General features: G+C 42.7%; 2 protein-coding genes across 2 annotated transcripts; both read right to left on the bottom strand.

The window, feature by feature from the left end:
• Positions 1-7,137: 7,137 nt before the first annotated feature.
• On the bottom strand, positions 7,138-32,673 carry LOC117088587 (cyclin-Y-like protein 1). Its single transcript, XM_033219843.1, has 10 exons — positions 31,706-32,673; positions 30,322-30,381; positions 27,921-27,952; positions 22,205-22,305; positions 19,194-19,229; positions 17,065-17,116; positions 16,372-16,470; positions 13,333-13,499; positions 8,806-8,968; positions 7,138-7,251 (listed from the first exon to the last, which is right to left on the bottom strand). The coding sequence occupies exons 1-10, from the start codon at positions 32,343-32,345 to the stop codon at positions 7,138-7,140; spliced, it is 1,464 nt and encodes a 487-aa protein (XP_033075734.1). The 5' UTR covers positions 32,346-32,673.
• A 3,195-nt stretch (positions 32,674-35,868) lies between these two features.
• Positions 35,869-36,920, bottom strand: LOC117088588 (putative uncharacterized protein MGC34800). Its single transcript, XM_033219844.1, is given in 5 exon segments — positions 35,869-36,086; positions 36,088-36,117; positions 36,119-36,453; positions 36,456-36,588; positions 36,804-36,920. Coding segments are annotated over 5 exon segments (666 nt in total). The 3' UTR covers positions 35,869-36,035.
• Positions 36,921-72,089: the final 35,169 nt, after the last annotated feature.

Genomic DNA, 72,089 nt, shown 5'->3' on the forward strand with positions numbered 1-72,089 from the left:
GTAATGCCTGGAAAGAGTTGTCACTCAAAGACTCAGAGGAATACGGTGGTCTGAGATCAGTTGATGGCAGTCGCTTTCTCCTGCCTTCTTGAGGGTTGCGTTTCCCAGGCCAGGGCCGAGGTTCCCGCCGGTGCTGCCTCAGCTGGCGTGATCACTTGTACCTGGACCCCTCAAGGTTGAGGCCTAGGAGACTGACTGACAGGGGAGGTCCCAGTAGTGGGATCCTCTGCTCAGTTTCCACCCCAGAGGATCGGGCAGAACTGCTTTGGCAACAGCTGATGCAGACCGGGGCTCAGGCTCTAGTCTGCCAGTCACAGGCACTGAGCATCTCCTCTGCCTTATGGGCCTAGTGGCTGGCTGGGCCCTCTGGTTCCTGCTACCTCCTTGCAGGTGCCCTGACAGTCACCTCCTTCCTGAGAGTCACTGGTGCTGGTGAGATGGAGGGGGATGGAACCCCCCCATCCCTGTCTCCCAGAGGACAACTGCACTGGTCCCCCAGGCCTCTGAGCTCCAACTGAGAAGCTGGTGATTCCACCTTCCCATCCTCACAGCCCCTTCCCTGCCAGGAGGGAACCAAGTCTCTCCCAGGGGGACCACAGCTGGCAGCAAGAGACCAAGGGCAGCTCAGCTGGGGAAAGGGAGCATGCTCAGCTCACCAGGGTGCCTCGCCTGTGCCTCTGCTGTGCTGCCAGGGCCCCGTCAGGACAGCTCTGCTGTTTATCCTAACCAGGTGAAGCGGGAGCCAGGCTCTCCCTCCATCCCTGCCCCTCCAGGCCCAGGGACCCCAGCAAAGCCTGTGCCTCTCCATAGCCCCCACCAAGGGTTCTGGGCCTCATGCAATGACCAGATGGGAAGAAGGGGCAGGCCTAGGCAGAACCCCTCTCCTACCCCTTCCCCAGATTGAAAAAGAAATAGGTCATTCCACATGTCATAATTTTGTATAAATATGTGTAAGAAATTTATTGAAAACCTAGATGAATTAGTAAGTTAATTAGACACAATCAGATATAAGATTAACATACAAAATTAAATTGTACTATTGCATAAAATCGGTTATTCTAACAATTAAATGAAGCCAAAATTTCCATTGGTAAAAGCATCACAAAGGAAGAAATACTCAGAAATAAATGTAACAAAATAAATGCAATGACTTTATGGTGAAAAATTATTCCAAAATGCTAAAAGTAATCAAAGAACTGAGTATGTTGAGTGACATCAATATTCAAGAATAACAATACTTACTATTAACACCAAAATACTAAAAGCTGGTTCTATAGATTCAATGCAAATTTGCTGGTGTTGTCAATAAAAATTGTAAAGCTCTTCCTAAAATGTATGTGGATATGCAACCAAAATAAAATAAATGCAATTTCTTAAAAAAGAATAACAAAATTTAATGACTTGCCCTGCCAATATATTTTTATTTTTGTTTTTCAGCAACAGGGTCTTTCTCTGTCACCTTGGCTGGAGTTCAGTGGCACAATCACAGCTCACTGCATCCTGGAACTCCTGGGCTCAAGCAATCTTCCCACCTCAGCCACAGGAGTAGCTGGGACAACAAGTACATGCCACTCATCCTGCTAACATTGCTTTTTCTTGTAGAGATGGCATCTTGGTGTCTTGCCCAGGCTAGTCTCAAACTCCTGGGATCAAGCAATTATCCTGCCTCGGCCTCGCAAAATGCTTCGATTACAAGTGTGAGGCACTATGCCCACACAATCAATATCAATCTTTATTGCAGTGTTATAGTCTGGTACTAACATGAGTATAGATTCATGTAGGCGAATAGAACAGAAGGGCAACTAATAAACATTAATTTATGGTAAATTGATTGTGTCTCAGATGCCAAGAAATTGCAATAGGAAAATAAATGTCATTTCAAAAAATTTTGCTGGGAAACTAAATATCCACTTTGCAAAAGGATAAGGTGGACCCCTAACTGAAACCGCAGCTGCCCAAAACTACTCAAAAAGAAGAATCTATCAAAATGTAAGAGGTAAAACACAAAATTCTTTGGAGAAATCATAGAGTTAATATTTGTATTCTTGGATTACATAGATATGTATAAGATATTACACCAAAGGCACAATTTTTTAAAAAACAGATGAATTATACTTTATTGAATTGGAACCTTTTGTTCTTAGAACATCAAAAAGAAGATGAAAAACTATGCTGCTTAATGGGAGAAAATATTTTAAATTGTATATGTGATTTGGGTATATTTGAGTTTATAAATAATATTTTATATATACATATAAAATCTCATATAAGAAATCTTAAAAACCAAACTCAGAGAAGCTAGTATGTAGAATATATAAAAAACTCTTATCAGTCAATAATGAAACAACTATTGACCAATTAAAAATGGACAAAATATTTGAATAGACGTTTTCCATAGAAGATACACAATTTGCCAATTTGCTCAATTTCATGAGTTGCTAAAATAATACAAGTCGAACCACAATTAATACTGATTGACACACCCACTAGAATGGCTATACCAAAGATACAATGACAAATGTTAGAAAAGAAGTGGAGAACATGGAACTCACATGTGCTGCAAATAGGAATGTAAAATATTGTGCCACCTTGAAAACAAAACAATAAGAAATAAAAATGTGGCTATCCCGCAAAATGTTGCACATAAAATCACTATAGGACACAGAAATTCTAACCCAAAGTTAGTATGCAAAACGAGTGAAATTCCTATAATCATACAAAGACTCTTATATGAATGCTCATAACATGTGGTAATGTCCATGCGATAGAACGCTACTTGCCATCCAAGAGGAGTGATGTAACGATGCAAGCCACAACAGAAATGAAACCCAAAAACATTAGGCTAAGTGAAAGAAACCAGACCCAAAAGACCACATAATCCATGATCCTAGCTATTAGAAGCTCTGATAATAGGCTCATCTATAGAGACATAAAATTGATTGTTGTCTAGATCTGACACAGCAAAGGTGAATGCAAATAGGATGCATTTTCCTCTTAAAAGATACAAATACTCTAAATTTAAGTGGTAATTAAGCTCGCATGGCTCTACAAGTATACTAAATAGCTTGGAGTTGTATTTAAAATATGTGATTATATTATATAAAATATACCTCAGTAAAGCATTTTTAGCAATCAACATGTCAACATACACTAAGGTTGTTTTAGACTTTCAGAAACCCAAGTCACAGATTGTAAAAATGAAGTCTATTTCTTGTCCACTTCAAAGCCTGATAAAGAAAAGGGAGGCAGCAAGCCAACACGCAAAGGTTTGGTCACCGATGAAGGGGTATTAATGGGCAAGAACCATGTGATTCATTTAACCAGGTCAGAGAAGCAAAGGAAATGATAGTCATTTATTGAAGACCACTCTGACTCGCAGGTTGTTAGCAATGTGAAAGCTGTACTCATAGGGTTGGGCATATTTCTTATCAAACACAGCTCAAAAGAGCCATCTCACAGAAAGGTTATCAACGACTCTCCTCTCCGCAGGTGCCTGGAGTTTTACAGTTGTCTACCACCAGTCCTAAAACTGCATCGTAGTCATTCATTCGAAACCCAATGTAACACTCAAATCCAACACAAAACCCCACATTTCATGACTACCACATTCAATAATTTGCCTTTTTTCTTTCTTCAATTTTTGGCCAGCCCTCTGCATCCCCTCTGTTTGTAGCCCTACCTGGCGCCGCTGGTTCTGGAGCAAAATTGTCCACCTCGGGAGCTCGGGCTGCTGGTCCGTGTTCCGCACCGGGCGCCCTCGTTGTCCAGCGCAGGAGTTGTGGGGCTGGCTTGGCCCTTGCAGGGCACAGACGGCCCCTGACAGTCCCAGGAGCCCGCGGTCGCGCCACAGGGGCTCAGATCTGCCCTGGAAACTGCGCCTGGCAGAGAAGGAGCAGGGGGAACGCCCGTCCCACCCTCCGCTCTGCACCGTGCGCCAAGAAAACCCAATTCCAATTCCGAAATAAAAGGATGCAGAGGTGCGCCACTAGCTCCCTCCCTTCCTGCTGCAGGCCCTAAAGGGGTGGCCCCGCTATCCCCGAGACTCCAGGAGCTTCCCCGCCCAGGAGTCCCGCGACTTCTCCGAACTGCCTTTGCCAAGCGCCACGTGGGGCAGGCAGGAGCCCAAGCCTCCTGGCCAAGTCGATCGTGGCGGTGGAGCAGGTGAAGCCGGTTTCATTTCCTTCCTCCAGGACCCAGGAAGGTCTGGCAGGGAAAATACCCTGCCCCTGGTAGGGGCGACCTCAGGAGCTCCAAGCCACTATCTCCCAGAAGCCCTACAGAAGGGCCCTGCAAGACCTGAGCTGCTGAGGCCCCTTCCTTCCACCCTTTATCCTTCGGGGGACCCGTTATTCCCCTGGGAGCCCCACGAGGTTATTCCTGCGCACCCCGCAGTGGCCTCCGGCCTTAGAGCACCCTCGAGTTTTCCCAGCCCAGAACGTGGGGACTCCACAATTATTCCCCTCCAAAGACTCCACCCATACCTGTCTCCTGGCATCAGCGACGGTGACACACCACGGAGACCTCCCAGGATGCCCCCTTCCCGGCCTCAGCCACCTCGGAGTCTCCACAATGACTTCCCCAGGTCGAGGGCTTACTGAGACCCTGCACAGCGACCCCGATGCACAGAATAACCCTCCAGCACTCCCTCAGACATACCGCCAACCCTACAGTGGAGACCAGGTCCCACTCTCCACTCAGGCGATGGCTTCCTGCAACCACCCCTAAAAAGATGCTTTCCTGGAGACCCGCACAGGGCGGGTTACAGAGGGGCGACCCTATGAATCCCTCCCCAGACATCCTCGGGCCCTCTCCACTGGGAGACCGCACAAGCGGAGAACTCCCCTGGAGAGGATCCTCAGACACCATCCTCACCGCCACCACCACAACCAGAAAGACCCAAGGGAGATTGGTGGCCATGAAACCCGTGTCCACACACGCACTCATCCAGACCGCCATCTCCAGGACCCCCACTCATGGCCACCTCACTCCATGGTGACCTCAAAATGCTCTCCCTGCATTGCAGGGAAAAGAAAGGGAGAGTCCAGCCAAACTTTCTGAAGGAGAATCCATTGTCCTTTTATGTATTATGCATTGGAGCTCAAGTGCAGAGTAAGAAGGGTTTTATAGAAATTTTTAAGTTCTTATGTATAGGTTTGCATGGAAATTTAAAATTTAATGATAGGGATAATAGATAATAAACCCATCCTAAATACATTATCACTAGGTTTCAGCAATTCTTATTTTGCCATTTATTTTCAACTATCAACTCCAAATATCCTAGTAGTTAGTATTTTAAATCATATCATTAATTTTGGAAGAATTAAAGTAAGTATATCTAACAGGTGAAGATAAAAAAGAAAATATCATTATCACATCTAATACAATTTTTAACAGATCAATTTGTGTATTCACCAAAGAGTAGACTCTACAATCACTGAAGGCTTTGCATGAAATGTTTTCATAGGTTTAGTCTAATATTTCATCTTCAGACACAAAATGTCAATACATGAAAATATTAAATTACGTATAAAGGGCCATAGATTATGGTTGGAAGAGGAAGTCGCAAATCGATAGTGGGATATTCCAAACCACTGCACTATGAAAATAAATGCAACAAAGAAAATAGGGATTCCTATTGTTCCTGATAAAAGGAAAGGAAAGGTAACTCCCAGAGAGCCACTCCCTCACTTTGCCATATTCAAACGTCTAGAACAAGGCACAGGTCTGGCCATACCCAAGGAAAGATGAGGATTCAGGGTGTAACAAAAGACAGCAGGGATCATGGGGCATCTTAGATTTCTGCCCCCAACATCTACCCTTGCACTAAAACTTGATCTAACATCTAACATTGGTGGGGATCTGGTCTTCTTGTAAGAAAAAAAATAGTCTTAGAAAGTGTTTCCCTTATAGTCTCTGAGGCAGTTGATCCTCAGCACTTTCTAATTTGGAAGCCAGAAAATTCTTTCTTGATTGAAAAGGGGGGCAGTCCTGTGCACCACAGGATTCCCATTGTGGACTGCATGTCAGTGGGTGCCACCAGTTATTACAACCAATGTCTGAGCAAGCTTCCTCAGGATGCAGAAGCCACTCCCATGAGAACCGCTGCTCCTCTCCATATGTGAACAGACTGACAGATGCAGGCAGCACCAGCAATCTCTTGAACCACTGTGGTGCGCTGGAAAATGTGAGTCATGGTGTTTCCCTGTGTTAGAATTATTGAGGGGCTTTTGTTTTGTTGGCAAGTGCTGAGACCATACAATGCACCAGGGCAAAATTAGCTGGGAAAATGATCTTCTGATAACATTTTGAACCCAGATGTTCCTCCTTTGTTGTTTTCCTGGAACTGGGTAAATTCAGTTTTCACTTCTGTAGCTCCCCTAACAATCCCAAGGCCTGGTCTTCTGCTGCTTCCCTAGGTGGTGTGACCATTATCAGTCTGGGGGAAGATGAGCTGATTTCATCTCTTCCTTTATAACCATGACATGGGGGCCTCATTTCACACACACAGATTCCCTCCGAAGACAAGATGAGCAGGCCTGAGCTACCCTGGTGCTTGGAGTAATGACAGCCTGGCCCCGAGGCCACTCTCTCTTCCCACCATTGTTGACTTTTGGGCCATCATGCATTCAGTGCCTCAGTGGACAGAGAACCAAACCCAGGTGCTTTCACAAATCTGGAGCCAATTCTAAAGTTTTTTGAGCTCCAGCTCAGCTCAGACCACTGATACCTGCTTGAGAGTATGGGTGACTGTGGACACCACTGGCACCTGCTTAAGACTGTGGGTGACTGTAGACTCTGAGTTGTGATGTACTGCATCCATGTGACACTCTTCCTCCCCAAGAGTTGTTCAGGAATGTGGTGCCCTAGGAATGCCATCTGGAACCAGTGGAAGAGGAAGGGCAGGAAGCACCTGGCACCCACTGTTCATACCACCATGACCCATCCACAGTGTGGTAACTGGGAGATGTTTCCTCTTGATGGAAGATATTTCCTCTTGATGAAAATCCTAAACACTAACAATAACAACAAAAAACAAAAAAGAAAAAAAGAAAATCCTAATTTTTTTTCCAGCAGGACAAGTATTTTCTTGTCTTTATAGTTGAGAAGTTCAGGATCTTATAAGGCTAATTTCTCTCTTTAAGATAAGATGGCATTAGGGCACCGAATACCAATGAAATTCATGCTGATAGCCCTTTTCACAGCAGCGGCATCTTGATGCAAGTCTTTGTATTCACACGGCCGTGACATGGCCTAGGAAAGTCATTCAAAGAGAAAACAGGTACAATTTTAAAAAGGGGTTCCAACATTTTTAAAAAGGTATTGCTGATGAGAAGCTACACATACAGATTTCTTTAGATGGTTCCTTTGCAGCTGCTTTGGCTGAGGTTTACACTGCCAGGTCCTGAGGATGCTACTCCCTGCCCATTCACTAAGGTGAACTCCTTTAAGGGCTACGAATAGATTGCCAGAGCCAAGAGGAATTTATTTTATTAAGTTATTTTAAAATTGGGCTCATTGTTTGATGATACTGTCATATAAAAATAAAATAGGACTCCCAAAGATTTCAAGAGTATTGTGACAAGCACCTAACAACAATATCATCTGTTACCTGTGCACTTGTTCCTTCGACATAATAAACATGCACTTGCACCAAAACATCAATTTACTCGGCAATTCAAATTCTACCCAATCCTGATTAGTTACCAAACACTCAAAGCAAATTTTAACGAGGCAAGTGTGTGCTGGGCTGTCTGGGAACATCCAAGAAGTCTCATGACTGGAACACCAAAATATGCTACTTTACTTGCACATTGTGGTAGAAAAGTGTATTATTCTAAAGTACCACCAAGATACCAGAGAAAGTGGCAATTTTAAATGTGTCAATTTCAGTGGTAATTTTCCTGTATACTCACCAAGAGTCATAAGCCATAAATCATACATTGCCCCATGACAGTTACCATTTTCATTAAAAACACATGTCCTTCCTACCCAGTATTTGAAACACTGGCACCTTATACAGTCTAAGTACAAGTCTCTCAGCCACTTCTGCTTTGTCTAATAAACTCATGGGACTGCACTGTGCTATATACAGTAGATGATAACATGAATTTGCAAACTGCATAAGTAAAAGACAGTCAAGAGCGGTAAGTGTACTGTGTGTGTAGATATAATTAGGAATACAATTGCATTTATTCACATATTGTTATGTGAATGGGTAAAGGTTAAAAATAAAACCCATTAAGAACAGACTAATTTTAATTAACAATATGGTCACTGCAGAAAGGATATCAATAAATTCTTAAGAATATGGATCCTTGACCAGGCATGGTGGCTCATGCCTGTATTCCCAGCACTTTGGGAGACTGATGCGGGTGGATCACCTGAGGTCAGGAGTTAGAGACCAGCCTGACCAACATGGAGAAACCCTGTCTCTACTAAAAATACAAAATTAGCTGGTGGTGGCGCATGCCTGTAATCCCAGCTACTCAGGAGGATGAGGCAGGAGAATCGCTCAAACCTGGGAGGTGGAGGTTGCAGTGAACTGAGATTGTACCATTGCACTCCAGCTTGGGCAACAAGAGTGAAACTCTGTCTCAATAAACAAACAAACAAACAAATAAATAAAAGAATATGGATCCTTGTATAAATCATAAAAGAAAAGAAATATGTTGCCAAAGAAATAAGTTTTTTGGTCTGTTAATTTTAAGGCTTTCATTTTCCTAATGGCTACTTAATATGATTTTGTCACAGATGCTGGCTTCTGTGGCTGATGGTAAACTCTGCTAAGTGACTTCACATCCTTACCTTCAGTCTCTGGGCTTTATCTTTGTGAAGAAAATGAAATAGAAAATACACGTCATGGTCATTTGCCAAGGCACGCAGGTCAAAGTAATATTTTACATGAACACTGGCAGACACATGTATATTAAACTCAAGTAGCTCCAAAAAACACTTCTCCATCTTGCTCCTGGGGTAGAAGAAACACAATTAAACCAACATAGGACAGTTCTAGTCAAGTGAGTTATCTTTAAAAATATCCTTCTGAGCTACTAGGATGCTCTAAATTCTGTTTTGAAACAAATAAAGGCTGCCTGGTTGGGTTCCCACACTAATGTCCAAGAAAAACACAGCTGCTTGGGGTCTCTTCTGCATCCCAGCACCCCAAGTTTGGGATGAGGGAAAGATGGAAGCCTCTTCTGCATTCATGCTGCTGACTCGGAGCTCATTCTTCAGAGTTCCCTTAGGGCAGTTGCACAACTCAAACTCCATGTTCACTCACGAGCCCCGCAATAGCAATCCCATGAGAGGAATGATGGGTGCCATTTATTAGCTCTGAAGGATCTCCATGCATTTTTACCAGGGCAACAACAGGAAGGGGCTTACTGAAGAGGAGATGCACCAGCAAGAGGACTGGGCACATCACCATTGCCACAAATGGACCCATGGAGAACCAGCCTATTATCTCAGAGGAGGAAAAACACTAAGGCTACAGGGAGGATTCATCCCAAATAAATACATAAGCAAGCTACATTCCATGGCAACAAGAATCCCCTTCCCTCTGCTGCAGCTCACAAGGCTATGTCAAGGGGGCATAATGCAAGATTCTGCTCACCTTAGTACTATGAAGAGGTGAAACTGCCACTATGACGGGGCAAGGATAATCTTTAATCTTCAAAGTTTGAAAGGCAGAAAAATCAAGGAGAGACATTTTGGCTAGACTAAACCCATTTTATGATGTGATTTCTAGTAGGGCCCTGGCCTTATACATGCAGTGTTGCTCCTAAGTTGGGAATGTAACCCTGAAGTGCTCGATGAGCATCTGTCACCCCTGGACAGAATGGGATGTGGGGAGTTGAATGCAGTGGGAGAGGAAAGGGCTGGGAGCCGTCCTCTGCCACAAGGTCATCCAGCAGCCCTCACCGAGGCTAAATTAATAGGGACACAGAGTAAATCTGGGTGCTTTCAGAGTAACCTGTGTCATGAGTTAATTGCTTAAAAATAATCAGTATCTGAACAACACATTTGGTTTCTTGGGCTGAAAGCTTTGATATTTACCTACTGGCTAAGTCAACAAATGCTTGATGTTTTCCTGTAAGGGGGACAGTTAGACCACGAGCCAAGATGTGGTGATCTCATTTGCTGAACTTAAAACTCAGCTGAACCTACTTCCAAAATTAATTTCCTTTTCACATGTCCGTAAGTCTATAGAAATGTAAATCAAATAATATTAGAATAGACAGCAGATCAGGACCTGACTTACTACAGGAATTAATAGCACTTCATAATCCCTTTTTATTTTCTCCACTAGTACATTGTAACTGTGTAGAAATACAGTACTTTACAGAATTAACATGTCTCTTAATAGAGGTTTACTCACTGAAGAAAAGCATTCTGTACATAGAATATGCATCTTCTGGGCTCTGTGGTTTTTTATAATGGCCAGATGATTGAAGAGCATAACCTTTACAGACACAGCAAATTTTCTGAATAGTGGCTACTCAGTTTAACTTACTCTTTAGAAAGGAAAGATATTCTAGGAAGACATACAGATGTTGGAAATTTTTAAGAAAAATCCGATAGACACCAATTTTTAACTATTAAATTTACACTCAAAATGGGACCATTGCAAACAGTCAACAGCAGGGGACTGAGACAAATGTCTATTAAATGCTTTGACATACGCTTTTCAACTTCCCAAGATCATAAACAGAAGCAGCCTGTTCAGAGCATAGCTCCTGGTGTTTCTCCATTCACACAGCAACAGCACTGTTTGGAACTGGTCTTCTTGGAGCTGGGCTCTGCCCCACTGCTCCTGGAGCTCACTTCTGTGGAAACCTGCACAGATCCCTGCATGCGCTCTGATCTTGTGACTAGAACTCAGAGCCCCAGCCAGCTGAGCTGTCGGTTTTGAGAACAATTCAGCTGTTCGTGATTACAAATTTGAAACTGCCTTTGCAGAAATTGTAACTGAGAAAATCATGACAATGAAAGAGAGCTGATCTAACTGACTTTATCTTGCTTCTAACCTCCAAGCTGTCCTTGCTCATTCCTAGGCAGAGGCCAAACTAACTTCAGGAGAAAGATAGTTTATAGTTTAGCTTGGAAACCAAGACAGTAACAGCCCTTTCCCAAAACAAACCTGCTTCCTGCCTGGGGACTGGACTGCCTTTCCAGGACTAGCAAATTAGCCACAAGATTGGAAATTATGGTTGAGGAGTCATGCGGCTGAAGCCTGCAAGAGTCTGAACCTCCCCATATTGCTCCTGGGAATAGCATCACTATTGCTAAACCTAAGACCAGAACTTGAGATATTTTGCAGATCCTGTGCTGGGATCAGGTGGCACCACCTCAATCAATAAACTTCGCTTATCTGGTTTTGTGGCTCCCACCCAGGAGCCGACTCAGTGCAGGAGGACAGCTTCAACTCCCTCTGATTCCATCTCTGATCTGACCAATCAGCAATCCCCTCTTTCTGACCCCCTACCCACCAAATTATTCTTTAAAAAACCATCCCAGAGTTTTTGGGAGACTAATTTGAGTAATAGTAGCACGCTGGACTCCCATACAGCTGCCTCTGTGTGAATTAAACTATTTATTGCAATTCCCTTATCTTAATAAATCAGCTCTGGCTAGGCAGCAGGCAAGGAGAACTCAGGCAGTCACAAATCTTGCTTTCTTCAAGGGACCAGTTTGCAAAAGGATGACTATGATCAAGGCCACTTTAGCATTTGGAACTTCCAAAGTACTTCCATTTGTTTCAAATTCATTTGCTGTCACATTCTTTGCTAAAATGGCTATCAGAAATATCACCATGATCACTTCGTTTGTACTATTAGCAAAGTGGTGGCAAAAATGGTTTTTGTTTTTCTTTTTGAGACAAGGTCTGGCTCCTTCACCCAGGGCTGGAGTGCAGTGATGTGATCACAGTTCACTACAGCCTCAACTTCTCAGGCTCAGGTAATTCTCCCACCTCAGACTCCCAAGTAGCTGGGACTACTACAGGGGCCTGCCACCATGCCCAGCTAATTTTCTAAAAAAAATTTGGTACAGGCAGGGTTCACTGTGTTACCCAGCAGGACTTCAACTCCTGAGCTCAAGCGATCCACTCACCTCAGCTTCGCAAAGTGCTGGGATTACAGGCATGAGCCGCTGAGCTCAGCCGCAAAGTGGTCATTTTTGAACGTACATATACTCTGAGGTATACCTACAATAGACACTATATCTTCAATTGTAGACATACACTGAGGTGATTGTGAATGACAGTCTTATCTGGAGTCATAAGTAAAAGTCATAACACTAACTCGTGCCAATGCCTGGCATGATCTTGATCTGCTGCTGCTGCTCAATGTAAACAAAACTGCTCCCTTGTCTTGCACAGATGCAGCCTGCACAGCTGTCCTCACTGTCTAGTGGGCACCCAGGAAGGCTCTGCTGGAAATGCCTCCCTGCTCACCCTGCCTGCCAGCTCCAGGGCCCGTCCCTTCACAGCAGTCATGAGGTCATATTGGAAGGGAGCCCTGGTGAAGCTGTGTTTCAGTGTTGTGTTTGTGAATCTGGGAGGAACCCCATGACTCTGCAAGGCTCCTCACACACTCATGGGCAACTCCAGGCCCAAAGAGTGCTGCTGTAGATGTCTGAGTACCCATGGAGATTTGTGAGTGTGGTGGGCATGGGGTGATGCCCCAGAATGCTTCTCACACTGCGGTTGGTGAATGCTGGAGCTTCTAACTCATCAGACCAATTTCCAAACACATGCAACACTCTCAATGGGGAGGGACCAGAGCACAGGAATCTGTGGCTATTTAACTTCATTTCTCAAGGTTCCTATAAAAACAGATCTTCAGATAAAAGGGGGAAGAAAGGACCAGCAAAAGCAAATACACAATGGGTGACTGAAGTTAAAGCCATAACTTTCCCATAGTCCAGAGGCCTTATGACCTTAACAGTGGCTAATTATATCAAAGGTCAGATGTTTACCCCTTAAAAAGGGACTGAAGCTGGCAGTCAGCTTCTCAAAAGCCATAAAGATATTTACTCTACCTTATCATTCTGATAGTACACTTGTAAGAGGTTTGCTAGAAAACAATCAGAAAAATACTTTTCAGTTTATCAAGCAGGTCATTACAACAATAACACATCAAGACCTACCCATTACTGCTGGAAAATACAAACTGTTACACTAAAGCTGGATAGAGAGAAGTTTGTGGTCTTATACCTATTTCCTTTATCTGCACAATGAAACCTGTAAAGATATTTCTTACAGTCTTAACTTAGAGAGCAAACGAGGCATGGAAAATGGTTACAAAGATCACCAAAATCTGACAAACTCACATGTTCTCAACTGCAACGTCCTGGGGATTCTGGCTGCCATCCACACTCCACAGACCACGATTTCGCCAAACCTTGGAGGCAAGAAGCATGGCTCCACGGACAATCTTTTTCCAATTAGTAAGAAAAAGATCAATGTTAGCACTAGTTAAAAGTCGTTCGATGTACACCTGCAAAATAGAGTGCTGGTCTTTGATTTCAGTTCAGTGTAAGTGTGGTGATAAGAACATTTAAGAATGAAAGATTTCTTCTGGTTTTGACCAGAAAGTAAGTGCCTTTTATGTTCTACAGAGACTTTGCTCAGACAAAGCAAGAGGCCAAATCGCAGTCATAGTCAGATACCTCTGCAGCCTACTCTGCCCATGGACATTTCCAGCCCAATTTTGGTCACAGGGATGACTGGACATTTCTGGGCATGAAGAGAGGCACCATCAGCACTTTCACACTCATGAAAGGCAGCACAAACTCAGGCCCAGTGCAGATTAAGGTTGTTCAGGAAACGCTCCAGTGCCGTCCGTGTGCTGTGTCACACCTGGCTGGCAGGTAGATAGGAATTTTACAGGTGTGCCATGCTTGAATATGTAACACCCAAGTGATACTGAGTGTCTTCTCCTTTTCACAATAACTAACCCACTCTTGGGACACCAGCTGAGGAACTGTGGGTCAAGAGCGCTTCCCAATGCCTCCTGTGCAGACAGCATGACAAGTGCAGGTCTCTGTGGCTGAGAAATAATCTCCATATTCAGTGCTTGATAAGGAACTCATGTGTATGAAAGGAGGGTCCTGCTCACAGCCCCTATTTTCCACGTCTCCATAATCACTTCATGAAAACTCATTTCTTGTCCTACAGTATCTGAAATTCAGTCAATTCAGTTGGCTTAAAAGCAGAGACAGTTGTTGGCCTCTGTATCCCTGGAGTTCCTCTACACCTGCCAAGCAGTTTGTGAGACAATCTCAGGAAGTATTTTCTATCTACCCAATCTCTATCCTATAAAGAACTGGGTGAGGGACCAGCTGAGTGAAGGTGGCAGAGGTGAGCTGGGAGGCATTGCTATCCCAGAGGGTGCTCTGCAGAAGAGTATGTCTCTATGCTACTTGACGTCTTTGCATCAAGACCAAAGGAAAACAGTTCATTTTAAGAGAGTTCATTTATTGTCTGAAGGTTATCAGATTGGTGGATCAGATCTGGCAATGTTCTCCAAACTCAACTGTGTTTTTAAAATCAAATGGCTCTTGAACATGATATGTTCTTATGAGAGATTCTGCTCCCTTTCCCCCAACTCTGTACTATCGAGTATCCTAGGAATGACCCTCCCTCCCAGGGTTCAACTCCACAGCACTCATTAGAGAGCACTTAAACAGCATTGGTGAGCCCTCAACTTCCTGTCACCTTTACTAGTAAGCTGGACCTGCTGACACCAATACGACTTGTCCTCCTGGGTCAGTGAGGAAGTTCCTCTTTTAACACCAACTCTTCTATCAGCACGGTGGATCCCATCCCACTATTGCAGAACACTGTTCCCCAAATGACCTCTTCTTGAAGACTTTCTCCCTCTCTGCCAGAGAGTTCCCCCAATACAAATGTGTTTCCTGTTCCCACCCTGCTCCCCGCAGCCCCCCAGAAGTATCCTCTCATTTGCTCACAGCATCAGGCCCTGTTGCCAGCTCCTCACCTCTCATCTTTCCTTAACCCACCTCACCCACCCCCATCACTCTCCTGAGACTCCTCTTGCCAAGGTCCTCAGAGTCTTGACACCTACAAACCAGAGCCCTTCACCCCAAGGCTCCACTCCCGAAGCTGGCCCTAATCTTGTCCAAGGAATTGTCATTGGCCTAGCTCCTGGGGACTAATACTTACATGTGAGTTACCCTGCTCCAATCTGTGTGCAAACACTCTGTGTCCACCTTCACTGGTAGGTTGCCTGCTTCAGATTCTGAGCCGCCATGGGTCACGGCTCACCTGTATCGCTCTAGTTGCTTCTTGGTCCTCTTCTCTGCCCCAACCTTCCTCCTAACTGTGGTCTACTCTCCTCAAGCCATCACCATAACCTCTTAAATGAAGAACACTGCACTCCACTGCTCAAGATCTACCATGAGTCCCCTCATCAAACTGGAGTAAAACCTGAACTTCTTCCCATGGCCTGCAAGCCAAAGGGCTCTGTGAGCCATGGCACTGCCTGTGCGGCCTCACCTCTTCCGTTCTTTCCTTAATTCCTGCCACCTCGCAGGCCCCTGCTGTTTGTTCCTTGAACACACATGAAACATGTTCCTATCTCAGTCTTCGCTCTCATTCCACTGCCTGTCATGCCAGCACTCCTTATCGTCCTCGCTTTATAGTCAGGTCACTGTTCAAATGTGACCTCTCTAGAGAGGCTCTTCCTCATCATTCTCAATTAGTGAGCCCCTCCCATCCCTCTCTCTTTATCCTGCTTTATTGTTTTGCTATATTGGAATCTGTTGAAGGAGAAACCAGAAATCTCTCCTGTTGCCTTTAATAGCAGTTATTCTGTGATAAGAAAAACAATGGCATCATTTTAAACCATAATGATGATTAAATTCAAATATGTGTATTTACTTTGCTTGTACAGGTTTCTCTTAAAAGATCTGATGATAATTTTAGGAATCTACTTTTGGTTAGAAACATGGCCATACCCTGAGTAGGAGACCAGTTGTTAAAGATGCTTTATAGATAAGAAATATCCTACCAAAGCTACGATTGCACGTGGAGCTGTTAGTTTTTTTTTTTTTTTTTTTTTTTTTTTTTTTGAGGCGGAGTCTCGCTCTGTCGTCCAGGCTGGAGTGCACTGGCCGGATCTCAGCTCACTGCAAGCTCCGCTTCCCGGGTTTACGCCATTCTCCTGCCTCAGCCTCCCGAGTAGCTGGGACTACAGGCGCCCGCCACCTTGCCCGGCTAGTTTTTTGTATTTTTTAGTAGAGACGGGGTTTCACTGTGTTAGCCAGGATGGTCTTGATCTCCTGACCTCGTGATCCGCCCGTCTCGGCCTCCCAAAGTGCTGGGATTACAGGCTTGAGCCACCGCACCCGGCCTAGTTTTGTGACTTGAAAAAGAGTACAGAAATATCTGAAAATACAGTTGTGTTTGGGATCATCCTCGAAGGATTTCCCTGGAGAATTTCCTTGCTGAAAGAAGAAAAAAAGGCAACATAAATATCCACTCAAGAAAACTTTTTAAGTACTCTTAAGATGGCAGTGTTCCCATTTGTGCCAACATGTCCCTTAAAATAATTTTGATGGGATAAAATGTCTTTTAGTTTTCAAAAATATAAACAATGGGATCTTAAAATATTTTTGGTTTCCTGTAAACAGAGATGCTGAGGTGGTCCTGTCGCCATCATATGTCTGAAGAAGGAAGTTTTAAAATTTTTATAGCATTTAAACTGATTTAAATTTAAATTGTTTTCTAATTCTATTCACAGAGATTGTGCATATTTGTCAGGACTATTTACAAATGTTTATATTGTTTGCTGCTATAGAAAATTATCTTTTAAAATGACACATTTTGTTATCTGGATGATATATTTGCTCCCCTTAGCGCACTAATTAAACAAAGCTGCGAGTCAGCTCTTACTCCAGCATGCCCACTAGAAACACTCCTTATATAAGATGATTAGACACAACAGAGGCGAGACTTAAAGGTGGGTGATTTTGACTTCAGCATGAACTAAACACAACTCTATGAAACAAAAATAGAATCTCAAAGAAAGCGTCACTTACTGAAAGTGGATGTATTGGCTTGTCAAAAATAGCCAGAGATCTATTTGCGTATCTATAAAATAAGAATGTGCATTTAAGAAATTAATGTGGGAATTGTCAACATCTTAGTAAAGTATCTGCTGGGAGTAGGGCATGGAGGGTGGAGAGAGATACCTCATGTTTGCTTTGGTAATATTCGTTCACCAAAACAGTTTTTGCAAATTTTTCTCCTGGATCCTGGCCTTCAGAGAGTTTCTTGACCTCTTTTTCTTCAGCACATAGTGTCCTGAACTGTGAAGTCTTTTCTACATGGATGATCTAGATTTGCCTTTAAATATTGACCCCCACTAACAGGCAATGGTAATAAACTACATCTGTTTTCACCCCCCTACCCTCATGCTGGAACACAAGAACATTTTATAAAGCAGTAGTGGTTGGCAATAAAGTTTTTAGAGCTTTTATTAAATGTGAATGAGATTCAGATTTCCCAAATCTTCCTTTATTATACTTTTATCATATATGTTTAAGTAGTTTGAGTTACAAACTTAATTGCCTGTTTAATTTAAAAGAGGCCAGTCTTTAATGAACTTTAAAAATCTAACACATTGTGTGCTCACTTAGGAAACCAGTGGTTCTCCAAATGTGGTTTGTGGACCCTGAGATTCCCTAGGAGACCCACGATGTCAAAACTTTTTTTTTTTTTGAGACAGGATTTTGCTCTTTCACCCAAGATGGAGCACAGTGGTAAAAATATGGCTCACTGCAGGCTTGACTCCCTGGGCTCAAGCGATCCTCCTGCCTCAGCCTCCCAAGTAGCTGGAATGAAATGTGCACACCACCATGCTCAGCTAATTTTTAATTCTTTTTTGATATAGATGGGGTCTTGCCACATTACCCAGGCTAGTCTCAAACTCCTGGTCCCAAGTAATTCTCCCACCTTGGCATCCCAAAGTGCTGGGGTTACAGGTGTCAACCACCACCTATGGCCCCAAATGTTCTTATAAGAAAATTAATTAAACCTGAGAAGCTGCTTGAAAATAAAATATAAAAATAATTTATTACTTTCTAAAAGTAGTAAGACATCGCTTGCTTTCTCACTGTTCAACACTTGTAATAATTACATAAAAGCAAAAGTGGGTAAAACTGCTGGTTTCTCAGTATGAATAAGGGCCGTGATACCGAATTATACTAGTATTCATTCTGCTCTTCACCACCCTTGCAGTTTTTATTAAAGTAGCCAGTTTCGCTTAAGAATGTCCTTGATGAAACAGTAAAAATTAATGGTGTTATTAAATCTTGACCTCTCTTTTTAGTACTCTAAGTAGAAAGTTCACATAAAGCACTTCTGCATGCTGAAGTATGGTTAGGTTAAGGAAAAGCACTTGTGATTTAACTGTGAGCTGAACAAGCCAGTTTTTCACAGAGCACCATTTCTATTGAAAGAATGACTGGCTGTCATTCTCAGAAAGAAGCCAAGTGAGTCTGTCATTTCAAGGAAAATAACAAGTACTTGTTATCCATAATAAATCTAATGCTTTCAAGCTAAAAATCAGGACTTGGAAGACTCATACCTACTACTGTGAGCTTGACAGCATCTCAATCTGTGAAGACATTTTTATAATCGTGGCGATACTAATGAAAGTGAGTTTTTACACTATACATAAACATGAATTAATATTTTCCAAATAGCCAATGCATAATATAAAAGTCAGTAAAGGGAAAGATCCATTCAGTGTACAAGAAAGATCAGTGAGTATTAGTGGAATGAATTCATTGATATGTACAATCCCATTATAACTATTTTAATAAATCAGTGCTTGTGGAGTTTTGGTGTGGTTAAAAATATCCACAATTACCTGAAAGCTTTAAAAATACCCCTTTTTTTTTGTACTATATATTTGCATGAGGCTAGGTCATCTTTTTAGTGCTTCTTTACAGTAAATTTCAAACAAGACATAAGCAAATACACGGTAGGACCCTCAATAATTTCAGAGTGAACAGCGTCTTACAGACCAGCCCACAGATGACTCACTTTCACACTGTGAAATATGCACTCTACAGCTTATGTCTATAGTTAACACCTAACAGCGTATGTCGTATTATACAAAGTGATGAGCTGGAGTAACAAGGCAGGTTTTCAAAGAGCTCACCTGTGCTTTATGTTGTAATATATTGCCAAAGTCACACTGTGGAGGAAAAAAAAATTTTTAACTACTGATTTTATCACTTGTTTGGCCTGAAGGTATGTTTTTAAAAGGGGGAGGAAGGAACGCTCCCAGTGGCCCTGAAATCCTCTCGTTCAAAGCAGTACTATATGAGCACTTTTCTTTTCTTTTAGCTCTCTGGATTTATAGCGAAAATAGGAGAACCAAACAGCTAGGCAATACGCTGTTAGAAGACGTTTCTGCCGATAGTTAGTACATATACATAATTACATATTTTCCCTGTCATTTGCTCTTCTACCCATAGAACCTGTAATCTTGTGCAAGTCACTTATATCCATGGGTACATATGCTTATATTTAGGCCATAGAGTAATGTTTTACTTTTTAAGCGGCTAGGCCCTGCATTTCAGCTGATTTAGTTCACCACCACCTACTCATCCGTTTGTCATTATTTCCCTAAAAGCACATCATCAGTGTGCTTTATACCAATTAAAGTAATTTAAAATCACCTACGCATAATTATTAGCAGGAAATTTATTAGTAAACATAATGCACACAAAAATCAATGACACTTGTAACTATCCTGAAATAAGCAGCACTAAACACATAGTGTAACACCGCATAACACAATATTCATGACAGGTATTTCCACATTAGTTTAAACAAAATATTAGTGAACAAATACAACTCTTCAGATGCATGTTACTGTGGTCCTAAGTCATCCTCAAAGTTGTGTGTCAGCAAACAGGAGCTTCTCCTGGATAAGTTCTGTGCTTCCATTTGCCCTCAGCATTTAAAATGAGGCTCAGAATAATTTGAGAAGGCAAATTTGAGTTGTAAAAAGTAGGCCTTACAACATTATTAGCATCTAAGATGGATATTTCTATAGTGCCTCAAACAGTTTCATCTCCAAATTGATTTTAAAATCACAGGATTTGAAGTTACATGCTGAAAACACCACTGAACCTTACATGACACTCCATGAACCACCCATTTTGCAAATAAGAGAACCAAGACTTCAATCAAATTTGCCCAAGGTCCCCACATAGTGCTTTTGTGAACTGCAGATGTTCACAAAATCCTATGGTATGATTTCAATGTAAGCATATGCACACATACATAGAAATGACTCACACAGTCGAAAGGCTCTATGGGCAGAAATAAGAGCAAATGACAGGGAAAATGTGTAATTTATACCATCACTCCTCCATGCAAAAGAAGCAGTGGCCCCCATGTTTGCTGCACACTGGATCACCCAAGGAGCTGTAAAAACAGCCTCACCACCAGCTGGAGATACTGTGATTTAGTTGGCATTGGACATGATTCGGGCATCGGGGTTGTTGGTAAAGTTCCCCAGGTGATTCCAATGTGCAACAAAGTTTGGGAATGACTGAGTTAGGGTTAAGGTCAGAATCATCTGGGATGCTTTTATTCATATAATGATGCCTCACATACTTAAGCATTTTTCTAAAAGGCTTGTGAGTGTCCAGAGATGGAGGGAATGTGGAGCTGGGAAGACGCATGTGTTTGCAGACATATATTTTGAAGAAACATGTATACATGATTCTAATATGGCCCAATCATCCCTTTGAGAACAATGGACTAGTAACCATGAAAAACATTTTTCAAAATATTTCCAAAAAGCCAATTTGCTGTATTAATTTGCTGAGTAAACCATTATTTCATCAAAAGTAAATATACCAAATGATCCCTTCTAAAATTTGAGAGCAAATTAAAACTAACTGTACTTCAAAAATAGACTTCTAGGCCAGGCGTGGTAGCTCATGCCTGTAATCATAGGACTTTGGGAGGCTGAGCTGGGTGGATTGCTTGAGCCCAGGAGTTTGAAACCAGCCTGGTCAACAAGCAAAACCCTGTTTCTAAAAAGAAAAGAAAATTCTGTTTTAAAAACACTTGTAGGAATTAGGCTATGCTGGAAGAAAAAGCAGAACCTCTACTTGTTTGAGCAAGGTGAAGCTTAAAAACTCCTTTTGAATGGCATACTGAAACATCAGAATCTTTTGAAATCAGAAGAAACCAGGGACTCTAGCCAAAACAGAGTGGGTTTTTACTTAAGGCTGAATACAAACATTAAGCGATGACTCCATAGAGGCCAAAGCTCAGGGCTTTAAACAATGGTGGAGTCCAGTTCCTGCTGAAACACAATTTGATCTCAATAATTGTTATACATGAGAGAGGAAAGTGATATTATTATGAGCGTAAATTTACCATTTATAATTAAAATAGTAGTTACTGACAAATTAGCTTAAAAAGGTAGTACAATGGAAACAAAATTAAGCTTGTAAGCTAGTCATGGTTATACACTGGAAATTTGCTAGGGATAAGGACATTAATATTCTAAGGGAGTACCTCTCAAACTGTTTTCCCAAAAATCAACACTCATAATCTAAGATGTTAATAATGTTCCCTGGATATCTCCAGTGGAACTGGGCTTTGTTGTGGGTTTTTAAATAAACTCGAACCCATCGTTCGAGGGTGCTTTGAAAAGGCATGTCTGATTGTGGCCTATGAAGTGCTCATGCATGATGGGAACATTTAAATGCAGATACACTACAGCACCACTGGAGAACAAGCCGTTGCTTCTTCCAAGAGTAGTTTCCAAAGTAGCACCCATGGTCTTAGGCCTCTAGTCCATAAAGAACTAATGATTTTTCCAGAAACATCCAATAAAAGGCACCTCTCCTTCCCATTAGGTTCAACACTGTCATAACATAAATGCATCAAATGAATAGCTATGGTTTTTCTGGGGTTGCTTATTTGGTAACTGGCTTTCTCTTTTACCACGCAGTGTCTAAGATTAAAAGAGAAACAGAAAATTCATATTTAGGTCCTGGAAATCCATATATCATTGAAATCAGTTTCTTAAACTGCTTGCTGAAAAGGGCAACCAAATGGCTGAAATGATAGAGGATGGCCGGGATGCTTTTAGCATATTGGGGTCTGTCACTCAGCCTTTGGCAACCTCATCGTACTCACCTTTCCAGTGTGTGTCTTAGATCAGGCTTGCTGACTGTGCTGTTATCTAGCAATATGGTGGAACATGAGCTGTATTTTCTATCAAGATGCCATGGAGGTATCTGAAGGAGAAGGAAGATAGAGGAAAATGTATACAGCAGGCTGAACCTACAAAAGTGTGGGCTTTTTACCTTAGTAAAAATGTCAAACAATAAAGCATTAAGGTATTTCTTATGCCCCGTGACCTGCCTGAGTGTGGTATCATGAGCAGCTCTATGGGAAACTCACTGGAGGTGCGTAACTTCTGCAGATGATGTTTGAGGACTGGATTATGAAATTCTGCCCTTGCTATGATACCAATCATCAAACCTGGAAAGCCTCTATTATGAATTCCCTTTATAAATAATGGGAAAAGTTTAAAATAAGATTTCCTGTTTTTTTTATTATGCAGTAAAAAGCAGCTGAGATTTTCTATTTCTTTTATTCATTAACTACAACAAAATGTCATACATTAAATAAGACTGGCACAAGAGCATTTTTATTGCAATAAATAAAGACCTCATACTACATTCACTAAATTATTAATCCTAAGTTACTCATTCAAGAGACAGTGTGATGGAACCAGCGTTTTAGAGTCAGAGACTCTGTGTGCCAGGGAGGCTCAGAGACCAAACAAGTCAGGGGCCATAGGTTTCTCTGGGCCTGTTTCCTTGGCGGAAGATAGAAAAAGTACTGCTTTAAGATGCTCTCACATCTAAAAATCAGGTGATGGAAACAACTTTGGGGACTTAACTTTCACTTCATGTTTACATAAGACTGCTATTACATTACTCGAATGAGAACTTAGAATACTTTGCATTCATTTCAAAAGTTGATTGATTTTATACTGTAAGTTATTTGACACACATCATGGCACTGTCCTGCCTCACTCATGCTGCTCTTGCCCAGAATACCTATTTTTTTCCCCTTGTCCCAGCAAGCTTCACCTCCTCTGTCTTTTGGGATCCCTCTGCCAGCAGCCACACCACAAAATATTTCTGATTTTGTGTACTCGTCGGTCTAATGCACTGTGTGTTACATGATAGCAATTGTCTGCAGAGCATCCCCCTGGTGAGAAAGTAAGCCTCTCCAGGGGAGGGAGAGCCCTTCCTCTCCTACTTGCAGCTGCTGAGCACAGAATGTGGGAGAAATTAAGGAGCTCAATAAGTGCTTGGCAAATTATTTAAATCAGTTACAATTTGGAAGGTAAATCTTCCTACACTTACAAATCAATGAAAATTTATCTGCAGTGCTATCAGAGAGATGACAGTGAATCTTTTGAGCCTTCTAGAAAATAAACTATCTCTAAAACACTTTAAAATATCTATTCATTTGTCAAGAGTGCAATAGTCAATATGGAAACTGCCTCATCTATGTTAAGAAAATGCGTTTCCTGGCCGGGCACGGTGGCTCACTCCTGTAATCCCAGCACTTTGGGAGGCTGAGGCGGGTGGATCATGAGGTCAGGAGTTCAAGACTAGCCTGGCCAAGATGGTGAAACCCCGTCTCTACTACAAATACAAAAATTAGCCAGGCATGGTGGCAGGCGTGCCTGTAATCCCAGCTACCCAGGAGGTTGAGACAGAGAATTGCTTGAACCTGGAAGACAGGGTAGCAGTGAGCCTAGATCATGCCACTGCACTCCAGCCTGGGCAACAGAGCAAGACTCTGTCTAAAAAGTTAAAAAATTTAAAAATAAAACTCTTTCTTAATAATAATGCCAGTAACCAAATCCCAGGCACCAAATAGTTGAAAAGATCAACAGCATTATTTAAAACCACAAACTACCTATTATTTTAACTTAAAAAAATAACTCAGATGAGCCTTCTTCCCTCCTGTTGGGATATGCTTGTCTGCATCATGTTATCACCCTCTTCCATCAGGGTCTCCCACAAGTACATGAAAGACAGGGTAGGGAGATCTAGTGGTTGTTTATAAAAGTACACAGCATTTGAAAACTGCCTGTAGCCAGTAATCAGAAATATCCATACAGTCTAACACCATTTTGCTTGTTTCAGATGCTTTTTACTATAAATTCACTTATTTCTTAACAAAAATTCCAGATGTTTTTGAACAATATTACTATTTGAAGGACCAAATTCTCCTTCAAGGTAGAAATGTTTTAACTCTAGCTAAACTCTTATGTCTCTTAAGCTATTCTATTAATGTGTATACTTTACATTAACAGTGTATGTGTGTCAATGAATACACTTTGATTGTCTCAAAAAACAAATATAGCATGAAAAATGAAAATGGACTCATTCAGATACTTCTATTCAAAGTGAAAGAAGGTATCCCTTAAGGTCATTACTATTAGGGGAAATACAGCATAATACTACATGATAATAAAACTTGATTCTGAAAAAAAGTCTATTTATGAGAATAAAAAGAACAGGAAAATAATACACCAAAACACAAACTAATTGGTACAGCTTTATGTGATATCTGTCCTCATTTTCTCCTATTTAACATTTCTTATATTGAACATATATTGGATTGTTGATTTTTTTGAGAGGAAGTCCTGCTCTGTGTCCCAGGCTGGAGTGCAGTGGCCTGATTTCAGCTCACTGCAACCTCTGCCTCCCATGTTCAAGCAATTCTCCTGCCTCGGCCTCCCATGTAGCTGGAACTATAGGTATGTGTCACCATGCCAGGCTAATTTTTGTATTTTTAGTAGAGATGGGGTTTCACCATATTGACCAGGCTGCTCTCAAGCTCCTGGCCTCAAGTGATCCCCCAAAGTGCTGGGATTACAGGTATGAGCCACCGACATGGTGACTCTCAGGATCACTTTTTTCTCCCCACTTTTTTACAACACATGTTTCAGATATTTTTAAAATAATTAATGACTTTTAGCTAACTTAAAAATTTCTAACACTTTGTGCACTAACAAAAACAGCTCCATCTATGTTGCACAGCAATGGGACCACATGGCATGTATGGAGTTTGAATAGAATTTTTACACAAGGCCTGAGTGGAAAAGTGTAATATGCTTATTGTAGGTATAAATAGAAATCGTCTGAATTAATGTCATAATTATGTCAAATTTAAACTTAGATTTACACTTACATATAGGTTCTAAATTTGGATTAAATATGATGTATTGACCAGAAATTTACTTTCTCTTATTTCTGAAATCTCATTAGTATTAGTCATAAAATAAACATTATACACAGGACCAGGAGACAAGATTGATGGCAGATGATTCTGAGTCAATGCTGCAAGGTGAAAAGCAGACAGAGGAGTGGCAAATGACATGGAAGCACAACTTTGGAGCTGACAGGGAGTGACTTGAACAGAAACAAGCAATCTTGTTTGTTTCGAAGAACCCAACCCAGGCTCCAAACTCAGAGGCACATGGTACCTGGGAAGGTAGGGTGAAACATACAACAGAAGCCAGCAAGGTCAACTGTAAATCTGTGCCCAGAGCCCCAAGTCCACCTCTCCTCTCATAAGGAATTTGGATGTGTATTATCTGGATATATTATACCTGAGGGTATCTGGGCTCAGGTCTTTTATTCCCAGGACTAAAACCTGGGAAATGGGAACAAATTGAACACACAAAATGAAACTGCACCTTCCTTCCCAAACCTGCTTCTGGAAAGCCAGCAGCCAGGCTTGCACTGCCGAGGCAGAAAATTGGGAGACCCTTCTTGGAAGAAAACTGAAACATCATACCCTCACATAATACACTGATGTCCCCCAAATGAAAAGCTGGCTCGACTTCCAAATCGCCACAGTGAGACCCCTCAGGGAACAAAGGTCCTGCTTCCAATTAGAGAAAGTCAAAAACTGCCACATTTGAGACATTTGAGGGAAGCCTCCAATGAGAGATCAAAACAATAGGAGAAAGGAATTCCTGGGACCAGTAAAAATTCAGGAGCAAAACTGTTTTAAAAAATCTTAAAATATCGTTAAGGAGTTAAAAAAACATCAATAGAACAGTTAGTGCAGAAAGTCAAAGAATCTCTAAGAAGCAGAACAAAAGGCAAATTGGAAAATAGGAGAAATTAAAGATCAATGCAGAAATACTGCTCTAGGAGGCCCAACATCTGAATCATAAGAATACTAAAATAATAATAATAAAACAGAGAAAATAGGAAAATTCTCTAAAAGAGATAGTCTGCAGACTTAGTGGCCACAATAGAAGGTCCCCTCCAGGCTTTATTATACAATTTCAGAATCCTAAAGATAGAGAAGGTCCAAAAAAGCTTGAGAAATGTAAGAATTGGTTACGTATGATGTATCACACAATGGTAACAGTTTCAAGAACAGTATAATGAAAACACAATAGAAAATTGTCTTCCGAGTCATGAAATTTAGTTTTCACTCTAGAATTTTACACTCTATAACAAAGGAGGGGTTTTGAGAGAGGCTAGAACTCTCTATATGTGTGTCCATGAGACTTTCCTCGGAAACTGTGCTCCAGCACCACTGGGGAGTAACACAAGGCAGAGAGCAAGGCACAGTCTAGGACTCAGGGATCCAACATGAGTGGTAGCAGAAGAGTTTGAAGAGGGCTCCCAGGCAAACAGGCTCAGGACAGCCTAGGGAAACATAGACTACCCTGGAGAAGGATACTCAAAGGCCAAGGAAAGTCACTTCAAGAAAAAACATGGAACATATGTTTTAGTAGGTAAAATATTATTTTTTGATAGGCATGTAACAAATATTACAACACTTGGGGAAGAAGAGCTGTTAAAAAAAAAAAAGGCAAAGGAATACAGTCAGAAAATTAATTCCACACACAAAATAATGAAGGATGTGAAAACAAGGAGCCAACTGGGGTCTAATGGTCGCATTTGGCCTTATGAGCTATCACAGGCTAGGAAAAAGGGGGTTATCTGGGGGAAGTGCAGAAGAGTTTACATTTAAGAGAAAGAATGAAGGATGTACAAAGATGAGGCACAGTCAGAGTACTTTATGACTCAGCAGTGAATAATATGTGCTTTGTCATAATCATGTAAATACCAATTAATTATTTAATAAAAAAATGTGTTAGAGGTGGGAGAAAGAAACAGGGAGGTAAATAAGGTTGCAGTGGAGTGAGGAAGTTACGCTTTCACGTGCTATGACAAGAAGTCAGCAGAAAGTGTTGAAGAAAATGGACTTAGCTATTCTTTATTTGATTTGATTTAAAAAGATTAATTTTTTTTTTTGAGACGGAGCCTCACTCTGTCACCCAGGCTGGAGTGCAGTGGCACGATCTCAGCTCACTGAAACCTCCGCATCCTGGGTTCAAGCAATACTTTTGCCTCAGCCTCCCAAGTAGCTGTGATTACAGGCTTGCACCACCACACTTGGCTAATTTTTGTATTTTTAGTAGAGGCAGGGTTTCACCATCTTGGCCAGACTGGTCTTGAACTCCTGCCCTCGTGATCCACCAGCCTTGGCCTGCCAAAGTGCTCGGATTATAGGTGTGAGCCACCGCATCCAGCCAAAAGATTAAATATTTAAGGCAGATCTTTATTTCATAACCAAATTATGTAACTTAAATGTCAGACATCCTTAAAAATGGGCACAGTAAACCAAAGACTTTCCTGTATAAATCTGATGCTTAGGAAAATAGCAGAGATTTAGAAAATCCACCAAAAAAGGATCATGCTAACAGCACTGGCTCCCTGTTAAATTTTTAAGGAATCTTGACAGACTTTTAATTCAAACAATTGATTTCTTAACTTTTCAAAGGCTTACTTACATGATATAGGCGAGAGGTCCTCTTTTCTTGCACTAAGAATGAAAAAAAAATCAATTCTGGCATAAACACCATAGAATAAACGTAGTTGCTAATCATCTGATTATCACTATAGAAAATGCAACAAAATTCTGTTTTAAATAATTCTTACCAACAAAATTTATAATTTAAATAATCTGGCATGATTAATCTCATAAAGTAAAATCTAAAAACATAGTTTTATTTTTGACCTAACAGATATTCTATTACATAAACCTGAAAGAATCCCCATGTATACGAGGAAAGGCAAAACAAATTAGGGAACATATGTGCCCTGCAAATCTCATATTGAAATGTACTCCCCAGTGTTGGAGGTGGGGAAGTGTTTGGATCATGGGGGCAGATCCCTCATGAATGGCTTAGCGCCATCGCCTTGCATCGCCTTAGCGCCAGAGCAGGATGAGTGAGTTCCTGCTCTGAGTTCACGCATAATATTCTTGGGTTTTTGTTGTTGTTGCTGTTGTTCTGAGACAGGGCCTCACTCTGATGCCCAGGCTGGAGTACAGTGCCGTGATTATGGTTCACTGCAACCTTGACCTCCTGGGCTCAAGTAATCCTCTCACCTTAGGCTCAAGAATAGGAGGGGCTGCAGGCATGCACCACCACACCTGGCTAATTTTTAAATTTTCTGTAGAGACAGGGTCTCACTATGTTGGCCCAGGCTGGTCTCAGACTCCAGCCTCAAGTGATCTGCCTGTCTCAGCCTCCCAAGTACTGGGGTTACAGGCATGAGCCACTGCACCAGCCTGATCTGCTTATTTAAAAGCATGCAGCACCTCTCACTCTCTCTTGCTCCTTCTCTCACCGTGTGAAAAATTACTTCTTCATATTCCACAGTGATTATTAGCTTCTTGAGGCCCTTGCCAGAAGCAGATGCTAGCACCACACTTTCTGTACAGCCTGTAGAACTGTGAGCCAATAAAGCCTCTTTTCTTTATAAATTATCCAGTCTCAAGTATGCCTTCATACAAATGCCAAAATACAGGACAGATGAGAAATTCAGTTAATAAAAAATTTACCTATTGTACATCTGAATCCCTAAGTAGTAGTGTTTTCTGATTCTACATTTACACATAGTTTACTTTCATTACCAGGATCTAATAGCTGACAGCTCTAAGAACCAGTTTCTGACCAGGAGCCAATCTCCAGATGCACTAGAATCCCTGCAAGCATCCCAAATGAATTATCGGGCATCTATTAATATACTACTGAAAAAACAAATGAGTCTTTACCCAACTGAAAAGTAGCCTATCTTAAACTCAAATGTTAAAATGAGTGTGCCAGCCTAATTGAACATGGCATCCTCAGCACACAAAATCATTTTGTTCTAACACAGGTCCGAAAAATAAAAGCTACAAGGGGGAATTCAGCCAGCTTCGTTCCCTACAATGCCTCCTCCTTTGAAGTTGAACTGGTCTCACTGACACACATTTCTAACTGCTGAAGAGATGAGGACGGGGGTAGGTTTTCTTCCACTTTCATACACTCTATCTGTGAGAAGCCCATGGCTCCAGAAGAAACTGAGAAATACAACAATCCTAACTGGAAGTTACCAGCTCAAGACAGGCAAAGTCCGCACAAACTATGAAAATGCAGGGGAGAAACCCATTTTTTATTGTGCAGCATTCCCTCAGATGTTATTACAGAACCCCCACTTCTTGTATTGCTACTGTTGAAATTAACCAAAAAACATGATGTATGGCTTTTTTGAAAATAAAGTAAGATTTAGCAGAATGTTACAAAAATAAGCAGTAGTGCAGAAAAATTCTACAGTTCTAATTCTCTTCCTAAAACAAGCAGGATATGGATACTTTGCAGTACTTTCACACACTAAGGCTAACCTTGAAAACAGCACAGGCCATGTTTACATTTCCATTACATTCGAGTGAAAAAGTTCTGAGTAGCATGAACATGGATGTGATAGGCTCATGTGGTTAGAGCATTGTGCAAAAAGGAGGCCAACAGCACAGATTCAATCTAGAACAACAAATTCTTTTGATTTGTTCAAGTGAAATCCAAGCTGTAGCCTAAATCCTATCACGCATCATCAAACTGTACTCTTCGGAACAAGGGAAAAACGGCAAAGACCTATGAAGAAAAAGGTGTATATCCGTAACTACTACACTAAATCATGTGGCCAGTTAATTGCATTGATAAAAATGTTGCCAAAGGTGTAAACACAAAGTCTGCAAGTTTCCATGAACAGTGACAAGGAAATTATGTCACATATTAAAATAAGACAAGTAAATATATTAAAGATTAAAAAATTGTAACTACTATCTAAGTTCCTCTAAATACTTTCTGTAATACATAAAACAGAAAGTTCGTAGTTTTTTGCTTGGAGGAAGAAACAATATTGTCTTACCACTCATTTGATATTTTCTCAGGAAGAGTGTGCTTTCCCTTGGATGGTCAGAACCAAAATCTGTAGAGGAAGAAGGAAAAATGTAATAATTTAGATGAGTAGAAAAGATTCTTTTTAAAGCTACCCATCCATTTTAATCACTTTTAACAGTCTTGAGAAAAGTTTTTAGTAATAAATGTAAAGAAAATAAAGGCCACAATGTCCCAATTCTACTGGAGAATGCAAAAATCACAGAAGTTCTCCACATATGTGGAATAAAACCAGGCTGTGTCTGGGACTTCTTTTTAAATCTTGCACCTAAATAAACTGATGCAACTTGTAGATGAATCATACACATGCCCTCCCCCTTCTTCTTATCAAATATACCCACCCTCCTCTATGCTGCTATTACCAGCACATTTTAGGGAAAGTCTCAAGCAGCAAGTGATGCTGTGGTCAATTACTGTCAGACACCAGCTCAATATGTCAAATATGTTAAAACAAAGAGCTATTTTGGGCAAAAAACACTTTTTTAAAGAGATAGGGTCTCACTCTGTTGCCCGGGCTGGCGTGGTACAATGGTGCGATGGAGCCAGCAAAGCTCACTGAAGCCTCCCACTCCTGGGCTCCAGAGATCCTCTTGCAGCTGAGACTATTGGCGCAAGCCACCACATCTGGCTAATTTTTAACCTTTTTTTTTTTTTTTTTTTTTTTTTTGGTAGAGACAGGGTGAATGAGACATACATGGAAATGTGCTATAAATCCTAAAGAATGATATAGTCTATTTTGGACTCTCATCCAACACTACCCATCTACTACCTAGTGTGTAAAACCACTCAGAGGCTTACCTTACACCACCAAACAAGGAACAACATTCACAAGTACTTGCATGCTTTGTGTAGAAAGGTACAATTCATTCACATACTATCTTTTTCATTCTTTCACGATTTTTGAATATTCCGAGAGTACAGTACTTTACAGTTACAAAGGCACATTCATCATGAAGCTTAATTATTCTAACGTTTAAATAAATTAAGAGGCCAACCAAAGTTTAAAGAGAAGAGCTGTGAGACACTTCCTCTATAGAAATGAAATCTGTGGCATACATTTTCTATCTTGAAAACTTAGTTTTCCGCCAGCCTGGGGGGATGAGAAAGAGGCCAGAAGTGGGCACTGGGGTAGGGAGGAGGAGAGAAACCACCAGACGCTGCAGGGAAAAAGAATGAGGGAGAGGGTGGTGCAGGCACGAAGCAAGGCCAGTCCTCCTGCCTGGTCTCTGGGCCTAGGAAAGCTGGCTAGAGGCAGAAGGCAGGAGCCCAAGGCTGTGGATGTCTCTAGTGGGGACCTTGGGTCAGCGGAAGCCAGAGGCGCGCCTGAGGGCAAACAGTATCAGTCGCCTCCTTACCTTTGGGCATCTCCTGGTCACCGATGTGCTGCAGGTCATGGCCCTCTTGGGCTCCAAAATCAGACTGGGCAGACTCCACAGCAGTGGGGTGTGGTGCTACTGCCACCTCCGCCTCCGTGATGTTACTGCTGCAGGGCGGTTCCGTCCACTGCATCCTGGCCTGGCTTTGCTTGAGGCTGGCATTGGGGAGCAGCATGTTCCATCTGTGGCACCTCCGCTCCTGTCTGCCTTGGCCTGCACCTTTGCTTGACGATGCCTCATAGATTTCAGCGCTGCAGGACAGCTCCCCAGACTCCCTGTGCTGGGCCCGCTTGGGGCTGGCATTGGGGAACAGCTTGTTCCATCTGCTGTGCCTCCCATCCTCTCTGCCTTGGCCTGCACCTTTGCTTGACGATGCCTCATAGATTTCAGCGCTGCAGGACAACTCCCCAGACCTCCTGTGCTGGCCCCGCTTGAGGTTGGCATTGGGGAACAGCATGTTCCATCTGCTGTATCTCCGCTCCTCTCTGCCTTGGCCTGCACCTCTGCTTGCCACCGCCTCATAGATGTCAGAGTCGCAGTACAGCTCCGCAGACCCCCTGGACAGACCCTGCCTGGGGCTGGGGTTGGTGCCCAAGCAACAGCTCAGCGTGTTCCCCATGAGGTAGCCCAGCTCCTCCCCAGCAGCTTGGGCCTTCCCTTGCTTCCAAGTCTGCAGAGCTCAGCACTTCCACCTCTTCCCAACAAAGGCACGCTGGCAGGGCCAGCCCCTGGCTATGGGGCTGCACCCCACTAGCAGCCCACACCCCGCCTCTGCCGCCTACCCTGAGCCGACTTGTCTGCAAGGGTCTCTTGGGAACCTGCTTGCTTTATTTAGAATGGGTCTAGATGCAACAAGCCTGAGAGCTGTGATTGCGGAGAAGAGAGCACACAGGGAGCTCCTCCTCCTTCCACTGCTTCCCATCAACTGAACGAGGTTGCCCTGCCAACTACCAGAGCCCCCTCCTGGTTCCCAGGAACCAATCAGACCCAGAGTCCCCTTCACGCGCCCCCAGCCCCATTGTGATGTGGGAGCCTAGGCCCCTGGCTCACCAGGCCCCGCCCTGCTGGCAGCCCCGCCCCCACCTTTCATTCATTGCTGGCTGCTGGGAGCTTTCAGGTTGCTCCACTGTGAGGAAGTTCCTAGAGATCATCACTTTACAATGAATTATACTAAAATTACTGTAACCAAATCTGCTTCATGCATTATCTGACATCCAAAGAACGCCCTTTCCCCTGTGGCCTGTGAGGTTTTTAGAAACTAGAGAGAGACCCAGGTGCTTTCAGAAGAAGTGAACTCTGTGATGTCAACTTATATTTTCAATACATATATAGACTCAACACATATATATTCAATTTACATTTTTGGAAAATAACACACATATTCAATCAAACAAGAGTAATAGGGGAAATTTCCTAAAATTTATGCACTAAGTACATCACATTTTTCTAATTATCACTTTGATAGAGCAACTTAGAATCTATGGTTTCAGCAAACGAAGAGGCTTATATAAAAGAAAACCAGGCCAGATGCCATGACTCGTGCCTGTAATCCCAGCACTTTGGGAGGCGGAGGAGGGCGGATCATGAGGTCAGGAGATCGAGACCATCCTAACAGGGTGAAACCCCGTCCCTACTAAAAATACAAAAAATTAGCTGGGTGTGGTGGCACATGCCTGTAGTTCCCGCTACTCGGGAGCTAAGGCAGGAGAATCGCTTGAACCCAGGAGGCAGAGGTTGCAGCGAGCCTGGGTTGTACCACTGCACTCCAGCCTAGGCAGCAGAGTAAGATGCCATATCAAAAAAGAAAAGAAAAGAAAACCACCACGTAATACAATATTTTAAATGTCATTATCATTGCTAATTTTTTTTTTTTTTTTGACAGAGTCTCACTCTTGTTGCCCAGGCTGGAGTGCAATGGCACCATCTCGGCTCACCACAACCTCCACCTCCTGGGTTCAAATGATTCCCCTGCCTCAGCCTCCAGAGTAGCTGGGGTTACAGGCATGCGCCACCATGCCCAGCTAATTTTGTATTTTTAGTACAGACAGGGTTTCTCCATGTTTGTCAGGCTGCTCTCTAACTCCTGACCTCAGGTGATCCACCTGCTTTGGCCTCTCAAAGCGCTGGGATTAAAGACGTGAGCCACCGCGCCTGGCCATTGCTCCTTTTAATTAGCAATTACTAAGTAAATATACTGGGGACTGCTTTGTGACTATGGCAATTTATGTAATCTTTCTCATCCTTGGTTTATTTAAAAATGTGAATAACACAAATTTTATAAACTTGCTCAAAAAATTAAATGAAGGGAAATATAATACTCCTTCCTCCAAATATTGAACACTTACAAAATTACAGGCATTGTGTCTAGATTTATACACATGTACCATATGTAAGCCTGCTAACACCCCCATCTTTTGTAGGTGAGAAAACTGAGGCTCAGAGAAGTTAAAAACACATTCACTATCGTATAGTAATGAGCGATGGAACTGGCATTCGATCCAGTTCTGTGTGACCCCAAAGGTGGTGGATCATCTTAACAAAGACCAAGTTATACCTGGCACATGTAGGTACTCAAAATATGCGGATTGCCTTTTTCTATCCCCTCATGTGTGAATTTCAGTGGCTTTCACAACCTCAGAACAACCCTACACAATCTCCCAGGTTGCCTTTCAGTGGTTCCCTTCTTCTTGGGGATGATTAGGAATCTGCATATTTCGACTACTTCTTCAATCATCTCCTTATAAACATGTGTGGATAAAGTAATGAAAATTTCTAGGCCATAGGTTACTAACTGAATTAATTGTCTAGCTTATTCATTGCAAATTTGTTTGTAATACAATTTATTACATGAAAAAAATCACAGGATCCACTGAATTTGTGCAGAAAGATCCCAAACTCAACTGCAGGAACATCTTACTGACTACACAGAAAGACCAGCCCGAACACACAAAGCAAGAGTCCCTCCAAAGACCAGGTGTGGGTGGTTCTTGCCTGTAATCCCAGCAATTGAAAGGCCAACGTGGTGGATCACTTAAGGCCAAGAGTTTGAGTCCAGGCTGGCCAACAGAGTGAGACCCTCTAGGGAAAAGTGAGGATTGTCTGAGCTCTTTGTGTTCCAGAGGCCATTTTCCAATCACTTTTTTTTTTCTTAAAAGGTTGGAGAGTTCTCAAGAACAGTCAGATTCACCTGAGTCCCGTGTGTTCAGCTAGTTTAGACCATCTCCTTGTTCTCTTGGGTGACCTGGCTAATGGACGCTGCCTGCTGTGCAGGCTGCTGCAGTGCTTTGTCCAGGTTGACAATGGGAGGACTATTTTGAGCTTTTTTGCATCCCAGGGTACCCAGAGGGGCGGTGCAGCAGCCAAAACTTCCTGGGATGTGGGAAAAGCCTGTGTTCTGAATGATGGAAATCTCATTCTTCTTTACAGCAAGTTCCTGGGAGCCAGCAGCATCTTGGTTCCAAATATTGGGGTCGCCATTCATTATTCGGGCTGTCAGATCCTTCTGGAATGTTTCAGAGAACTTCAGGCCATCACCCCCTAGCAGAGCCATGGACTGTTCCACCGAGGCAGCTCGCCTTGGGGAAGGATGTGGGAGTCGTTTTTCCACATGTGACTGCCAAGTGTACCTGGAGGTTGCCCTTGCTGGTGCAGGCCCTGCTGCAGATGGCACGGCTGACTGGCTTCTCCCCAGTGTGGGTGCCCTCCTGGATCTGCAAGGCACCCGCGGCGCGACAGGGGAGGGGGCAGCACCGGCGCGAAGCCCGGGCCCACCCCTCTCTTAAGTCCAGCGGTGTCCTGGACTCCCCCCGCAGCAGCAGGCCCTGCCCGGCCTGATGGCCTCGCGGTGACCTTGAGCTCCATCTGTGATCATGGTGGGCGCGGCGCTGGAGACAGGGCGCGGGTCAGTGGAGGGCCCTCCTCTCCGCTGAGGAACTGCAAGCTGAAAGGGGACCTTCCTTGCCAACCGGCGGAGGTGGCGGGGGCAGTGGTCAGATCCCGGGTGCCTAGTGGCCAGGGGCGGGCGGGCGGGCTGTCCAGCCTGTGGATCCTGAGCGCTATTCCCTGGGCTCCTCCCGGTTGCCCAGGCCGGGGACTTGGGGCGGAAGCGCTTGCCCAGCCCCAGGGCAGGTTCTGTGCCCGGGTCTTCCGCAGCGACGGGTTCGGCGCTGGCCCTTGCAGAGCTTCGCCAAGGAGACAGCTACAGGAGACACTGGCTGTGGCGCGATGCCGACCAGCGGGCGGGGAAGACGCTGCCAGGAGGGCTGAGGCAGAATAGAGCTTGGCGGGCTTGGCAAGCTTGGCGGCGAGCTCAAGAGGGGCCCTGGCCCCAGCGCTGAGGCGCAGACGCCAAAGAGGCTGCAAAGAGGCGCGACCCGCGACGCTGGAGGCAGGGGAGGGGGGTCGGTTCCGCGCTGGGAGCAGCCAAGGCTAGGAGTGGGGAGGAGCCGCTGGGGAGTCGGGGGCGCTGGAGGTGGCGCAGGTTGGGACAGGAACCCGGAGCCCGAGCCCGCGGGGTCGACAGGGGCCCCTGCGGAGAGGCGGAGCGCCCGCGCGGGTTCAATGGGGGCAGCTCGCTCGGCCAGGGCGTACGCGCTAGGGGCTGAGCGAGGGCGGCAACGGCGGCGATGCCTGAGGGCCCTGGGGCTGCAGATCTGCTACATGAGCTGTCTCTGGGGACCCTGCCTGCGTGGGGCCAGGAGCCGCTCCAGAATCCCGTCACAGCCACCTGCAGCCTGCCTGCAGGCGCCCTGGAGGAACCGCGCGGGCGTCACCTGATGCTCAGCGCGGTCTCCAGCTCCTGCTGCGCTGGGCACTGGGACCGCCGGCGGGGCCCAGCGCAGGTCCCCCTGAAGTCTCTGCTTCTACAGGCTCCGCATCCTTCTCCGCCGGCGTCGCCTTGCCTTCCTGTGCGGGCTCCTCAGAGACCACGCTCTTGGCCTGGTCGCTAGGCAAGCTGGTAGGAGAAGGTTCCGGATTCCTAGGCGGGTGGGGCCCTCGGCTGTGTGTAGTGAGATCAGCCGGGGCGGGGTTCCACGGCTCTTCTGCTCCAAGAAGTCCAGTGGCTGGAGCTCCGCACAGTTTCTGGCTCTAGTTCTCTGGCCGGCTGCTGCTCTCCACGTGCTGTCTGGGTCGTGGGGCTTCCCCCAGTGGCCTGCTGGGGAGTCCCTGCAGCGGGCAGCAGCTCCTCCTCCATCTTGAGGAGTGGGGCTTGGCCTGCTTGCACCCAGACAGGCTGTCACTGGTGCCTTTCAATCATCTACACACACACATATGCACACACAACAGCTCACCCTGTGACATGTGCATGCGTCACACACACACATATGTTCAGACACAAGCTGGTTGTCTGAAAGATTAAACAACTCAGACAACTACCAAGAAAAAAAGAGTAGTCAGGGAACATCTCTGAGTTAACAGAAGGGAAGATAAGAAATCGGGTTGCTAGAATTGTTTACCTAATAAATATAAACCAAAAGATACATATTTTAATACATCCAATGTTATAGCAAAATTCTACCTTATGCTCCAGCATCCCTGCCTTCAGACCATCATTCAGAACATGGTGACTCTCCGTTTACGCTGAATTCCAACGGTACTGGAAATTTCTCATTCACGGCAAATTGGAAGCAGCGATCACAAATCTCCATCTATATTGAATAGTCACACTGTCAGGAGATTGACCTTCAGTAGAGACGGAACTATTTTATGTCAGAATATGGTATACTTCTGGCATGATTTTAGTTCATAATGTTTAAGAAGCAAAGAAAAGCCAGCAGTTACAATTCTTTAAACTTGATTACTTCAAAAAATATATTCATCCTAGAAAATTCCCTTGTATGGATTTCCTCAAAATGCTGAATATGTGAGACATTGCTTCATTTAATTCTCCTTCTTTCTCTATGTAATGTATTTTAGAATTCTACCTGTTAATTTATTACTGTTTTATGTTTTTCAAATTACAAAGAGCTATCTGTAACCAGTATTAAAGAGTATTCCCCAAAAGGCTACACAGCCATCGCTAATCTTTTAAAGAACAATGATTCACTAACAGATGGTATTTTGACATTCCTGTTGCTCTATGATAATTACCTTAAAGATACATTTCTGGGTATCTCATTATCATTATGGATAAATGGTTCCAATTTTTAGTTGAATTACTCCACCTCATCAAAAAGTGAAAGATAAACGAGGAAAATTATTTCATTTTAAGAAGGTTAAAGAGGTTACTTGCACATTTAAAGAATCATTTGTGCTTTATGCAAGTTTGTTCATACAGAAAAATCAGAACAATATTTGTTAGGGAAGATGATGATAATGCCAGTACTCATGATGGCACACAGTGATGGTGAGAAGCAACTGAAACCAGAAGAAGACTGGAAAAAGGGCGAGGGGACATCACTCCTTAGTTTACACTTGGCAATAGAAGCTTATTAGCTGAGCGTTTATCCTTAACTCATCATCCTGAGACTTTTGTTTCTATAAATCAAAATATACTATAATATATTGGTTCTAAACACCCGTTAAAACAATCACACTAAATAATTAACATAATTTTTAAGAAAAATGGGATAAGTGAAAAATATGTGAAGGCAATTTAAAGAGAAATATGACAGTCTTATTAAATGACATACTTATTTTATAAAGTGTTATGAAATATTCATCTTAACTTGTAGTATTTCTGTACACTTTTACTTGACATATTTTGTTAAGTCAACATGTGAATCACAAAATACATAAAATCTCCTTTCTCTTAATGATTTTACATTGATATGATTTTATTATACTATAGGATGAATGTTTATGCCTTTACCCCAAAATTCATACGTTGAAACCTAACACCCAGTGTGATGGCATTTGGAGGTGGGTATTTGGTAGGTAATTAAGTAATGAAGGTGGAGTTATAACAGTTATCTAATGTGATATAACAAATTTCCCTAAAATTCAATAACTTGGTTGAATAATTTTATTATCTATCATGGTTGCCATGGGTCAGAAATTTGAGATCAAATTGGCTGTAGAATTACGGCTTGAGATCTCTCATGAGTTTTAAATCAGATATTAGTCAAGGGTGACGTCACTGAAAGACTTGACTGGGGTTGGAGGATCCCCTTGTAAGATGACTCAGTTACATGGCTATTGGCAGGAGGTCTGTGTTCCTTTCCGCCTCGACCCCTCCCTGTGAACCCCTCTGCTTGAGTATCCTGCTTGAATTTCCCCCAGAGCTGGGAACCCAACACTCCTACTCAATTTTTTGAAATAGTTTTAGTAGGAATCTTACTAGATCTTCTTTATACACCTGGTAAAATTTTGTTGTGAATTCATGTGGTTCTGGGCTTTTTCTAGTTGGTAGGCTTTTTATTACTGATCAATATCAGAACTCATTATAAGTCTGTTAAGGAATTCAATTTCTTCCTAGTTAAATCTTGAGAGGTTGTAGGTTTCCAGGAAATTTATCAAATTCTTCTATGTTTTCTAGTTTGTGTTTGCATAAAGGTATGTGTGTGTGTGTGTGTGTGTGTGTGTGTGTGTGTATGTTTTTTAAATCTCAGGATTTTTGCATTTCTGTGGGGTAGGTGATAATGTCCCTTTTGTCATTTTTTATCACGTTTATTTAGATCTTCTCTTTTGAATCTTGGATTTTTTCATTGGTCCAACTGGCCATCTATTAATCTTATTTATTCTTTCAAATTATTTTCCATTATTTTCAAAGATTTTCTAGATTTATTCCTTAATTTTATTCTTTACCCTAAAGTCAATCAGGAGCAGGTTAATTTCCATGTAATGGTATGGTTGTTAGAGATTTTCTTAGTACTCATTTCTGTTTTATTGCACTATGTTTTCAGAGTGTGTGTGGTATGCTTTTGGTTTTTAAAAATTTGCTCAGGATTGTTTTATGGCTGGATGTCTGTTCAATTTTAGATTATGTGTCATGTGCAGATGAGAAGAAGGTATATTCTGTTGTTTTGGGGTGGAGAGTTCTCTAGAAGTCTATTAGGACCATTAGGTAGGTGTTAAGGTCTCAAATATCTTTGTTAGCTTTCTGCCTCAATGATCTGTCTAATATTGTCAATGGGGTATTGAAGTCTCCCACTATTATTGTGTGATTATCTAAGTCTCTTTGTAAGGCTGTAAGATCTTGGTTTATGAATCTGGGTGCTCCTGTGTTGGGTCCATATATATTAAGGACAAGTTTTTTTCATTATGTAATGTCCTTCTTTGTCTTTTTTGTTCTTTGTTGCTTTGAAGTCTGTTTTGACTGAAATTTGAATAGCAACCCCTGCTTTATTAGTTTTCCATTTGCTAGGTAAATTTTTTCTCCATCCCTTTATTTCAAGCCTATGGGTGTTATTGTATCTGAGAGGGTCTCTTGAAGATATAGTTGGATCTTGCTTCTTTACCCAACATGCTACTCTGCCTTTTAATTGGGGAATATTTAGTCTGTTTATATTCAAGTCTGTTTTGTGAAGTTGAAAGTAACACCCAGCATTCTCAAGTTTAACATGGGAGGATTCACTTAGCCATGAGTTTGCTTATGTTTACAATTCAACCATTTTTCATTTACAATCACTGTGTGCACAAATACAACTGTAAATGTAAGTCATTTATGTGGAAAATAACTCCTGTTAGCTGTGCAGTCTGAAGCCAGTTATTTAAGCTGCCCATACTTGAATTTTGTCATCGGCAATTTAGGAGCACAGTACCTACCCCCACTGGCTGTTGAGAGATTAAATGAGATGTATCTAAACTGCCTAGCAGATGGGGAGTCTCAAATGATAGCTCCAAGACAGTAAGAGGAAAGAGAGTGGGAGGGACCCTGGTTGTGGTCCACTCACTCAGACATGTGGGCAGGCTGCCTCCCACGACTCCCTCTCCCTCTGTACATCCCTGGCTGCAAGTGGTCCCCAGTCGAGTCCCTCTGCTTGTCCCCTGGGACCTGACTGCAGAGACTGTTGTCCCTTGCCCCTTGCGAGCTCTAGGAGTTTGGCAGATCTAATGAAGACCTGGTTTTCAGTTCTGCCTGCTCTAAACCTTGATTTCCTTGCATGATGTAAACCTTGATTTGACCACAAGTTAAAACTGAGTCATCAAATCTGAAGCTGCGCTGTGACTGCCAGCCAGAGTTCTTAGAAGATTTCACAGCAACGTGAAAGCTCTTCCAACCTATCCCTGCTTCTTAAAGTGTCTGCTAGACAGAGGGACTTCCTTTCAAAGTCCATGCCATATTCTGCTTTTCCCTGCACAGCCAGCAAGAAAAACCCAAATTAAAAGTCCCTCAGGAGAACGACAGTGTGGATAGATGGCTGTTTGGGAAACAAGGTTAGTCTGTGGTATTCACAGAGTGGCACATTCAGCATGTCAGACACGTCACATGCTGCTGGGTTCACTTGATGATGATTACATGAGGAGCAGCATTCTGAAGGAAGAGTCTGCTCAGCCACCTGCAGCTGATTCATTATTAATATACAATTAAAGGTCAGGGTTCAAATGAATGCTGGCATCTGGGAAAAGTCATTATTCATGTATGGATCAGACTGAATATTTGTCATTTCTCTGGTGACCTCACATATTACCTGTGCCTTGAGACTCAAATTACATTAAGCAGAAGAGATGCTCTAACTCTTTTATTTAGTTTAATTGTTGATCTTATTCCACTTTTTCGGATTACCTGGGCTCTTTTAAAATTAGCCGTTGCTTCTTCTTCATGTATTAAAACAGGAAAGGAGGGAAATCTTCTTTTAGAGCATACTGCATACTAAAGATGAATGCAAATGTTTTGACTATGATTCTTAATGACCCACTATTACCATAGTAGAAAACTCAGTACATTAATGCAATACCTCTTTTCTTTTTTTTTTTTTTTTATTACACTTTAAGTTCTAGGGTACATGTGCATAACGTGCAGGTTTGTTACATATGTATACTTATGCCATGTTGGTGTGCTGCACCCATCAACTCGTCAGCACCCATCAATTCATCATTTATATCATGTATAACTCCCCAGTGCAATCCCTCCTCCTCCCCCCCCCATGATAGGCCCCAGTGTGTGATGTTCCCCTTCCCGAGTCCAAGTGATCTCATTGTTCAGTTCCCACCTATGAGTGAGAACATGCGGTGTTTGGTTTTCTCTTCTTGTGATAGTTTGCTAAGAATGATGGTTTCCAGCTGCATCCATGTCCCTACAAAGGATGCAAACTCATCCTTTTTGATGGCTGCATAGTATTCCATGGTGTATATGTGCCACATTTTCTTAATCCAGTCTGTCACAGATGGACATTTGGGTTGATTCCAAGTCTTTGCTATTGTGAATAGTGCCGCAATAAACATACGTGTGCATGTGTCTTTGTAGTAGAATAATTTATAATCCTTTGGGTATATACCCAGTAGTGGGATGGCTGGGTCATATGGTACATCTAGTTCTAGATCCTTGAGGAATCGCCATACTGTTTTCCATAATGGTTGAACTAGTTTACAATCCACCAACAGTGTAAAAGTGTTCCTATTTCTCCACATCCTCTCCAACACCTGTTGTTTCCTGACTTCTTAATGATTGCCATTCTAACTGGTGTGAGATGGTATCTCATTGTGGTTTTGATTTGCATTTCTCTGATGGCCAGTGATGATGAGCATTTTTTCATGTGTCTGTTGGCTGTATGAATGTCTTCTTTTGAGAAGTGTCTGTTCATATCCTTTCCCCACTTTTTGATGGGGTTGTTTGTTTTCTCTTGTATATTTGTTTGAGTTCTTTGTAGATTCTGGATATTAGCCCTTTGTCAGATGAGTAGGTTGCAAAAATTTTCTCCCATTCTGTAGGTTGCCTGTTCACTCTGATGGTAGTTTCTTTTGCTGTGCAAAAGCTCTTTAGTTTAATTAGATCCCATTTGTCGATTTTGGCTTTTGCTGCCGTTGCTTTTGGCGTTTTAGACATGAAGTCCTTGCCCATGCCTATGTCCTGAATGGTACTACCTAGATTTTCTTCTAGGGTTTTTATGGTATTAGGTCTAACATTTAAGTCTCTAATCCATCTGGAATTAATCTTCATATAAGGGGTAAGGAAAGGATCCAGTTTCAGCTTTCTACTTATGGCTAGCCAATTTTCCCAGCACCATTTATTAAATAGGGAATCCTTTCCCCATTTCTTGTTTCTCTCAGGTTTATCAAAGATCAGATGGCTGTAGATGTGTGGTAATTTCTGAGGACTCTGTTCTGTTCCATTGGTCTATATCTCTGTTTTGGTACCAGTACCATGCTGTTTTGGTTACTGTAGCCTTGTAGTATAGTTTGAAGTCAGGTAGCGTGACGCCTCCAGCTTTGTCCTTTTGACTTAGGATTGTCTTGGCAATGCGGGCTCCTTTTTGGTTCCATATGAACTTTAAAGCAGTTTTTTCCAATTCTGTGAAGAAAGTCATTGGTAGCTTGATGGGGATGGCATTGAATCTATAAATCACCTTGGGCAGTATGGCCATTTTCACGATATTGATTCTTCCTATCCATGAGCATGGTATGTTCTTCCATTTGTTTGTGTCCTCTTTGATTTCACTGAGCAGTGGTTTGTAGTTCTCCTTGAAGAGGTCCTTGACATCCCTTGTAAGTTGGATTCCTAGGTATTTTATTCTCTTTGAAGCAATTGTGAATGGAAGTTGATTCCTGATTTGGCTCTCTGCTTGTCTGTTACTGGTGTATAAGAATGCTTGTGATTTTTGCACATTAATTTTGTATCCTGAGACTTTGCTGAAGCTGCTTATCAGCTTAAGGAGATTCCGGGCTGAGACGATGGGGTTTTCTAAATATACAATCATGTCATCTGCAAACAGGGACAATTTGATTTCTTCTTTTCCTAACTGGATACCCTTGATTTCTTTCTCTTGCCTGATTGCCCTAGCCAGAACTTCCAACACTATGTTGAATAGGAGTGGTGAGAGAGGGCATCCCTGTCTTGTGCCAGTTTTCAAAGGGAATTTTTCCAGTTTTTGCCCATTCAGTATGATATTAGCTGTGGGTTTGTCATAAATAGCTCTTATTATTTTGAGGTACGTTCCATCAATACCGAATTTCTTGAGCGTTTTTAGCATAAGGGCTGTTGAATTTTGTCAAAAGCTTTTCTGCATCTATTGAGATAATCATGTGGTTCTTGTCTTTGGTTCTGTTATATGCTGGATTACGTTTATTGATTTGCGAATGTTGAACCAGCCTTGCATCCCAGGGATGAAGCCCACTTGATCATGGTGGATAAGCTTTTTGATGTGTTGCTGAATCCGGTTTGCCAGTATTTTATTGAGAATTTTTGCATCGATGTTCATCAGGGATATTGGTCTAAAATTCTCTTTTTTTGTTGTGTCTCTGCCAGCTTTGGTATCAGGATGATGTTGGCCTCATAAAATGAGTTAGGGAGGATTCCCTCTTTTTCAATTGATTGGAATAGTTTCAGAAGGAATGGTACCAGCTCCTCCTCGTACCTCTGGTAGAATTCAGCTGTGAATCCATCTGGTCCTGGACTTTTTTTGGTTGGTAGGCTATTAATTGTTGCCTCAATTTCAGAGCCTGCTATTGGTCTATTCAGGGATTCAACTTCTTCCTGGTTTAGTCTTGGGAGAGTGTGAGTGTCCAGGAAATTATCCATTTCTTCTAGATTTTCTAGTTGATTTGCGTAGAGACATTTATAGTATTCTCTGATGGTTGTTTGTATTTCTGTGGGGTCAGTGGTGATATCCCCTTTATCATTTTTTATTGCGTCTATTTGATTCCTCTCTCTTTTCTTCTTTATTAGTCTTGCTAGCGGTCTGTCAATTTTGTTGATCTTTTCAAAAAACCAACTCCTGGATTCATTGATTTTTTGGAGGGTTTTTTGTGTCTCTATCTCCTTCAGTTCTGCTCTGATCTTAGTTATTTCTTGACTTCTGCTAGCTTTTGAATGTGTTTGCTCTTGCCTCTCTAGTTCTTTTAATTTGATGTTAGAGTGTCAATTTTAGATCTTTCAACAGCTTTCTCTTGTGGGCATTTAGTGCTATAAATTTCCCTCTACACACTGCTTTAAATGTGTCCCAGAGATTCTGGTATGTTGTATCTTTGTTCTCATTGGTTTCAAAGAACATCTTTATTTCTGCTTTCATTTTGTTATGTACCCAGTAGTCATTCAGGAGCAGGTTGTTCAGTTTCCATGTAGTTGAGCGGTTTGGATTGAGTTTCTTAGTCCTGAGTTCTAGTTTGATTGCACTGTGGTCTGAGAGACAGTTTGTTATAATTTCTGTTCTTGTACATTTGCTGAGGAGTGCTTTACTTCCAATTATGTGGTCAATTTTGGAATAAGTGCGATGTGGTGCTGAGAAGAATGTATATTCTGTTGATTTGGGGTGGAGAGTTCTATAGATGTCTATTAGGTCCGCTTGGTGCAGAGATGAGTTCAATTCCTGGATATCCTTGTTAACTTTCTGTCTCGTTGATCTGTCTAATGTTGACAGTGGAGTGTTGAAGTCTCCCATTATTATTGTATGGGAGTCTAAGTCTCTTTGTAGGTCTCTAAGGACTTGCTTTATGAATCTGGGTGCTCCTGTATTGGGTGCATATATATTTAGGAGAGTTAGCTCTTCCTGATGAATTGATCCCTTTACCATTATGTAATGGCCTTCTTTGTCTCTTTTGATCTTTGATGGTTTAAAGTCTGTTTTATCAGAGACTAGGATTGCAACCCCTGCTTTTTTTTGTTCTCCATTGCTTGGTAGATCTTCCTCTCCATCCCTTTATTTTGAGCCTATGTATGTCTACATGTGAGATGGGTCTCCTGAATACAGCAGACTGATGGGTTTGAGTCTTTATCCAGTTTGCCAGTCTGTGTCTTTTAATTGGAGCATTTAGTCCATTGACATTTAAGGTTAATATTGTTATGTGTGAACTTGATCCTGTCATTATGATATTAACTGGTTATTTTGCTCGTTAGTTGATGCAGTTTCTTCCTAGCCTCGATGGTCTTTACATTTTGGCATGTTTTTGCAATGGCTGGTACCGGTTGTTCCTTTCCATGTTTAGTGCTTCCTTCAGGGTCTCTTGTAAAGCAGGCCTGGTGGTGACAAAATCTCTAAGCATTTGCTTATCTGTAAAGGATTTTATTTCTCCTTCACTGATGAAACTTAGTTTGGCTGGATATGAAATTCTGGGTTTAAAATTCTTTTCTTTAAGAACGTTGAATATTGGCCCCCACTCTCTTCTGGCTTGTAGAGTTTCTGCCGAGAGATCTGCTGTTAGTCTGATGGGCTGCCCTTTGTGGGTAACCCGACCTTTCTCTCTGGCTGCCCTTAAGATTTTTTCCTTCATTTCAACTTTGGTGAATCTGGCAATTATGTGTCTTGGAGTTGCTCTTCTGGAGGAGTATCTTTGTGGCGTTCTCTGTATTTCCGGAATTTGAATGTTGGCCTGCCCTACTAGGTTGGGGAAGTTCTCCTGGATGATATCCTGAAGAGTGTTTTCCAACTTGGTTCCGTTTTCCCCCTCACTTTCAGGCACCCCAATCAGACGTAGATTTGGTCTTTTTACATAATCCCATACTTCTTGCAGGCTTTGTTCATTCTTTTTCTTCTTTTTTCTTTTGGTTTCTCTTCTCGCTTCATTTCATTCATTTGATCCTCAATCGCTGATACTCTTTCTTCCAGTTGATCGAGTCGGTTACTGAAGCTTGTGCATTTGTCACGTATTTCTCGTGTCATGGTTTTCATCTCTGTCATTTCGTTTATGATCTTCTCTGCATTAATTAGTCTAGCTGTCAATTCTTCCACTCTTTTTTCAAGATTTTTAGTTTCTTTGCGCTGGGTACGTAATTCCTCCTTTAGCTCTGAGAAGTTTGATGGACTGAAGCCTTCTTCTCTCATCTCGTCAAAGTCATTCTCTGACCAGCTTTGATCCGTTGCTGGCGATAGGCTGTGCTCCTTTGCAGAGGGAGATGCGCTCTTACTTTTTGAATTTCCAGCTTTTCTGCCCTGCTTCTTCCCCATCTTTGTGGTTTTATCTGTCTCTGGTCTTTGACGATGGTGACGTACTGATGGGGTTTTGGTATAGGTGTCCTTCCTGTTTGATAGTTTTCCGTCTGACAGTCAGAAGGGCTGTCTGTTGGTCTGTTGGAGATTTCTTGAGGTCCACTCCAGACCCTGTTTGCCTGGGTATCAGCAGCAGAGGTTGCCGAAGATAGAATATTGCTGAACAGCGAGTGTACCTGTCTGATTCTTCCTTTGGAAGTTTCCTCTCAGGGGTGACTCCACCCTGTGAGGTGTGGGGTGTCAGACTGCCCCTAGTGGGGCATGTCTCCCAGTTAGGATACTCAGGGGTCAGGGACCCACCTGAGCAGGCAGTCTGTCCGTTCTCAGATCTCAACCTCCACGTTGCGAGATCCGCGGCTCTCCCCAAAGCTGTCAGACAGAGTCGTTCGCGTCTGCACCGGCCCCCGCTGCTTCCCCTATTGGACTTCAGCTGTGCGCTGTCCCCAGAGGTGGAGTCTACAGAGACAGGCAGGCTTCCTTGAGCTGCTGTGAGCTCCACCCAGTTGGAGCTTCCCAGTGGCTTTGTTTACCTACTTAAGCCTCAGCAATGGTGGGCGCCCCTCCCCCAGCCTCGCTGCTGCCTTGCGGATAGATTGCCACAGACTGCTGTGTTAGCAGTGAGGGAGGCTCCGTGGGCGTGGGACCCTCCCGGCCAGGTGTGGGATATATTCTCCTGGTGTGCCTGTTTCCTTAAAGCGCAGTATTGGGGTGGGAGTTACCCGATTTTCCAGGTGTTGTGTGTCTCAGTTCCCCTGGCTAGGAAAACGGATTTCCTTCCCCCTTGAGCTTCCAGGTGAGGTGATGCCTCGCCCTGCTTCAGCTCACGCTGGTCAGGCTGCAGCAGCTGACCAGCACCGATTGTCTGGCACTCCCTAGAGAGATGACCCCAGTACCTCAGTTGAAAATGCAGAAATCACTGGTCTTCTGTGTCGCTCGCGCTGGGAGTTGGAGACTGGAGCTGTTCCTATTCGGCCATCTTGCTCCGCCCCCTGCAATACCTCTTTTCACATTATTACTCCTATTGGAACTGTTACCAGGATAATAGCTTGACCTTTAGCTATAGATTTAGGTAGTAAAAATGCATTCTGTCTCCCTGATACCTCTATTCACATAGCATATTGACTGTTTGCAGATCAATGCAATGACAATCTTTTGGCCTTGTTCTTGAGGGCTCATCTGCTGTCATAATGGAGAGAATAGGATTTCATCTTCAGTAGGTAAATTCCAGTTAAATGTCTCTTTTAAGTTTAGATGTAATCCATGAACTAGAATGTCAATTATGTGTCCGGTGGAAATATTTATTTGTATAGGTATTTTTTGAAAAGCCTGTTGCTGCACCTTCAAAGATCTTAGACACAGACCCAGAAGACAGTGATTTTCTTGGCTTCTTTCTATTGAAACCAAGTAAGTTTTCATTGAAACTAGAAAAAAATAACCAAACACAGCTGCCCTTTTAGTGACTGAAAGAATATTTGAGCTCAAGTTTGGACTAGTAAGGTCTGATCTGAACCTCCTCACGACGTAGGAGCAGAGAGCCCATAGTCTCCTTTGGCTTATCTTAAACTTGCCTGTCTGCATGCATGGGAATCATACAATGTAGTGTAGTCCAAATCCACTTTGTTAATTTGGAGCCATGACTTTCTAATGTGTGCTAATTTGGACACATGGATTTCAAAACCCAAGAAAAGTGGGATTGCCATGGAAATTAACTGCATAAATAATATTACAAGGGGGGAGATGTTTACCTGCTAAGACAGTGGATTCAGCCATTTTGAAGTACACAGTTTTATATAAATAAATAGGATGCTAAATGGAAATATTTTGTTCTGTTTATTAAAACAGGACTTCAAGAACGTTTTGGAAATTATCTGATTAGTAAATGTTCTTGTGGACATTTGAAGGCAATAAGACCTTGCTTCTTTAAATAGATCCTATTAATTAAAGACTTCCTGCTAATTCAGATAGACCATTTTCCCTAATTAGTCTCAATTTGTAAGCTAATGTATTTGCTTCCATTAGAAACAAAACTGGAAAATATGTTTGCTCATTTATCAAATGCTTGAGTTCCTCTTCAGAAAAAGGCACTATAGTAGGTGCTTTGAGGGAGACAAAAGAGATGAAGACCCTGAAGTTACTTAGAATCTAGTGGCAGAGATTTGAAAGCATGCACACCCCCAGGGATAGCCTTTCCTCGTCACCTCCCCACCTTGCTCCCCCAGTCCCCCCATATCATACATTGGGCAGCCTCATTGATTTTCTCCCTAGTCATTAGGGGGCTTCAATGGAACCTTTCCACTAAGACTCTTATCAAAACCCTTCATCTTCCTATCGCTCCCCAGTCCCACTGTCACCCTGATCACTTCTCTGTCCACATGACAGATGGCCTAGTCTATGTAGTTGCTGGGCCTCATCCATGGTGACATTCACCTCTGCTGCATTTCAGCCCTGCACTGCTGGCCACACCTTAGCATCCTCACAGAGGCTGCTCCTCAGCTGCTGCTGTATGCTCCGGTATCTCAGGGGACAGTTCTTCCAGCTCCATGACCTCTGCTTGCCAACCCATTGACATGTGCGTTCCCTGATCTCTAGAGATATCTCCAACCATGAGCCTTTTTCTGTCTTCATGTCCTTCCGTCCTTCCTAGATTTGGGGGGTGAAGGAGAGAGGAGGGAGTGGAGAGGTGAGTTCATTCATGCTAGGTCACACCTTCAGCATCTTCAAGGGATTATATATTTGTTCTTCTGCCTAAACTCTCCAGCAAAATCCTGAGGCTAGACCAGCCCTGTCATCCATAGTCCTAAAGGAGCTGCAGGGGACCGAGGTGGAAAGCCTGTAGCCTGTCGCCACACTGCATAGCCCTACCCCATAGCTCCTCTGCAGCTTGCCAGCCGTATTAGTTGTCTGTGGTCCCCTTCCTCTCCGATTCTTCTGAGAGGATCCCACGCCTCCCCCACACCCTCCATTCTCCAGAGCACCTCACCCCTGAGCCCACTGAGGCCTCAGGAGTGTTTGCTCCAGCCTAGAACCACTTCTGAATCAACCATCTTTCCTTCCCATGGGTTCAGAAAAGGACGTTTCCCTCCTTCTGTTAGAGGAAGCCCCTCCATATCGATTCCAGATCCATCAGCCTCAGTCCCCCAGGGTGGTAACTTTGACCATCTCCTCTTTTTCCCTTTATCCTGTTTTCTCCTGCCAGACCGCTGCTCCCTCAGCCTACAACCCATGCCCAAGTCCCTGTCCCTCAGCCCTCCTGTCTCCCCTCTTCTTCTGCCTTCCCCTCTGGGCCAGGTGTCCTTAGAGTGGCCACCCATCCTGGCCCTTACTGACCTTCAGAGGGCACCAAGCCATCTCTCCAACCCTCCTACCGCTCTTCTGCCCTGCAGCCTGCTGGTCCCTCCTTTTTATTAGAACCACTCACTGGCCTTCCCACCACTCTCCCTGCCCCTCCTGCCTGGCCAGCCATGCTTGAGCCCTTCAACGCACTCTTCTGCCTCCACCTTCTCCTTGGCAGTGTAGCCTGCCCCAGGGCTCCCAACCCAGCCTATGCCCTTTCCACTCTCTGTGTTCTTGCTGTTGAGTGTTCTCTCTCTCACTGTTTTGTTTTGTTGTTGCTGTTGTTGTTTTTTGAGTCAGAGCCTTGCTGTCTTGCCACGACTGGAGTTTAGTGGTGCGATCTTGGCTCACTGCAACCCCCTTCTCTCAGGTTCAAATGATTCTCCTATCTCAACCTCCTGAGTAGCTAGGACTACAGGCACATGCCACCATGCCTGGGTAATGTTTTGTATTTTTAGCTGAGATGGGGTTTTATCATGTTGGCCTGGCTGGTATCAAACTCCTGACTTCAAGGGGTCCACCCACCTCGGCCTCCCAAAGTACTGGGATTACAGGTGTGAGCCACTGTGCCCAGCCTCTCTCACTGTTTTAACCACCACATGTATGTCTGTGCCTCTTAAACCAGTGTATTCAGCTTGGCCCCTTCTCAACTGTAGATTTCTCTGTCTAAATACATTTGACCTCCTTGTCTGCAGGTTCTATGTCCACAGATTCAACCAACTGCAGATAGAAAATGTTCAGAAAAAAAAATTCAATGCAACAATAAAAAATAATGCAAATAGGCTGGGCACCCCTCCACTGCTGTTGTATGCTCCAGAGTCTCGGGACACAGTTGTACAAGTTGCTTAAGGTCTCATTTGATTGCCCAGGCTGGAGTGTAATGGTGTGATCATAGCTCACTGAGCCTCGAACTCCTAGGCTCAAGTGATCCTCCTGCCTCAGCCTCCTGAGTAGCTGGAACCACAGACTTGTACCACCACTCCCGGATTTATCTATTTATTGATTGATTGACTGGTTGATTGATTGATTAACTGAGACAGGGTCTCACTGTGTTGGCCAGGCTGGTCTCAAACTCCTAACCTCAAGCAACCCTCACACCTGAACCTCCTAAAGTGTTGAAATTACAGGTATGACCCACCATGTCTGGCCTATATCAGGGACTTGATGCTCTGCAGATGTTGGTATCTGCTGGGGGTCCTGTAACCAGGACTATATCTGCCATCTCCACATGGGTGCTCCACAGACACCCAAACTCAGCATGCTCCAAACCAAGCCTGCGATGTTCTTTCAGCTCACACACCTTCCCTTTCTTCTCTTTTTACCACATCATGTGATTAACCAAACAATGCCAGTTCTCTGAGAGGCCCTAGATGCTTCACTGGCTCAGACTTTCACAGTAGCTTCCTGAAGGGGAGCCCCGGCTTCACTCTGGGCTCCCTGAAATGTATCCGCCACACTACTGACATCGATCTCTTACTGCACAATTGGATTGTTTCCATGTGTTTGACAGTAGATATCACATATAACTGCTTTTATTTTTCAAGTTATTTCCTTAAGATAAATTTCCAGGAGTAAGATTACCAGTCCAAAGGTATAACAGTTTTATGTCTCCCATTAAATATTACTCTTATTTCTCAAAAGAGTTTTGCCTGTTTGCACCAACGGTAATGTTTAAATGTACCAATTTTATCAGTATCGCATATTAGCTTTCTAAATTGTTTTTCTAATTTTAGTAGGTATAAAGTGTGTTTTGCAGTTCTTTGGTTTACATATTAATTGAACATTTTTCCTAATATGTTTTATTAAACATTTTTTGCCCATTTATCTATAGGGACTTTTGAAGTTATTCTTTTATTTGAATGAGCTCTTTATCTGACAGTAGATAGTGAACGTTTCTGGTCACATTTAGTAAAACTAGCTTTTCTCATTCTGATGAAATGTCTTATTTTTCATTCAATAGAAATTTTACCTTTTTCTGCAGTTGAATCTGTCAATATTTTCTTTTGCCTTTTTGTTTTTTAAGAGAAAACTTTTAAAACATTGAAATTACCAATATTTTAAATACCAAGGAGGCAACGTGATGTGATAGCCTACCAGATCTTGACCTTACAAAAAACAAGTTGAAAAGATGAGTTTAAAAGTGCTCAGGAGGCCGGGCATGGTGGCTCAAGCCTGTAATCCCAGCACTTTGGGAGGCTGAGATCGGCGGATCACGAGGTCAGGAGATCGTGACCATCCTGGCTAACCCGGTGAAACCCTGCCTCTACTAAAAAAATACAAAAAACTAGCCGGGCGAGGTGGCGGGTGCCTGTAGTCCCAGCTACTCAGGAGGTTGAGGCAGGAGAATGGCATGAACCCGGGAGGCGGAGCTTGCAGTGAGCTGAGATGGCGCCACTGTACTGCAGCCTGGGGGACAGAGCGAGACTCCCTCTCAAAAAAAAAAAAAAAAAAAGTGCTCAAGAATGAGTGTGAGGCAGAAATGTCACCCCCAGCGCCGCGTGTGCAGCTACAGACTATGCACAGCCTTCCCATGATTATTGTCCTGGTTCCCTGTGTCCTGCCATGGGATTCCCCTTAGTTCCCTTTGTGCTTAATCGGGGAGCTCATGCGATGTACAAGGAGTTGACCTTGGAATAGAATCTTGGTAGAATTGGAATTTTTGTCATGACACCAACTGCATTATTATTTGAGTACTGATTGAGTTAGTAGAAATCACCACGAGAAATATCATCTTTTCATGTAATTTTGCATTCAATTTTGAATTGACAACAAAAAAGGTGAACTCTCTTAATACATTTGCTAAACCTTGTCATAACATCAGTAGACCCTTAGGAAACATTTTCTTCTCTGCTTATAAGACACATACACATAGATGTGGAGCCAGTAGAAAGAGCAGCTTCCATACAAACTACTTAGTGAATATCGCTGGTTTCATTTTGAAGCACAACGCATTGGACCTAGCCACACCTGCCAATCTCCATCTTTACCAAAGAAATATAATAGAGACACTGAAGATATATCGTGCAGAACTGACATCATTTAGAAATATACTTTTTTCTTTTTAGAATATATTTCTGGTTCATAACTGCAAATTTTACTTGTTAAGGTATTTAACAATATTTTACATTTTTTTTCAGTCTTCACAGAAAGTACTGTAGAGCTAACCATGTGGATAAGCTTCCTGGCCCAAGAGATTGGGTACAGATTCTACAGGATCAAATTGAACTGGCCAGAAGGAGGTTTAAAAGACGCTCAGGTATGACTAAGGTGCAAAAAAATAATTGGAGAAGCACTTATGAATTCTTAGACTTTATAAAGTATAATACTTGGCTCTAGGTTATTTCAGTGTCTTGTCTTTTGAAGGAAATACTGTGTATAATATGCTGTGATTTGATCTCTTAAAGTCTTACTCAAATAGATTTTGAAACTCACCTTCAGACTAAATAGGAAAAATTATGTGAGGACATTTGCTTTGAATAGTACAAGTGAAAAAGATTGCTAATCTCATTTGTGGCCTAATGCTCTTATATATGAAAACCGGATCTCTCTTTTATGGTTTGCTTCTGTTTGCCTATTGATTTTTATTTGTTTGGATCTGCATGACTTTATAAAACTACAAGTTGCTTCAGGTTAAAAAAAGAAGAAGAAGAAGAAAGAATCTCTTCTACAAGCAGTAAAAGGGATTTTAAGGCGGGTGGGGGTGGTGATGTGCACACGTGCTTGCACAGATTGTGTGTGTGTGTTTAAAATTCTGGGCTTGGAGCTCTGGAATTATTCTTCCATGAAAAGTCAGCACCAGTTGAATTGTGACTGTTCAGATTTGGTCACTGAAGTCTCAGCTTCCCCAAATTGACAGTGGGGGCCAATGTAGTAGTGAAGAATCCCTGTGTAGTCAGCTTTCTCCCATCAAATAAGAATGATTATATCAAGGAGGCCACAAATCTCTAATTTCATCTAAATTAGTGTAGCCATTATGAAAAGCAGTATGGGGTTTCCTCAAAAATTAAAAATAGTTGGGAGATTGAGGCAGGAGAATTGCTTGAGTCCAGCAGTTCAAGACCAGCCTGGGCAACATCTCCAGATGTTTTGTGGAGATAGAGACCCTATCTACACACACACACACACACACACACACACACACCACTTAAAAATTAGCCAGACAAGATGGCACGAACCTGTTGTCCAACCTACTTGGGAGGCTAAGGTGGGAGGATCACTTGAGCCCAGGAGTTTGAGGCTGCAGTGAGCTGTGACTGGCCACTACACTGCAGTCTGGGTGACAGCGAGACACTGTTTCTTAAAAAAAAAGACATAATGGGGAAATTCTGTAGAAGGCTGTTCTCAGGGACCCAGAAAGACTTTGCTGGCAGTGGATTACACGACTGAGTAAGAAACACAGTTTAAATGTTGTTCTGGTGCCTTCTTTATGCTGTATATTTTACACATAAACACACCTTATTTTCCTTCTGTCATCAGATGCTGAGAGCGATTATTGTGAGTTCTGGTCTCTATTCCCTTCCCCTGTCCCACCAGCAAAGAGACACGCACCCCGTAGGGATATGCCGCCACATCCCTCTTCTCTTTCCCACAAGCAGACTGGCCAGGGAACACATCCCGTAACCATGTCACATTTCTATTAATAATTCATATCACAAATGCCCATTTTGCCCATTTCTACAGGATGAGATCCAAGCCATAGCCTGCTCCCCACCCCTCCCCTCCTCGAGGAGCCTCCCCTCACTTGGAAGACTGCACACTCCTGCCCCTTACACATCAGAATATTTGATGTTGAACGTTATAACTGTTGACCGCTGGTTTAGATGATCTGCCCAGATACTTGTGATCGGCACCATGGCCCTTCTCTTCTGCGTTCCTAGCAGAAGTGTCACATAGATATTGCACAACTTCAACCTTATTTATCATATCTAGCTCCATTCCTGGAATGAGGTAGAGACTCTGACTCCACAAGCGAATTGGCTACCACTTAAGGAAGCCTGCACTGCCTTAAAAAAAAAAAAAAAAAAAAAGTAGTGCCCCACACAGATTTGAAAGGCCATTATGTCATTATGTGAATCCAAATAGAAATTCATTTGGGGCTCTCATCTCTCATCACATGGAATAATCTTTATTCTATAACTCCAATGATTCCTTTTTCCTGGTATACATTTTTTTTTTTTTTTTTTTTTTTGAGACGGAGACTCACTCTGTAGCCCAGGCTGGAGTGTGGTGGTGCCGAGCGATCTCGGCTCACTGCAAGCTCCGCCTCCCGGGTTCACGCCATTCTCCTGCCTCGGCTTCCGAGTAGCTGGGACCACAGGCGCCCACCACGATGCAAGGCTAATTTGTTTTTGTTTTTGTTTTTTTTTAATTTTTAGTAGAGATAGGGTTTCACCATATCAGCCAGAATGGTCTCGATCTCCTGACCTCGTGATCTGCCCTTCTCGGCCTCCCAAAGTGCTGGGACCACAGACGTGAGCCACCGCGCCGGGCATTTTTATCATTTTCATTAGATGATTTTTCTCACAGCTGAAATCATAATATATTAATTTTGTTAGATCTCAGAGTAAAGATGTCATTGCTGTTAAATGTTTATTGGACTTGCTCAATCTTTTCCAAACTTAACAACTTGATTGTCACCAGGGAAGAAAGATTGTGAGCTCGTTGTTGCAGATAGATGTTATAATCAAATTTGAATAATACAATAATGCTCTTCCTCCTTGACTCTCGTCCCCTATTCATGCAGCTAGCATGCTCTAATTTATATACAATCATCTATTTTTTTTTTTTTTGGTTATATGTGTTCTGTTTTTACTAAAGCACATAAAAGCATAGGCCCATTTTTTCAAAGGGAAGATAGCTGAATCACAGATGGAAGATCAGTTTATACCCCACACCGATCTTGTTATAACTAAATGAAAAGCAATTGTACATGTAAAGAAAGTGGCTAAAATATAGAATGAACTAGAACTCAAAGATTTAAGAAATTAGCTCATATTCATGCATGTGGTATCTTTGGACTATTAATAGCAAAGAGATGAATAGCCCAGACATTAACCCGATTCATGTCCTTGGCATTGTTATTTACTAGCTGTGTTACCTGGAGTGAGCTTCCTAACCTCTGTCTCACTTTCTCACTTTCTGCATTTGTTAAGATGGGCAGAACAACAGACCCACCTTGTAGAGTTTCCTAAGGATTCAATGACACATTGCATGTCAAGTGCTCAGCAAGCCTTTAATAAATGGTGGATATTTTCATGATTATGATTAATATTGAAGGATTTTTCAAATCCTAGGCAATGAGAGAACTACCATGCAGACCATCTGTCTATTCCAACTCACTCAAACCAATTAGAAAAAAACCATGTCTTCTAAATATAAACATATGTTCATTATTTTTCATATATAAAATAATTTCTAAAAGCCATAGAACAAAATTTAAAACACCTAAAGCCTTTCATCCAGAGGGAAACGCAGTTCACATTTCAGCGTGTCCTGTATTTTTTTTCTGTAAACCTGTTCCAGAATTTTAATCACACCATTTATCCCGTGGTTTGACTGAATATTTTTATGTTATTAAATATTCGTCTATAACATCATTTTTGGTGGTTGCTAATCTTCTCCAACCTAGATTGGTCTTGCATATTTCGTCCCTTCTCAGTGATTTCTTTTTGTGGTGGATCTAGCAGGTCAGCAGGCAAGGGGTCTTTCACTAATGCCAGTGAGTGTTCATCTGAGGACAAGATGTTGGAGGATGAAGGAGACAGGGGAGCTTTATAATGTTTCTAGCTATAGCTGAGCCCTGATTGTGTTTAAAGCAACAACTATCAAAACAAGTATGTAGTACTGGTTTAGCCTTCTACTGACTCAGTGTTACAACATGGTGCCAAAGCCAACCTCATTCAACAGCCTCACAAGGGCTGCCCCACACACATTATGCAGTCAGCATGGGCCTTCCTGTAGGGACCACAGACTCTGGGCCTTGGAGGGCACCACCAAAACTATCCCAGGGGCCATAATGTGATGTTTTCCCCTGTCCTCACATGTTAAGGGAAACTAACAAGCCCATCCATTATCAGGAGACACACGAGCACCTTTTTTTTTTTTCATTTAACGGAAGGTTTTTTATGACTGAAGGATCTACCTTTGGAAAACTCCCAAGGAGATGGATACATTTATCAGAGATGAGGGAAGGTTTGCATTTTAAAATGTGGAAATGGAGAATGTTTTGAAGCAACACTTGTTCCTTCTTTGTGACCACATTGATGCCAGAGTTAGATTAGCAGCTCTAGGATCTGAATCAGTCATCTCCAAAGAAAGGTTAATTCTCAAGATTTCCTAAGCTGCCCCCTAGGAGTGGTTCTGGCCATGCCAAGTGCAAGTCTACAGCAGGAATTCACTGACACATCCCCTCTATGACCCTATTTAAACAATTCAGCCTACATGCTGGTTCGATATTTAAGCCTATGTAAATAAGTAAAAATAAACAGAAATCATCAGTGATTACTGGAATGAGGCTCATAAGATTTAAAAAATTGTAATACAGGAAAGTTTATTTTATATCACTATTATCAAAAAATATTGTATTCAAATAATGATATTAACATCTATAATATGAACCAATGATAGCTGAAAAGGGAGAAGAATGGTGAAAACTGTTATGCACACTGCAGTTTGGAAATTTGTATCACTGTTTTCAGTCAAATGAATGTGCTCCCTGAAACTAATGAGATTTGTGTTTTATGTTTGTAACCAGCAGAGATTGCTGATGGTGTTGAAAGACTGGATGGCATTTCTCTACCACCAACAGGTAAATAAAATGTATTTAAATTTTCATCACCCCATGGAAAATGCAACCCACAAAAATGTTTGCATTGAAAATGACTTTAACGTTAGACATGCAGACGCTTGAGCAAACTGCTTCTGCAGTGGACCCAGGCCCTGGACATTGGAGCTTCTCAAGGCCTCAGATGCAGAGATGATTTCATATTGAATAGAAAAGCATTTTTCTCATACTCTTATTTTCATAAAAATCTCAGAAGAGCAAATCTTGAGAAGTAAGTATCCCAACATTTTGCTTCCCCAAACCTTTGGACATTACACAATATTTTTAACATGAAATGAGATTTCACTTTAAAACAGGGACCAGTAATTTTGTGTGATCAAATTCATGGCTAGGCTATCCTCTCCCACCTCCTCCAAACAGCCTTGGAGCCTTGAGCAGTGGACACTCAATGAACACTGTGTTTTAATTGAGTGATTTGAACAAGTCCAGCCATCTGGTGTGAGTGGCACATTCCTCATACCAGGACCAGATCAGCTGAAGACCCCCTTCCATGGAAGCAAAAGCTGCACACTGTTGTATTAAGCCATAGACATAATTCCAACTTCATATTATTTGACTCTCTAGTAATGCTTCTGACCCTGGCTTCCTACCGGTGTATGGGTTCATATCTGAGAGCCAGAGGGGCAGGTGACTGATCAATGAGCCTTGTGGAAAACAATGTATTCCCTCCATTGGTTGACTCTACTGACTGTCCTCAAAAGGATATCTGAAGATTCTCTGCCCACAAACCCAGGTACCCTCAAAAACCCTCTTACTGAAAAAGCTCAACCTAATGTTTTTTCCTCTAGATTTGGGATGGTCTGTTTGAGTTAAATTCAGCAAATCTTAGTGGAGTATCTAGGCTGTGTAGGAACTTCACCAGGCCATATATTCATGGACAGCACATATCCCAAAATGGCAAGGAAAGCCATGTTCACAGGCGTAGGATAGGCATGTGTTAGTGAACTTCAGAGCTTCAGAGCAACAGGAAAATTCAGCCATGTAAGTGACACATTGCTTTCTCTGCCACTGAGTAGCTAAACAACAGATCGATGGACAGATAAATGAAATGAGCTACATAGTGCAAAATGACCTGCTTACATCAAGTTCTTCCTGTATATAGTCATTATATAAAAGTGATTTCTCCTCTTATTTGGCTTTGTTTTTACATTTGTGAATTAAGAGAATTAAAACACGTGATGTCTGTTGTTCCTCCCCAATCTGTCGTTCTCTGAATATCAGGGCACTCATATCAGCCTCATTCTTATCACCCAGGTCCAATCCTAGCGGATCTATGAAATCCTAGTCATAACAGACCCTCCCTTCAAAAGGCCCTTCAGGGGAGCACCATGCCTTTCTAGCTGTGCTTCCCAAGTGGTCTCCCTCTCCCAAGTGCCCCACCGCCCCAGGCAATTGCACCGCCTGTCCTCCCCATGTCACATGACACAGTGAGCTTTTCTTATTTGAAAACCACTCCCTTTGAAGTTTATATTCACCTCCAAGTGGTGAGTACAGAATGCCTTTGTATTTTCCTATCTGAAGATGGAGACATGTTTCCAATGAGAAAACTGAGCACAGAGGGTGCTAGAAGAGCCTCATGAAACTGAAAAAAAAAAGTCAAGGAATCTGAGAATGAGAAAGAACTTGACAGATCATCTAGTCCAATCCCTTCTTTTTATCCAGTCCTTTTATTTTACAGGAAAAAAAAAAAAAAAAAACCTGAGGTCCAGAAACATTAAGTGACTTTCCCAAGGTCTCACAGCTGGTTGATGGCCTGGCCGGAACCCAGGTCCCTCGACTCCCAGCCATGATACCGTATAGATTTCTCACACCTAAGCCAAAGCCAGCTTTTCTCTGCATATTTCTTAGAGATCCCAAGAGATGATGGATGCGCTATGCCTTTAGGTGTCCACTTCACTGTCCAAGTCTTTACTGTTAAAATGTTCATCGTCAGTTGGCCCGGTTCACTGCAGCTCAATCTCAGTTCTTCCAGTCTTTTCTCAAACTTTACCAAGGCTGTGAGGTCATAATGAAGACAATAGTATAACACACATGCAGGTCTTTTTACTAAACTATTGATAGATATTTGATACAAATCACTGAGCAGCATGATAAATAAAAACGTTTATCCCTTTAAGAATTCCACCTTTCTTGCACATGTGGTATCATCCTTAGACTTGAGCCTCATTGGTCAGAACCACAGGATTGACCAAGGGCTCTGATACAGACTCTCATTACCCAGTTTATCTGAGCTAGCAACAGTTAGTTCTTTCTAAAGATTCAACAATGCTTTCATTGCTTTTTAAAGTTTTTTTTTTTCCTCCTTCCAAATTTGTGTGTTTGGGGGAAGGGCAGAGAAAAGGGTTTATTTTAAGTCCTTAAGTGTTTCTATGAACCAGAAGTGACTAGGGTAGGGTTACACGCAGAAGGTAGGATGACATTTGTTTGGATGCATTATATGTAAGCAACCTTCTATTCATCATGTTTTAACAAAAATGGATCCACTTCTATAGTGCATCCATTTTATTTTCCCTTAACCCTATTCACTAAACCTTTTGGAGCAACTACCAGGCATCAGCCCTGTGTTGGGTGCTGGTGTACAAATGCCCTCAGACTAGTGTGAGAGGCAGAAGGAATTACATCGATGCTATAGCACAGACGTGTGGAAAGGGCCTGGGGCTCAAAAGCCACCCAGGAGCTAGCAACAATTCACATTAAAAAAGTATAGAGAAAGTGAGGTCAAAACAATGCTTTCTAAAATTTAAAATAGGGCTTCCAAATTTGAAATGGGGGATGTTCATCTGGACTTAGCAATTGTCATAAATTGGCATTTTACATACTTTTCTTTTAAAAAATTAATAAAATTGTAAGAAAGAACATTTCAATTGCTGTTACCACCCACAGACAACCATTATTGGATGATTTTTTGCAAATGTTTCTCCATTTTATTTATTTATATAGTGGAGATCAAACATGTAAAATTTTGTTTCCCAAATTTTTATTTGTTTTTACCTAACAAGCATTTTTCCACTTTATGGCAAATCTTCATATGCATTATTATTATGATGATGATTATTACTACTGTGAGATGGAGTCTTGCTCTTGCCCAGGCTGGAGTGCAGTGGTGCCAAGTGCATTATTTTAATACCTGAATGATACTCTGTTTTGTGGGTAAATTATATTTTATTAGGCCATTTTCTATTACTGGATAGTATGTGGATATACTCTAATAGTAATACACATTCATGGGCTTTCTCATAAAGCATCATTACAAATTTCAAATTTCTACAATTTTTCATGAGAGGACAACTAAAGCCTTGGCTAGAAACTTAGCGACTTAACTGTGAAGCACAGACACCTCCCCAGGAAGTTCTTTACTTGTCCGGAACACCCCCCTCCAGCCATGTCACAGACACATGGACAACTCTTCCTTAGAGAAGCGGCTCTCCCCCTTCATTTTCTTGTCTCTGTTGTGGTAATATATTTGACACCAGGAGAGAAAACATGGAAGACACAGAACCAGGTTTCATTGCCTAGACTTTGATTTTACTGACATTGTTCAGTGGCATATGTAACTTCCGTTTGAAATTCCACAAAGATCCACGTAGCATTTCAGGCTCCTGCAAAGTGTGGGTGTTCTGTCAAGCTTACCTGTCATGTTTGAATCATTTCATATACTTTCTTTGTGATGTGTGATAATCAAGCCTCCAATTTGATATAAGATTTTTAAAATCATTTTTAGGATTGATTCATTACCCTTTAAAAGTCCAGCATATGATTCAGTTAGTTCATTGTCCATTAAAAAGAAGTAGTTCTCTCTTCCCTATTTTCATTCAGTACCTCAGTGTGAATATATAGAGCTTTGACACATATTTATTTTAATGTAAATTGCTTAGATGCAGTATAAAGGAACATGGCTCTTTCCAGTGCTGAGAGAGCAGTTGTGAAGGCCAAGATTAATTAGACCTTCATCATCTTAGAAGATGAAGAAGATGAAAAAGTTGTTTTGGGAGAAGGATAGCTCTGACCCATTAGATGAAATCATTCATGACATCAGTGCCCCCCAGATAGCCATTTGTAACTAAGTGCAAATGACCTATGAGTTCTTAGGAAAGAAAAACCTATCACCTAAGTTGCGTCAATACAATGACAAAACAACTAAATAAAAGGTGAGAAAATCAATCAGTTATCTACATGATACCTAACAGCCATTTTAACAGATGGTTTTAACTGAGTGGTACAGGGTTTTGGCACCATGTGCCAACTAGCTAAAAATGTACTGAATATTTTATCATTTATTTGGTTTCTAGTATACTTGTCCTTTGCTTTATATAAAACTAATATACGAAAATCTGGATTTATTTTTAAAAGATATCTTGCCATGAAGGTATTTGTTTTATAGAAATATTTACCTGCGATTTCTTTCTTTAATAAAGGTGAATTTAAAATACTGTGTTATTTAGAAACATTGCATTTACAGTTCATTTATTGTATAAAGCAAATTGCATCGAATCTTTGCCACTTCACCCAAAGGCCAAAAATTGTCAGGAAAACAATTTGGACTGCAGATCACCAAACCCAGGGTTCACACCTGCCTACTGGCATTCCAACACCTTCCCCTAGCCCTGGATTTAGGAAAGCACAGAATATTAAGAGCTAAAAGTTATTGTAGAGGCTACTCAGTCCCACCCCTCGTTCTGCAGGTGGGGCAACTGAGCATGAATGAGGGTAAGTGGTTGCCCAGAGTCCGTTAGCCTAGAACCCAGATTTCCTGACTACCCTGTCCAAAGTACTCATGTCACATCACACTGAAAATGCTAAATCTAGAGATAGGAGGGGTGCTCTGGGATAAATCCCTATTCCACCAAAGACCAGCCAGTCATCAAAGATGAGAGAAGGCATCCCTGTACTGTGACAAAAAGCAGGCTTTAGGCGTGGCTTGTGGAATCAACCTAACTACTAGACAAGCTACATCCCGTGTATGTGTGGCTTATTTTTCTTCTTTTTGGGGCTACAAGGAAGGTTTGGAGGAATTATTTCCATTATACCTTCCTGTTAGCCTTTTTCCATTTCTGCCCAGTAAGTAATCCCTTTCCTGAAAACGGTAGCTTTGTTTTATCAAGCGGTCTCATGAAATACTGCGAACCGCGGCTCTTGTGTTTTTTGCACCATGGGTTTTAGAATCTGTCCTCTGCCTCCCAGAAGGAAATATTACTCGAGGGAAGGGAAAAGATTAATTAGTGACCTTTCCCTCTGTTAAAATAGGATGAGTATGCTGCTGGTAAAGGCAGAAACACTAACTTCCAACTGTGGTCTGTTAGAGATTCGCCAGGAGCCTTCAGAAGCACTGCCTTCCAAGGCGGGGCCACGACTTGGAGTGTTTATCACTTGCGGACGGATGGGGCTTGTTCAACCCAAAGATATGTGCAATGAATGAATCCACACACTGGAAATACATATCAAAACTGCAACAGTAAAATCATATTGCAGGGTGCGATGACTCACGTCTGTAATCGCAGCACTTTGGGAGGCCGAGGCGGGCGGATCACGAGGTCAGGAGTTGGAGACCAGCCTGGCCAAGATGGTGAAATCCCATCTCTACTAAAAATACAAAAATTAGCCAGGCATGGTGGCATGCGTCTGTAGTCCCAGCTACTCGGGAGGCTGAGGCAGAAGAATCGCTTGAACCCGGGAGGCGGAGGTTGCAGTGAGCTGAGACTGGGCCACTGCACTCCAGCCTGGGCAACACAGTGAGACCCCATCCTAAAAAAAAAACAAAAACGTATTTTATAAATTAAAATTGTGTTTACTTACTGTGACTACTGTACAGACTTTATTCAGAAATCCTTTTCACACACTTCCTCAGGAAAAAAAAATCCGTATCTATGGATAATGTCTCAATCTTCTGTATATATGTGCTATTAATATGTAAATATTTAGATTTTTAAAAATTACTATGTTCTTTTAAAAAGAATTCAGTGCAAGTCTGATTTTGAAACTGGTGTAAACATTGTGTTGTGATCTCAATTCCCAAGATGCTTTTTATGTCCGATCTGGAAGAATACAATAAATTAATTGAACGTGTGTGCAGATCTTGCCTGTGTGCCGGTCTTCCTGTGTTTATGAAGAGAAGTCAGTGCTGTTCGTTAATTAAAAGGTATTATTAATACTCTGATGATCTCCCACAGGAGTTATATCTCCTGATGAAGTTAATTTTAAAAAATAAACAACCTAGATTGCTGCCGCAGTGAGAGCCTTCAGACCCTGGAAAGGCTGTGTCTGGCGGGTAGATGAATGGTTACAGCAAGTCCCACAGAAACACTTCAGCCTTAAGTACTGAGATGCTTGAAGCCTAATCTGAAATACATTAGGTAGCTTTTAAATCTTCACTTAAAAGGTTAAGCCCTGCTTCTATGGAAACAACACATCAGATGGACAAATCAGTCTTCTCTAATGCAGATGCAGAGCGGCTCTTGTTGCAGAATCGCTCGCTTCCCGTCTTTGAACATGGGAGGGCGCCACTCCTCTCTGGGTACCTGCTCCCGCCGCCTCCCGAGGGCGTGCTAGGCCCCTTGCTCCGAGCTACAATCCGGCTCCATTGGAGGTTCAATTTAGGTTTTGACTCTGGGCCCCTGGTTTTAGAGAGGCCTGGGACAGCTGTGAGGAGAGGCGGGCGGATGGGGGAGGAGCTGCTGCCTAAGAAGGCACCCACACCTGAGCTGGGACCCCCAGGGCGAGCTGTTGCAAAAACAGACGTGGGCTCCAGCTCGCCAGTCTTGCAGTGTCCGCGCTGCTCTGAAGTTCGAGCCTGGCTCCTGTCCTTGCCTCTGCCCTGATGCCCCCAACTTCCTGGGATCCCTTGTGTCAGGGGCCCACGTCATATCTTTTGACCCAAGGCCTCTGGGATGCCCCTGATCCCACAGGGCTGGCAGGGATCGGTGCTTGGTAGGTATCCTGGCAGAACAGCCCAAAGACCTCTCTAACCCAATGGTCAGGGGACCCCATTTTGCCACAGTAGGCTCCCCTGGAAGACGCTTGCACACCTGTCTCAGCTGTCACCTCTTCTATCCTCTCTCCCCACAACTTCCCCCCTACTCCCCCCAGAGGTCTGGGGACACAGCTGGCTCATTTCTCAGCAGCACCCCAGTTCGCCGCACCATTTACTGAATACCAACTGCGCAGACACTGTGGGTGTTTAGGGCGCGACCGGTTTCAGGATAAAAGAGAAAAGAGGGCGAGACGGGAGGAGAGGGCACGTCCTGGCACTAAACTGTTCCAGGCTTGCACCATCCCGAGGGGCTCGGACAGCATGGGCAGCCGCAGAGCACCTGAAGAGAAAGGCCTTGATCAGAGTCCTATCTTATGTTCATCTGCCTGGCTGAAACAGGAAGCATTCGCAAGAGAGGGTGAGCTGAAGACGGGATCCCGTGAAGAGGCTGTTGGAAGAGGCCCAAAACCCACAAAGCCAGGTCTGAGAAAGAATCAGCTCAGGCTGGAGGAGGGAGAACGTGTCAGAGCTGACACCAGGTTTCTGGCTTGGGAACCGGAGGGTGTCACTTGCACTCACTAAGGTAAGGAACACAGGGGCCTGGCGATTTGGAGGAGACAGAGGAGCTACTCCATTCCTTCATTGGTTCATTCATTCATTCATTCCACAGGTGCTTATGTTGGGCCCTGCACTGTTCTGCCGGGTGGAGTGCAGCGGTGAACCAAAGTCCCTACTCCTGCAGAGCTCACCTCAGACAATGTCACAAGAAAAGGGACAGATAGCAGAACCCTGGGAAGAGCAGCAGCTCGTGTTCCTGAACAATACCAGGGAGAGAGCTGAAATGGGAGCTTTGTCCCAAACCAGCCAAGACCTCAAGCACCATTCATTCCTCATAACTCAGGTCTCAGCTACACTTCATCATCAGAGAGGGATTTGCAACTATCCCACAGGCCAGACTCAATTAAGTCACAGCGTCTGACCCTTCAGTCGCTTGCCTCTCTCTGAAATTATCTTGCTTATTTATGTGTGTGTTTATCACCCATCTTTCCACTGGAATCTAAGCCTTGTGATGTCAGGTGTTAAGATTTCAGGCCCTAGTGAAAACATGTTCAGGATGCCCTTTCTCCCCTTTGCCCAGCAAGAGTGGACTGATTAAAGTTGGACCTGAGGTTTCTATGAACATGAAACCGCGTTGTTCTGACTAGAGTGAGCCGTGGCCTCCCAGTGCTGCCAGTTACAGGAAGTGACTTCCCTTCTCCCATCAGCCCAAACCAGGAGCCTTTATCACAGAACCCAAGAGTGAGGGGAGGGTCCGGCTGGTTGGACAGTGGCCGTATCATGGGATGGATCAGGAGCCTTTTGCTGCACTCTCCTTTCCCCTATATCGCATTGTCTTAGATCACCTGGATTGCCTTTTCCCCTAATGCTGCCCCCTCACCACTCTTCATAATTGAGGAAATTGTGTCAATAAATCGACCAAAGAGATACAGGTTGTGCTCCATGATAATTTAATAAATGCTAGTGATTCAGACCAACTTGAATTTACATGGACCAACTCCTATTGGTTTTGAAACCTCAAACGCATGAAATTGATTATCCCCCTAAAATTATATATACAGATATGTGTGTATATGCATATTTGATTATTTCTATTTTGTTATTGGTGAAATGAAAAAACAAGTTTAAATGAATCACAGTTTAAAAAATGTGTTCTAGAAATGGAGCTTGGAGTGGGTAGTGGCCCACATGCTTTACACACATTGATATTCCAAATAGACCTGATAATTAAAGGCCTTTTTAATTGTTTTATTTTTGGCCATTTTGGACTTTTGATGGAAAAATGGAAAGACATTTTAAACCTAAACTCTGAAACTAAGCTACTTTATCATTCCTTTAAAATGCTTTCCAAAAGTGAAGCTGATACAAGCACAATCAAGGGAGGAGTGGTCAGCAACCAGCTGTCTAGACTTCCATTTGTGCCTATCCTCTAACACGGTGCCAAGACATTCAAAACATGGAGAGCCCGCCCTGCGAACATGGAGTGAAAATCAGTTTTACAAGGGAAATTAAGCATCCTGAGTTGTTTCAATGAAGTGGTAGCCCAGTTGCATATCCAGGTAGAAAAACTATTTTCTGCTATACTCTAGTAATGGAGGGAGAAAGAGAATACATTAAAATAGAGGATACTTACTCTGTGTATTATTAAATTAAGTACCCTCCACACACACGCACACATACACACACACATATATATATGTGTGTATATATATATATTTATATATATATATATAGTTTTTTTTGAGATGGAGTCTCGCTCTGTCGCCCAGGCTGGAGTGCAGTGGTGCCATCTCGGCTCACTGCAAGCTCTGCCTCCTGTGTTCACGCCATTCTCCTGCCTCAGCCTCCCAAGTAGCTGGGACTACAGGCGCCTGCCACCTCGCCTGGCTAGTTTTTTTGTATTTTTTTTAGTAGAGACGGGGTTTCACCATGTTAGCCAGGATGGTCTCGATCTCCTGACCTTGTGATCCGCCCGTCTCGGCCTCCCAAAGTGCTGGGATTGCAGGCTTGAGCCACCGTGCCCAGCCTATTTATTTATTAAGTATAAACTCACATGATCACAAGGTCCCACAATAGGCCATCTACAAACTGAGGAGCAAGGAAAGCCAGTTCCAGTTCCAAAACTGAAGAACCTGGAGTCTGATGTTCAAGGGCAAGCAGCATCCAGCACGGAAGAAAGAGGCTGGGAGGCCAGGCCAGTTGTAGCCTTTTCGCATTTTTCTGCCTGCTTTACATCCTGGCCATGCTGGCAGATGATTAGGTGGTGCCCACCCAGATTAAGGGCGGGTCTGCCTTTCCCAGCCCACAGACTCAAATGTTCTTCTCCTTTGGCAACACCCTCACAAACACACCCAGGAACAATACTTTGCATCTTTCAGTCCAATCAAGTTGACATTCAGTGTTAACCATCACACCATCCTATGAAGCAGATACCACTGCTGTCCCCACTTAACAGACGAAAGAGGTGAGGCACCTTGTTCTAGCTCACATAACTAAGAAGAAGTTTTTTCCCAGGATTGAACCCAGGGATTATGACTCCAACTCACATTCTTAGCATCTGTTTTGCCTGTCAAGTAGCCTTATTAGTGGAGAGAAGCATCCAGAATAACCCCAGTGGGGGCCCAGCCCATGTGATTCACCTTTGCAGTGATCTTTATACTTCAGTTTGCACAAAAGCATTGAACCAGGAATGATAGCCCATGTTGATTAAATGCTTCTTATAAGTCAGGCATTGTCATAAGTATTTTACAGATAACAATTCCATTATCGATTATAAGCCTGGTAGTACTATTATCCCTATCCCCACTTCACAGGTGAGAAGACTGAGTTACAGAGAGCTTAAGTAATTTGCCCAAAGTCACATAGTTAACAAGTAGCAGAGCCAGGATCCAACCCCAGGCCTTCTTATCTGGAGCCTGTACTGCTGATCTCTACGCTGTGGGATGTACTTCTACAGAACTGTCTTGTAAACTAGTTCTATGTCAGGACTTGTTTAAAGTGTGTTATTTGAATCCTCTCATTGGAAATGTCCCTAACACACTGCCAGAAAGCAAAGGGGAAGTAATTTCTTCAACCTAACAGCTGGTTCTCTATTAAAATATTACTAGGCCGAGCGTAGTGGCTTACGCCTGTAATCCCACTTTGGGAGGCCAAGACAGGTGGATCACGAGGTCAAAAGATCGAGACCATCCTGGCCAACATGGTAAAGCTTCGTCTCTACTAAAAATACAAAACAATTAGCTGGGTGTGGTGGCACACACCTGTAGTCCCAACTACTCGGGAAGCTGAGACAGGTGACTCACGTGACCCCAGGAGGCAGAGGTTGCAGTGAGCCAAGATTGAGCCACTGCACTCCAGCCTGGCAACAGAGCTCTGTCTCAAAAAGAAAACAAAAAAAATATTTCCAAGGGAACCTAGTAGAATGATTCCAAGAGGGAGCTTTGTGATCAGAATGACTAGCATGCAAATAAATACTGGCAATATATATATATATATATATATTTTTTTTTTTTGACAGGGTATTGCTCTGTGGCCCAGGCTGGAGTGCAGTGGTGCGATTTTGGCTCACTGCAACCTCCATCTCCCCGGTTCAAGAGATTCTGCTGGCTCAGCTTCCCCAGTAGCTGGAATTACAGGCACACGCCACCACATCTGGCTAACTTTTGTATTTTTAGTAGAGACAGGGTTTCACCATTTTGGCCAGGCTGTTCTCAAACTCCTGACCTCAAGTGATCCGCCCACCTTGGCCTCTCAATCTACCATTTATTAGTAAAACTCTGGTGCCTTTTTTTCCTTCATCCCCACCCCTCACTTCCTACCCTCTCCATCATCCATCCATCCACCAAAAGAATTAGAGGAGATTGAAATGGCAGTCAAACTATTCCCAAAATGGTGAAAGCCACCAAAATCACTGGGAGCCCCCACTTTAGTGGGGAGACATTTGCTGCAGATGGCTGGGGGAGCAGGAAAGAGGTGAGGCTGTTGAATGGTGCTCCTTGAAATGGGATTCCCTAGACCAGCAACATCGGCATCACCTGGAAACATACTAGAAATACAGTGTCTCCAGCCCCAGCCCAGACCATGAGCTCACAGGCTCTGGGAGTGGTCCTGGTGTGTTTCATGATGCCCTCCAGGTGATCCTGGTGCACATCCAAGTTTGGGAACCACAGCCTGAGGAGATGTGGAAGAAAGGGCAAGACCCCAATCTCAGAGCCCTGAGTGGGATACGAGTAAGTTGGAAGTAGTAATAATTAGGTGGGAACTCTCTCCCTTAGTGAATTGGAGCAAATTCAGTTTTTCCTGTGATAGCATCACTATGCCTTTCCTTCTGATGGAGGCATCTAGATAGCATGACAGAAGCATCTGGAAGGGCCAGTCCCCAGGGTGAATCTCTGGAGGTGGGTCAAGCCTGGGAGCATGGACGGTTGGTGTTGCTGTTGGGAAAAGTTGAACACTTGGTCCCGTCTTTTAGAGCTGTTGGAATTGAGGCCCACTAAGCACAAGGAAGAGGGAGAGCCAGGACCTGACACTGGAACCTCTGGCCACATAATTTGCCTGTCAGCGCTCTTCCCCAATTCCTTCTTGGGCTCAGTTGTGTGTTCCTTGGACCTCGCTCTCTCCCCTCCCCTGGCATGCATGCTCTGGAGTGTACGTGCCCACCTAACTCTGCTGATCTTGACCTTCACTCTGCCCTCCAGAAGCACCCTGAGTCCCACAAACCTCACGTTCCAGAAGGCTTCAGTTCCCCTTGGTTCCTCTAGCAGCTCTGGCAGGGGCTCAGGGGAGACAGAGGCACTGAGGGGAGGCAGAGGCGCCAGAGGGAGGTGGAACGATGAACTTGGAAAGTTCTTCTGAAGAAGAGAGTAGGGAAGAGGAGCATGGCTTGGCATAGAAATGTGGGAAGGCAAGACATTTGAGAAGACAGAGGTGAAACCCACTGATATTTAGAGAGACTATTTCTTAATGCAGAGGAAAAGTACTAGCAGTATAAAAACAAAACTTTCACTAAAGCATATGGGCTATATGATCCCACTTTATTTTCCAAAGATGTATAGATTTTCTTAAGAGTCTAGAAATCGACATCACAACATTTGCAGTGATTATCTCCAGATGCTGCAAGTGCAATTTCTGTTTCCTTCTTTTCTTATTTTCCTCATTAAGCATTCATTGACTTTTTTCAGATATAATTCACATACCATAAAATTCACCACTTTATTTTAAAGTATGCAATTCACTGGTTTTTAGTTTATTCACAAAGTTGCACAACCATCATCACTATCTAATTCCAGAACATTTTCATAACCACGAGAAGAAACCCTGCACCCAAGAGCAGTCACTCCCCAGCATTGCTCCGTTCCCAGCCTGAAGCAACCACTAATTACTTTCTCTCCCTTTGGATTGGTCTAAGAGTATGGACATTTCACATAAATGGAATCATACAATGTGTGGTCTTTTGTGCCTGGTCTCTTTCACTCAGCACATTTTCAGGGTTCACAAATGTTATAGAAGGTATCAGCACTTCATTGCTTCTTATTGCCATATAATATTCCATTACATGGATAGACTGCATTTTATTTATCCATTTATCAGGTGATAGAGCTTTGAGTTGTTTCCACTTTGGGGCTACTGTAAATAATGTTGCTCTAAACATTTGTGTACCAGTTTTTGTGCAGACATATATGTTCAGTTCTCGGGTATATGCCTAGGTGTGGGATTGCTAGATCATACAGAAACTCTGTTGAAATTTTTTTTCTTTTTTTTTTTTTTAGACGGTCTTGCTCTGTCACTCAGGCTGGAATGCAGTGGCACAGTCATACCTCACTGCAGCCTTGACCTCCTGAGTTCATGCAATCCTCCCACCTTAACCTCCAGAGTAGTTGGGACTACAGACACACACCACTGACTTTTTCTTTTTTAGAGACTGAGTCTGACTATGCTGCCCAGGCTAGTCTCAAACCCCTGGGGTCAGACCATCCTCCTGCCTCAGCTTCCCAAACTGCTGGGATCACAGATGTGGGCCACCATGCCTGTCCTATGTTGAACTTTTTGAGGAAACACCTGTTTTCCAAAGAATTTTAAACATTTTACATTCATCCCAGCAACGTATGAAGGATCTGATGTCTCCACACACTTGCTAATACTTGTGATTGTGTGTTTTATTATAGCCGTCCTAGTGAGCGTGAAGTGGTATCTCATTGTGGTTGTAATGTGCATCTCTCTGATGATTAATAATGCTGAGCATCTTTTTAAAAATATATTTTTACATATTTTTTATCTTTGACAAATAACAATTGTATATAACTATGGCGTATGATGTGACATTTTGATATATGTGTACATTATGGAATGATCAAATCTAGCCAATTTACCTATTTATCACCTCACACATATCATTTTCTGTGATGAGAACATTTGAAATACATTCTCTTAACAATTTTGAAACATACTATATGTTATTTTTAACTACAGTCACCATGCTGTGCAATAGATCTCAAAAGATTGTTCTTTCTATCTAACTGAAACTGTATCCTTTGACCAACATTCGATTCCCTCCCCACTCCTCCACTTCCCACCCCCAGCCCCTGGCAAACACCTTTCTACTTTCTAGGTCTAAGGGTTCAACGTTTTTAGGTTCCACAT

The sequence above is a fragment of the Trachypithecus francoisi genome, unplaced genomic scaffold (assembly GCF_009764315.1).
Source record: "Trachypithecus francoisi isolate TF-2019V2 unplaced genomic scaffold, Tfra_2.0 Lachesis_group10, whole genome shotgun sequence".
NCBI lineage: Eukaryota > Metazoa > Chordata > Mammalia > Primates > Cercopithecidae > Trachypithecus > Trachypithecus francoisi.

What these genes read in the sequence shown, in the direction of transcription:
- LOC117088587 (XM_033219843.1), bottom strand. Translation starts at nt 32,345, where the DNA reads ATGGGGAACACGCTGAGCTGTTGCTTGGGCACCAACCCCAGCCCCAGG. An exon ending in GAGAAAATATCAAATGAGTG is followed by an intron (nt 27,953 to 30,321) that starts GTAAGACAATAT and finishes TTTCATTCTTAG; the next exon opens with TGCAAGAAAAGAGGACCTCT. An exon ending in AGCCAATACATCCACTTTCA is followed by an intron (nt 16,471 to 17,064) that starts GTAAGTGACGCT and finishes TTCTTCTTTCAG; the next exon opens with CAAGGAAATTCTCCAGGGAA.